Source organism: Salvelinus fontinalis, chromosome 5, assembly GCF_029448725.1.
Source record: "Salvelinus fontinalis isolate EN_2023a chromosome 5, ASM2944872v1, whole genome shotgun sequence".
NCBI lineage: Eukaryota > Metazoa > Chordata > Actinopteri > Salmoniformes > Salmonidae > Salvelinus > Salvelinus fontinalis.
Genome location: NC_074669.1, coordinates 39,286,103 through 39,358,191, shown reverse-complemented (window position 1 = coordinate 39,358,191; position 72,089 = coordinate 39,286,103). Strand labels below are relative to the sequence as shown.

Here is a 72,089-nt window from a genome sequence, read left to right as displayed (position 1 = left end):
GGAGTTGATCAGCCATGTTGGTCAGGGAGTTGGTCAGCCATGTTGGTCAGGGAGGTGATCAGCCATGTTGGTCAAGGGAGGTGATCAGCCATGTTGGTCAGGGAGTTGATCAGCCATGTTGGTCAGGGAGTTGATCAGCCATGTTGGTCAAGGAGGTGGTCAGCCATGTTGGTCAGGGAGGTGGTCAGCCATGTTGGTTAGGGAGTTGATCAGCCATGTTGGTCAGGGAGTTGGTCAGCCATGTTGGTCAGGGAGTTGGTCAGCCATGTTGGTCAGGGAATTGATCAGCTATGTTGGTCAGGGAGTTGGTCAGCCATGTTGGTCAGGGAATTGATCAGCCATGTTGGTCAGGGAATTGATCAGCCATGTTGGTCAGGGAGTTGATCAGCCATGTTGGTCAGGGAGGTGGTCAGCCATGTTGGTCAGGGAGGTGGTCAGCCATGTTGGTTAGGGAGTTGATCAGCTATGTTGGTCAGGGAGTTGGTCAGCCATGTTGGTCAGGGAGTTGGTCAGCCATGTTGGTCAGGGAGGTGATCAGCCATGTTGGTCAGGGAGGTGGTCAGCCATGTTGGTCAGGGAGTTGATCAGGGAGTTGGTCAGCCATGGTTTGCCAGCGCTGTGATAAAATATTGTGTAAAATAATGAACTTGAAGAATGTATATGCACTGAATGTTTGTTAGCTAGTTAGCCAGACAGATTCAGAGGAATGATTCCAATAATTGTTCAAATTAATTGTCAATATGCTGACGTTCTAGTCAAACAACGCTTTCAATCCAACAGCAATACACTGGCTGACATCAGACTTGGACAGGTTATAAATATAGGACTTGGACAGGTTATAAATATAGGACATGGACAGGTTATAAATATAGGACATGGACAGGTTGTAAATATAGGACTTGGACAGGTTAGACAGGTTATAAATATAGGACTTGGACAGGTTAGACAGGTTGTAAATATAGGACATGGACAGGTTGTAAATATAGGACTTGGACAGGTTATAAATATAGGACTTGGACAGGTTAGACAGGTTATAAATATAGGACTTGGACAGGTTGTAAATAAAGGACATGGACAGGTTGTACATATAGGACATGGACAGGTTATAAATATAGGACTTGGACAGGTTGTAAATATAGGACTTGGACAGGTTGTAAATATAGGACATGGACAGGTTATAAATATAGGACTTGGACAGGTTAGACAGGTTATAAATATAGGACTTGGACAGGTTGTAAATATAGGACTTGGACAGGTTATAAATATAGGACTTGGACAGGTTAGACAGGTTATAAATATAGGACTTGGACAGGTTGTAAATATAGGACTTGGACAGGTTATAAATATAGGACATGGACAGGTTATAAATATAGGACTTGGACAGGTTATAAATATAGGACTTGGACAGGTTAGACAGGTTATAAATATAGGACTTGGACAGGTTGTAAATATAGGACATGGACAGGTTATAAATATAGGACATGGACAGGTTATAAATATAGGACTTGGACAGGTTGTAAATATAGGACTTGGACAGGTTATAAATATAGGACATGGACAGGTTATAAATATAGGACTTGGACAGGTTAGACAGGTTGTAAATATAGGACATGGACAGGTTGTAAATATAGGACTTGGACAGGTTAGACAGGTTATAAATATAGGACTTGGACAGGTTATAAATAAAGGACATGGACAGGTTATAAATATAGGACTTGGACAGGTTGTAAATATAGGACATGGACAGGTTATAAATATAGGACTTGGACAGGTTAGACAGGTTATAAATATAGGACTTGGACAGGTTGTAAATATAGGACATGGACAGGTTATAAATATAGGACTTGGACAGGTTGTAAATATAGGACATGGACAGGTTATAAATATAGGACTTGGACAGGTTAGACAGGTTATAAATATAGGACATGGACAGGTTATAAATATAGGACATGGACAGGTTATAAATATAGGACTTGGACAGGTTGTAAATATAGGACATGGACAGGTTATAAATATAGGACTTGGACAGGTTAGACAGGTTATAAATATAGGACTTGGACAGGTTGTAAATATAGGACATGGACAGGTTATAAATATAGGACATGGACAGGTTATAAATATAGGACTTGGACAGGTTATAAATATAGGACATGGACAGGTTATAAATATAGGACTTGGACAGGTTATAAATATAGGACATGGACAGGTTATAAATATAGGACTTGGACAGGTTATAAATATAGGACATGGACAGGTTATAAATATAGGACTTGGACAGGTTATAAATATAGGACATGGACAGGTTATAAATATAGGACTTGGACAGGTTGTAAATACAGCAAGTATTGATATTTTATCATATAATAGCACCCACAGCTTTCCAAGAAACAAACATTTAGATATTTGTGGTCTGTTTACATATATTTTAAAGGCTATGTATAAAGAGAATTTGCATAAAACACATATAAACTGAATTTATAATTATATGATAATATTTTATGTTGACAATAATTATATTACACCATTTTTGATATGTCACATGACTTACTTTTACATTCTTACATAAGTAAAATCTGGATTATTTCTCTACTGCCATTCATCACAATTAGACTGGTTAGGATTTCTCCCTGACCAATATGGCTGCCATTTTCTCTCCAAACTTTAACTTTAAGGAATTATAAGTTTAGCCTCTAGTAATTGAATAGGATCTCTGTGGAAGAGTCAGTCAGTCAGTCTGGACGGAAGGGCAGGGGTGTGTGTTACGGGCGCTCACACGGGTTAGGGTACCAGGATGACATCACAGGTTAAACATCGCTCTCTCAACTGCAGCCATGCTGACCTCCCAGCTAACAACAAACATTCCCACAACTTTATAAAACGTTCCCTTAAGAGTCTCATTAGGCCATTAACGTTTTTATGGGAATGTCCCAGTGACGTGTAAAGACTGTTTCTAGGAGATCATTCCCTTACTGTCATTTTTATTTTATTTTTATAAAATTTAAATGTTATTTGTCACATGCTTCGTAAACAACAAAGCAGAGACATTTGTTTTAATAGAAAAATAATAACACAAGGAAAAAAATACACAATGAGTAACGAAAACTTGGCGATATACACGGGGTACAAGTTCCGAGTCGATGTGCAGCGGTTCGAGGTAAATGAGGTAGTACATATAGGTAAGGGAAAGTAACTAGGCAACAGGATAGATAATAAACAGTAGCAAAAGCGTATGTGATGAGTCAATAAAATTACTGCAAAAAGGGTCAAGATAGTCCGGGTAGCTATTTGGTTAACTACTAAAAAGTCTTATGACTTGGGGGGATAGAAGCTGTTCCGGGGTCCTGTTGGTTCCAGACTTGGCGCTCCGGTACCGCTTGCCGTGTGTTTTGAGGATCTGAGGGCCCATGAAGAATCTTTTCAACCTCCTGAGCGGGAAGAGGTGTTGTTGGGCCCTCTTCACGACTGTGTTGATGTGTGTGGACCATGATAGTTCCATAGTGATGTGGACACCGAGGAATCTACAGTAATAACAGCTGCTATAGGAATCTACAGTAATAACACCTGCTATAGGAATCTACAGTAATAACACCTGCTATAGGAATCTACAGTAATAACACCTGCTATAGGAATCTACAGTAATAACACCTGCTATAGGAATCTACAGTAATAACACCTGCTATAGGAATCTACAGTAATAACACCTGCTATAGGAATCTACAGTAATTACACCTGCTATAGGAATCTACAGTAATAACACCTGCTATAGGGGCCTACAGTAATAACACCTGCTATAGGAATCTACAGTAATAACACCTGCTATAGGAATCTACAGTAATAACACCTGCTATAGGAATCTACAGTAATAACACCTGCTATAGGAATCTACAGTAATAACACCTGCTATAGGAATCTACAGTAATAACACCTGCTATAGGAGTCTACAGTAAAAACACCTGCTATAGGGGCCTACGGTAATAACACCTGCTATAGGAATCTACAGTAATAACACCTGTTATAGGAATCTACAGTAATAACACCTGCTATAGGAATCTACAGTAATAACACCTGCTATAGGAATCTACTGTAATAACACCTGCTATAGGAATCTACAGTAATAACACCTGCTATAGGAATCTACAGTAATAACACCTGATATAGGAATCTACAGTAATAACACCTGCTATAGGAATCTACAGTAATAACACCTGCTATAGGAATCTACGGTAATAACACCTGCTATAGGAATCTACGGTAATAACACCTGCTATAGGAATCTACAGTAATAACACCTGCTATAGGAACCTACAGTAATAACACCTGCTATAGGAATCTACAGTAATAACACCTGCTATAGGAGTCTACAGTAATAACACCTGCGATTGGAATCTATAGTAATAACACCTGCTATAGGAATCTACGGTAATAACACCTGCTATAGGAATCTACAGTAATAACACCTGCTATAGGAATCTACAGTAATAACACCTGCTATAGGAATCTATAGTAATAACATCTGCTATAGGAATCTACAGTAATAACACCTGCTATAGGAATCTACAGTAATAACACCTGCTATAGGAATCTACAGTAATAACACCTGCTATAGGGGCCTACAGTAATAACACCTGCTATAGGAATCTACAGTAATAACACCTGTTATAGGAATCTACAGTAATTACACCTGCTATAGGAATCTACAGTAATTACACCTGCTATAGGAATCTACAGTAATAACACCTGCTATAGGAATCTACAGTAATTACACCTGCTATAGGAATCTACAGTAATAACACCTGCTATAGGAATCTACAGTAATAACACCTGCTATAGGGATCTACAGTAATAACACCTGCTATAGGAATCTACAGTAATAACACCTGCTATAGGAGTCTACAGTAATAACACCTGCGATAGGAATCTATAGTAATAACACCTGCTATAGGGGCCTACAGTAATAACACCTGCTATAGGAATCTACAGTAATAACACCTGCTATAGGAATCTACAGTAATAACACCTGCTATAGGAATCTACAGTAATAACACCTGCTATAGGAATCTACAGTAATAACACCTGCTATAGGAATCTACAGTAATAACACCTGCTATAGGAGTCTACAGTAATAACACCTGCTATAGGAATCTACAGTAATAACACCTGCTATAGGAGTCTACAGTAATAACACCTGCTATAGGAATACACAGTAAGAACACCTGCTATAGGAATCTACAGTAATAACACCTGCTATAGGGGCCTACAGTAATAACACCTGCTATAGGAATCTACGGTAATAACACCTGCTATAGGAATCTACAGTAATAACACCTGCTATAGGAATCTACAGTAATAACACCTGCTATAGGAGTCTACAGTAATAACACCTGCTATAGGAATCTACAGTAATAACACCTGCTATAGGAATCTACAGTAATAACACCTGCTATAGGGGCATACAGTAATAACACCTGCTATAGGAATCTACAGTAATAACAGCTGCTATAGGAATATACAGTAATAACACCTGCAATAGGGGACTACAGTAATAACACCTGCTATAGGAATCTACAGTAATAACACCTGCTATAGGAATCTACAGTAATAACACCTGCTATAGGAATCTACAGTAATAACACCTGCTATAGGAATCTACAGTAATAACACCTGCTATAGGGGCCTACAGTAATAACACCTGCTATAGGAATCTACGGTAATAACACCTGCTATAGGAATCTACAGTAATAACACCTGCTATAGGAATCTACAGTAATAACACCTGCTATAGGAATCTACGGTAATAACACCTGCTATAGGAATCTACAGTAATAACACCTGCTATAGGAATCTACAGTAATAACACCTGCTATAGGAGTCTACAGTAATAACACCTGCTATAGGAATCTACAGTAATAACACCTGCTATAGGAATCTACGGTAATAACACCTGCTATAGGAATCTACAGTAATAACACCTGCTATAGGAATCTACAGTAATAACACCTGCTATAGGAGTCTACAGTAATGACACCTGCTATAGGAATCTACAGTAATAACACCTGCTATAGGAATCTACAGTAATAACACCTGCTATAGGGGCATACAGTAATAACACCTGCTATAGGAATCTACAGTAATAACAGCTGCTATAGGAATATACAGTAATAACACCTGCAATAGGGGACTACAGTAATAACACCTGCTATAGGAATCTACAGTAATAACACCTGCTATAGGAATCTACAGTAATAACACCTGCTATAGGAATCTACAGTAATAACACCTGCTATAGGAATCTACAGTAATAACACCTGCTATAGGAGTCTACAGTAATAACACCTGCTATAGGAGACTACAGTAATAACATCTGCTATAGGAATCTACAGTAATAACACCTGTTATAGGAATCTACAGTAATAACACCTGCTATAGGAATCTACGGTAATAACACCTGCTATAGGAATCTACAGTAATAACACCTGCTATAGGAATCTACAGTAATAACACCTGCTATAGGAATCTACAGTAATAACACCTGCTATAGGAATCTACAGTAATAACACCTACTATAGGAGTCTACAGTAATAACACCTACTATAGGAATCTACAGTAATAACACCTGCTATAGGAGTCTACAGTAATTACACCTGCTATAGGAATCTACAGTAATAACACCTGCTATAGGAATCTACGGTAATAACACCTGCTATAGGAATCTACAGTAATAACACCTGCTATAGGAATCTACAGTAATAACACCTACTATAGGAATCTACAGTAATAACACCTACTATAGGAATCTATGGTAATAACACCTGCTATAGGAATCTACGGTAATAACACCTGCTATAGGAATCTACAGTAATAACACCTGCTATAGGAATCTACAGTAATAACACCTGCTATAGGAATCTACAGTAATAACACCTGCTATAGGAATCTACAGTAATAACACCTGCTATAGGAATCTACAGTAATAACACCTGCTATAGGAATCTACAGTAATAACACCTGCTATAGGAATCTACAGTAATAACACCTAATATAGGAATCTACAGTAATAACACCTGCTATAGGAATCTACAGTAATAACACCTGCTATAGGAATCTACAGTAATAACACCTACTATAGGAATCTACAGTAATAACACCTGCTATAGGAATCTACAGTAATAACACCTGCTATAGGGGCCTACAGTAATAACACCTGCTATAGGAATCTACAGTAATAACACCTGCTATAGGAATCTACAGTAATAACACCTGCTATAGGAATCTACAGTAATAACACCTGCTATAGGAATCTACAGTAATAACACCTGCTATAGGAATCTACAGTAATAACACCTGCTATAGGAATCTACAGTAATAACACCTGCTATAGGAATCTACAGTAATAACACCTGCTATAGGAATCTACAGTAATAACACCTGCTATAGGAATCTACAGTAATAACACCTGCTATAGGAATCTACAGTAATAACACCTGCTATAGGAATCTACAGTAATAACACCTGCTATAGGATTCTACAGTAATAACACCTGCTATAGGAATCTACAGTAATAACACCTGATATAGGAATCTACAGTAATAACACCTGCTATAGGAATCTATAGTAATAACACCTGATATAGGAATCTACAGTAATAACACCTGCTATAGGAATCTACAGTAATAACACCTGCTATAGGAATCTACAGTAATAACACCTGCTATAGGAATCTACTAATAACACCTGCTATAGGAATCTACAGTAATAACACCTGCTATAGGAATCTACAGTAATAACACCTGTTATAGGAATCTACAGTAATAACACCTGCTATAGGAATCTACAGTAATAACACCTGCTATAGGAATCTACTAATAACACCTGCTATAGGAATCTACTAATAACACCTGCTATAGGAATCTACGGTAATAACACCTGCTATAGGAATCTACAGTAATAACACCTGCTATAGGAATCTACAGTAATAACACCTGCTATAGGGGCCTACAGTAATAACACCTGCTATAGGAATCTACAGTAATAACACCTGCCATAGGAATCTACAGTAATAACACCTGCTATAGGGGCCTACAGTAATAACACCTGCTATAGGAATCTACAGTAATAACACCTGCTATAGGAATCTACAGTAATAACAACTGCTATAGGAATCTACAGTAATAACACCTGCTATAGGAATCTACAGTAATAACACCTGCTATAGGAATCTACAGTAATAACACCTGCTATAGGAATCTACAGTAATAACACCTGCTATAGGAATCTACAGTAATAACACCTGCCAAAGGAATCTACAGTAATAACACCTGCCAAAGGAATCTACTGTAATAACACCTGCTATAGGAATCTACGGTAATAACACCTGCTCTAGGAATCTACGGTAATAACACCTGCTATAGGAATCTACAGTAATAACACCTGCTATAGGAATCTACAGTAATAACACCTGCTATAGGAATCTACAGTAATAACACCTGCCAAAGGAATCTACAGTAATAACACCTGCTATAGGAATCTACCGTAATAACACCTGCTATAGGAATCTACGGTAATAACACCTGCTCTAGGAATCTACAGTAATAATACCTGCTATAGGAATCTACAGTAATAACACCTGCTATAGGAATCTACAGTAATAACACCTGCTATAGGAATCTACAGTAATAACACCTGCTATAGGAATCTACAGTAATAACACCTGCCAAAGGAATCTACAGTAATAACACCTGCTATAGGAATCTACAGTAATAACACCTGCTATAGGAATCTACAGTAATAACACCTGCTATAGGACTCTACAGTAATAACACCTGCTATCGGAATCTACAGTAATAACACCTGCTATAGGAATCTACAGTAATAACACCTGCTATAGGAATCTACAGTAATAACACCTGCTATAGGAATCTACAGTAATAACACCTGCTATAGGAATCTACAGTAATAACACCTGCTATAGGAATCTACAGTAATAACACCTGCTATAGGAATCTACAGTAATAACACCTGCTATAGGACTCTACAGTAATAACACCTGCTATAGGACTCTACAGTAATAACACCTGCTATAGGAATCTACAGTAATAACACCTGCTATAGGAATCTACAGTAATAACACCTGCTATAGGAATCTACAGTAATAACACCTGCTATAGGAATCTACAGTAATAACACCTGCTATAGGAATCTACAGTAATAACACCTGCTATAGGAATCTACGGTAATAACACCTACTATAGGAATCTACAGTAATACTCACACTCTCAGAATAGTGTTTTTCTTCTACAGTAATAACACCTGCTCAGACAGACAGACGGCTATTTTTCCTGACATTTCCTCCCTCACTGTTCTCTTCTTTGTTCGGAGCAGTGTGAGGAGGAGTGTGAGGAGGAGTGTGAGGAGGAGTGTGAGGAGGAGGAGTGTGAGAAGGAGTGTGAGGAGGAGTGTGAGAAGGAGCAGTGTGAGGAGCAGTGTGAGGAGGAGCAGTGTGAGGAGGAGCAGTGTGAGGAGGAGCAGTGTGAGGAGGAGGAGGAGTGTGAGGAGGAGGAGTGTGAGGAGGAGCAGTGTGAGGAGGAGCAGTGTGAGGAGGAGTAGGAGTGTGAGAAGGAGTGTGAGGAGGAGTTGGGAGAATTTTTGTGGAGCAGTGTGAGGAGGAGGAGTGTGAGGAGGAGGAGTGTGAGGAGGAGTTGGGAGAATTTTTGTGGAGCAGTGTGAGGAGGAGGAGCAGTGTGAGGAGGAGCAGTGTGAGGAGGGGCAGTGTGAGGAGCAGTGTGAGGAGCAGTGTGAGGAGCAGCAGTGTGAGGAGGAGGAGCAGTGTGAGGAGGAGTGTGAGGAGGAGTTGGGAGAATTTTTGTGGAGCAGTGTAACTATTTTGAGTTGCAGACGGAGCTTTGTGGACGGAGTTTTGCTGCGTTGTTGAGGGCAAAATCTAAATGTCAGTTTTGCGTTCCAGCTGCGGTGGAGCGCTACCCAGCCCCGACCGAGCGGAGCGGAGCAGGTGCCTACTAAAAACAATAGCGCAACCAGCAATCACCCTCATGCCCAGACCGTCAGCCCAGCTCAGAACAGCGCAGCACTGCCAAGCCCAATACAGATCACAACAGCCTACCCCAACCCAGCTAGCACAGGGCCAGCCCAAGCTAAACTAAACCCAGCCAAGCCTAGCACAATCTAGCCCCAGCCTAACACAGCCCTGCCTCAGCATAGCCCAGTCCAGCCCTGCCCAGCTCTGCCTATAGCACATCATAGACCCAGCCTAACCAGCCTAGTCCCAGCCTAGCCATCCTAGCCCCAGCCTAACTAGCCTAGTCCCAGCCTAACCAGCCTAGGCCCAGCCTATCCAGCCTAGTCCCAGCCTAACCAGCCTAGTCCCAGCCTAGTCCCAGTTTAGCCATCCTAGTCCCAGCCTAACCAGCCTAGTCCCAGCCTAGTCCCAGTCTAACCAGCCTAGTCCCAGCCTAGTCCCAGCCTAGCACAGCCTAGTCCCAGCCTAGCCCCAGCCAGCACAGCTTCAGCCTAGCATGGCCTAACCCAGCCTAACCCAGCCTAGCATGGCCTAACTCAGCCTAACACAGCCTAGCATGGCCTAACCCAGCCTAGCATGGCCTAACCCAGCCTAGCATGGCCTAACCCAGTCTAACACAGCCTAGCATGGCCTAACCCAGCCTAACACAGCCTAGCATGGCCTAACCCAGCCTAACCCAGCCTAGCATGGCCTAACCCAGCCTAACACAGCCTAGCATGGCCTAACCCAGCCTAACACAGCCTAGCATGGCCTAACCCAGCCTAACACAGCCTAGCATGGCCTAACCCAGCCTAACACGGCCTAGCATGGCCTAACCCAGCCTAACACAGCCTAGCATGGCCTAACCCAGCCTAACACGGCCTTGCATGGCCTAACCCAGCCTAACCCAGCCTAGCATGGCCTAACCCAGCCTAACACAGCCTAGCATTGCCTAACCTAGCCTAACACAGCCTAGCATGGCCTAACCCAGCCTAACACAGCCTAGCATGGCCTAACCCAGCCTAACACAGCCTAGCATGGCTTAACCCAGCCTAACCCAGCCTAGCATGGCCTAACCCAGCCTAACACAGCCTAGCATGGCCTAACCCAGCCTAACCCAGCCTAGCATGGCCTTACCCAGCCTAACCCAGCCAAATCCAGCCTAGCATGGCCTAACCCAGTCTAACACAGCCTAGCATGGCCTAACCCAGCCAAATCCAGCCTAGCATGGCCTAACCCAGTCTAACACAGCCTAGCATGGCCTAACCCAGCCTAACACAGCCTAGCATGGCCTAACCCAGCCTAACCCAGCCAAATCCAGCCAGCCATGGCTGCCCATGTGGACACGTTCTCTCTGCTACGTGGGAACCTTCCAGAACATTCAACACACAGCAGCTAGTTGTTTGTTGTTCTCTCTGTCATACCATGACCATGGTGTTTGTTTATGTTTGGGAGTCATTTCGTTGACATGATACAATCTTTGTTTTGTCTGAATGTTTTTGATGTGTTTACAAAGTATTTATCACTCTGGAATTATTCATTTTAGGGCACAAAATTATAAAAAACGTGTTATTTTGTGAAAATTTCCCTGAGCCTCTTTTTGCCATTAAAATGCTCAGTCTGATCGTGTTGATACAAATATAAATATATTTACATAAACAGCCCTGATTGGCCGATAGGACCGTATAGACTCTGGAGCCTACCCCGCCTACCCCTTCAAAGTAGAGGGATACATATGCAAATATATATGACTGGTCATTGGTCAGAAAAATCCGATCAGATTATGATGTCATGATGTGGGCCAAAAACTCCCTTCCACCTGAACAGGCTGAAATTCCAGGCATTTTTTTTTTCTTATCAAAAAGCTTTCTGGAAATGTCTTTTCTTTTTTACTAGAAAAATCAAGTTTTAGACCGGACTGACCCTTTAAGAACAGTCCAGATGAAACGATGAGAGATATTATATAGGTTACATTTATTTAAAAATTAAATAATGCATTTTTTTCTTTCTTGGCCTTTACATTTCTCATTAAATCTGTATGATGCGGTCATTTTTATTTGTCCTTATTTGTTCTTTTGAACTCGGCTGTGCTACTGATTAAGACGCTGACGTAATTGTCATTTACGGTAAAAGTGTAAAGTGGCAGTAATGGGAGGTTGAGTATCCACTCCCACTGAAACCGTCTGACAGACTAGGCCTTTATTAAAGGACCACAGCTGCTCCCACGTATCTACACCGCTGCGTTTAATCTCAGTGGAGGGGCCACGTTCTGGCTGGACCGTTCAGGCACGCCCAGAAAAGTACAAAACAATTATGTCTTCAAAGTGGTATGTTCTGAAAACTATAGCCATGTCCAATAACATCCTCCAGCTAGGATTCAGGTTGTTTCTGAAGAGCTGGCTTTGGGAGCTTGTAGGATATTAAACACACACACTTTACTTTCTCAATTACTTTCAGTTCATTTAGTTAATTGAATAATCTTATAATCTATAATCTGCCTGCCTGTCTCCTCTTCAGAATGCTGCCTGCCCGTCTCCTCTTCAGAATGCTGCCTGCCCGTCTCCTCTTCAGAATGCTGCCTGTCTCCTCTTCAGAATGCTGCCTGCCCATCTCCTCTTCAGAATGCTGCCTGCCCGTCTCTACTTCAGAATGCTGCCTGCCCGTCTCCTCTTCAGAATGCTGCCTGCCCGTCTCCTCTTCAGAATGCTGCCTGCCCGTCTCCTCTTCAGAATGCTGCCTGCCCGTCTCCTCTTCAGAATGCTGCCTGGCCGTCTCCTCTTCAGAATGCTGCCTGCCCGTCTCCTCTTCAGAATGCTGCCTGCCCGTCTCCTCTTCAGAATGCTGCCTGCCCGTCTCCTCTTCAGAATGCTGCCTGCCCGTCTCCTCTTCAGAATGCTGCCTGCCCGTCTCCTCTTCAGAATGCTGCCTGGCCGTCTCCTCTTCAGAATGCTGCCTGCCCGTCTCTACTTCAGAATGCTGCCTGCCTGTCTCCTTTTCAGAATGCTGCCTGCCCGTCTCCTCTTCAGAATGCTGCCTGGCCGTCTCCTCTTCAGAATGCTGCCTGGCCGTCTCCTCTTCAGAATGCTGCCTGGCCGTCTCCACTTCAGAATGCTGCCTGCCCGTCTCCTCTTCAGAATGCTGCCTGCCCGTCTCCTCTTCAGAATGCTGCCTGCCCGTCTCTACTTCAGAATGCTGCCTGTCTCCTCTTCAGAATGCTGCCTACCCGTCTCCTCTTCAGAATGCTGCCTGTCTCCTCTTCAGAATGCTGCCTGTCTCCTCTTCAGAATGCTGCCCGTCTCCTCTTCAGAATGCTGCCCGTCTCCTCTTCAGAATGCTGCCTGCCCGTCTCTACTTCAGAATGCTGCCTGCCCGTCTCCTCTTCAGAATGCTGCCTGCCCGTCTCCTCTTCAGAATGCTGCCTGCCCGTCTCCTCTTCAGAATGCTGCCTGGCCGTCTCCTCTTCAGAATGCTGCCTGCCCGTCTCCACTTCAGAATGCTGCCTGGCCGTCTCCACTTCAGAATGCTGCCTGCCCGTCTCCTCTTCAGAATGCTGCCTGCCCGTCTCCTCTTCAGAATGCTGCCTGCCCGTCTCCACTTCAGAATGCTGCCTGGCCGTCTCCACTTCAGAATGCAGCCTGCCCGTCTCCTCTTCAGAATGCTGCCCGTCTCCTCTTCAGAATGCTGCCTGCCCGTCTCCTCTTCAGAATGCTGCCTGCCCGTCTCTACTTCAGAATGCTGCCTGCCCGTCTCCTCTTCAGAATGCTGCCTGCCCGTCTCCTCTTCAGAATGCTGCCTGCCCGTCTCCTCTTCAGAATGCTGCCTGCCCGTCTCCTCTTCAGAATGCTGCCCGTCTCCTCTTCAGAATGCTGCCTGCCCGTCTCCTCTTCAGAATGCTGCCTGCCCGTCTCCACTTCAGAATGCTGCCTGGCCGTCTCCACTTCAGAATGCTGCCTGCCCGTCTCCTCCTCAGAATGCTGCCCGTCTCCTCTTCAGAATGCTGCCTGCCCGTCTCCTCTTCAGAATGCTGCCTGCCCGTCTCCTCTTCAGAATGCTGCCTGTCTCCACTTCAGAATGCTGCCTGGCCGTCTCCACTTCAGAATGCTGCCTGCCCGTCTCTACTTCAGAATGCTGCCTGCCCGTCTCCTCTTCAGAATGCTGCCTGCCCGTCTCCTCTTCAGAATGCTGCCTGGCCGTCTCCTCTTCAGAATGCTGCCTGGCCGTCTCCTCTTCAGAATGCTGCCTGGCCGTCTCCTCTTCAGAATGCTGCCTGGCCGTCTCCTCTTCAGAATGCTGCCTACCCGTCTCTACTTCAGAATGCTGCCTGGCCGTTTCCACAAAGAGAAACTCCAAGCATTCTCCCTTCCTCCTCCTCTTTCCCTCCCTCCCAGATGGCAGGCAGACTAGCTGTTTCTCAAATGGCACACTATTCCCTACCTAGAGCACTACATTTGACCAGAGCTCAGTGGGGTTCCTGGTCAACAGTAGCTCACTATAAAGGGAACAGAATGCAATTTGGAACGGAACACTATCCTACTAGCTACATCAAAGTCCTCTATCATTTACTACTGGACTATATCCAGTCCACAGAGAGAGAGAATGGGGAGATTACAAATAATTGCACGGGCTGCATCTCAATCCACCACATCCTCCTTTTTCGGCCGTCCGCATCTGCAGTGGAAGGTGGCTGGGCCACAGCAGTGTTTGTCAGACCAGGAGACATCCCATCTGCAGTGGAAGGTGGCTGGGCCACAGCAGTGTTTGTCAGACCAGGAGACATCCCATCTGCAGTGGAAGGTGGCTGGGCCACAGCAGTGTTTGTCAGAGCAGGAGACATCCCATCTGCAGTGGAAGGTGGCTGGGCCACAGCAGTGTTTGTCAGACCAGGAGACATCCCATCTGCAGTGGAAGGTGGCTGGGCCACAGCAGTGTTTGTCAGACCAGGAGACATCCCATCTGCAGTGGAAGGTGGCTGGGCCACAGCAGTGTTTGTCAGAGCAGGAGACATCCCATCTGCAGTGGAAGGTGGCTGGGCCACAGCGGTGTTTGTCAGACCAGGAGACATCCCGAAAAATCGTTCTTCTTATAAAAACGTCTGTAGTGTCTGAACGGTTTGCCGTGGAAAGGGGAGAGTCTCACAAACATACCGGTGTTGTCCGTTTTGCTCTATGACCCTCACAAGCGTCACTGGACTCGTCTGAAGTCCGTAACGCTGATGTGACAACTTCTGTCTGTAGCGTCCAAATCGTTTGAGCTACAAACTAAATTTGACCCCACTATGGAAAGAGAAGACTCTTACGAACACGATGTATGGGGGTAGTTTTGTGCTAATAAAAGTAAGGGGTAAAATATGTGTAAAAATATATATATATATTTCCTGATTTTTTTTATATATGTAGAATATGTCGACACCCCTTTAAATAAGTGGATTCGGCTATTTCAGCCACACCCATCGCTGACAGGTGTATAAAATCCAGCACACAGCCATACAATCTCCATAGACAAACATTGGCAGTAGAATGGCCTTACTGAAGAACTCAGTGACTTTCAACGCGGCACCGTCATAGGATGCCACCTTTCCATCAAGTCAGTTCATCACATTTCTGCCCTGCTAGAGCTGCACCGGTCAACTGTAAGTGCTGTTATTGTGAAGTGGAAACGTTTAGGAGCAACAACGGCTCAGCCGTGAAGTGGTAGGCCACACAAGCTCACAGAACGGGACCGCCGTGTGCTGAAGTGCGTAGAGCGTAAAAATCGTCTGTCATCAGTTGCAACACTTACTATCGAGTTCCAAACTGTCTCTGGAAACAACGTCAGCACAAGAACTGTTTGTCGGGAGCTTCATGAAATGGGTTTCCATGGCCGAGCAGCCGCGCACAAGCCTAAGATCACCATGACATATACGAAGCGTCGGCTGGAGCTTGGCATTGCGCATGGTGGAGTGGTGTAAAGCTCGCCGCCATTGGACTCTGGAGCAGTGGAAACACATTCTCTGGAGTGATGAATCACGCTTCACCATCTGGCAGTCCGAAGGACAAATCTGGGTTTGGCGGATGCCAAGAGAGCCTGTCCCAAATGTATAGTGGCAACTGTAAAGTTTGGTGGTGGAGGGGCTGTTTTTCATGGTTCAGGCTAGGCCCCTTAGTTCCAGTGAAGGGAAATCTTAATGCTACAGCATACAACTACATTATAGACGATTCTGCGCTTCCAACTTTGTGGCAGCAGTTTGGGGAAGGCCCTTTCCAGTTTTAGCATGACAAAGCCCCCGTGCACAAATCGAGGTCCATACAGAAATGGTTTATTGAGAGCAGTATGGAAGTACATGACTGGCCTGCCCAGAGCCCTGACCTCAACCCCATCGAACACCTTAGGGATGAACTAGAACACCGAATGTTCAGGCCTAATCGCCCGACATCAGTGCCTGACCTCATTAATGCTCTTGTGGCTGAATGGTAGCAAGTCCCCGCAGCAATGTTCCAACATCTAGTGGAAAGCCTTCCCAGAAGAGTGGAGGCTGTTATAGCAGCAATGTTCCAACATCTAGTGGAAAGCCTTCCCAGAAGAGTGGAGGCTGTTGTAGCAGCAATGTTCCAACATCTAGTGGAAAGCCTTCCCAGAAGAGTGCAGGCTGTTATAGCAGCAATGTTCCAACATCTAGTGGAAAGCCTTCCCAGAAGAGTGGAGGCTGTTGTAGCAGCAATGTTCCAACATCTAGTGGAAAGCCTTCCTAGAAGAGTGGAGACTGTTATAGCAGCAATGTTCCAACATCTAGTGGAATTCCTTCCCAGAAGAGTGGAGGCTGTCACAGCAAAAAATCATCAGAAAATGATGTCATGGCTTTAGAAGCTTCTGATAGGCTAATTGACATCATTTGAGTCAATTGGAGGTGTACCTGTGAATGTATTTCAAGGCCTATCTTCAAACTCAATGCATCTTTGCTTGACATTATGGGAAAATAAAAAGAAATCAGCCAAGACCTCAGAAAAAGAATTGTAGACCTCCACAAGTCTTGTTCATCCTTGGGAGCAATTTCCAAACGCCTGAAGGTACCACGTTCATCTGTACAAACAATAGTACGCAAGTATAAACACAATGGGACCACGCAGCCGTCATACCGCTCAGGAAGTTCTGTCTCCTAGAGATGAACGTACTTTGGCGCGAAAGTGCAAATCAATCCCAGACCAACAGCAAAGGACCTTTGTGAAGATGCTGGAGGAAACAGGTACAAAAGTATCTATATCCACAGTAAAACGAGTCCTATATCGACAATACCTGAAAGGCCGCTCAGCAAGGAAGAAGCCACTGCTCCAAAACCACCATGAAAAAGCCAGACAACGGTTTGCAACTGCACTTGGGGACAAATATCGTACTTTTTGGAGAAATGTCCTCTGGTCTGATGAAACTAAAATAGAACTGTTTGGCCATAATGACCATCGTTATGTTTGGAGGGAAAAAGGGGAGGCTTGCAATCCGAAGAACACCATCCCAAACGTAAAACACGAGGGTGGCAGCATCATGTTGTGGGGGTGCTTTGCTGCAGGAGGGACTGGTGTACTTCACAAAATAGATGGCATCGTGAGGTAGGAAAATGATGTGGATATATTGAAGCAACATCACAAGACATCAGTCAGGAAGTTAAAGCTTGGTCGCAAATGGGTCTTCCAAATGGACAATGACCCCAAGCATACTTCCAAAGTTGTGGCAAAATGGCTTTAAGACAACAAAGTCAATATATTGGAGTGGCCATCACAAAGCCCTGACCTCAATCCTATAGAACATGTGTGGGCAAAACTGAAAAAGCGTGTGAGAGCAAGGAGGCCTACAAACCTGACTCAGTTACACCAGCTCTGTCAGGAGGAATGGGCCAAAATTCACCAAACTGGGAAGCTTGTGGGAAGCTTGTGGAAGGCTACCCAAAACATTTGACCCAAGTTAAACAATTTAAAGGCAATGATACCAAATACGAATTGGGTGTATGTAAACTTCTGACCCACTGGGAATGTGATGAAAGAAATACAAGCTAAGCCCCTGCTCTGGTGTGTAGCGGACGCTGCAGAATCCAGATCGAACTTTGATATACAGGAAGCTTAGCTCTATTGAACTGGCTTAAATAGAGGAAAGAGCCTTCATGCCAGCAACAAACCCAGAAGCTACACATGTATAGCTGACCAAATGATGGAAGACAAGCAATGTCATTTTGTATTGTATAAAGTGAGCGTGGAAGAGGTGAATTATTATTATTGTGTATCAACAATGACAAGCCGCCCGGGTCTGACAACTTGGACGGAAAATGACAGAGGATGATAGCGGACGATATTCCCACTCCTATTGGCCATCTCTTCAATCTAAGCCTATTAGAAAGTATTTGCCCGTAGGGAAGGACATTCAACATGCACGGCACTGACACAAATGACTGATCATTGGCTGAGAGAAATTGACAATAAAAACGATGGTGGGAGCTGTTAGATTTCAGTGCGGCTTTTGATATTATTGATCATAGTCTGCTGCTGGAAAAACTTACATGTTATGGTATGTGTTATGGCTTTACACCCCCTGCTATAATGTGGATAAAGAGTTACCTGTCTAACAGAATACAGAGGGTGTTCTTTAATGGAAGCCTCTCCAACATAATCCAGTTGGAATCAGGAATTCCCCAGGGCAGCTGTCTAGGCCCCTTGCTTTTTTCAATCATTACTAACGACATGCCACTGACTTTGAGTAAAGAGTATTAGTTTCAGAATGGGTGGCAAGGAATAAGTTATAAGTTATATTTCAAAAGCATTGTATTTGTAACATAGATGCAGGGAGTCAGGAAGCAAGTGCAATTAGTGAGTTTAATGATGAAGCATCTCAACATGGGAACATAAATAATATTGCCTGGTGGGTGATAACAACGGTGATATACACTGCTCAAAAAAATAAAGGGAACACTAAAATAATACATCCTAGATCTGAATGAATGAAATATTCTTATTAAATACTTTTTTGTTTACATAGTTGAATGTGCTGACAACAAAATCACACAAAAAATTATTAATGGAAATCAAATTTATCAACCCATGGAGGTCTGGATTTGGAGTCACACTCAAAATTAAAGTGGAAAACCACACTACAGGCTGATCCAACTTTGATGTAATGTCCTTAAAACAAGTCAAAATGAGTCTCAGTAGTGTGTGTGGCCTCCACGTGCCTGTATGACCTCCCTACAACGCCTGGGCATGCTCCTGAAGAGATGGCGGATGGTCTCCTGAGGGATCTCCTCTCAGACCTGGACTAAAGCATCCGCCAACTCCTGGACAGTCTGTGGTGCAACGTGGCGTTGGTGGATGGAGCGAGACATGATGTCCCAGATGTGCTCAATTGGATTCAGGTCTGGGGAACGGGCGGGCCAGTCCATAGCATCAATGCCTTCCTCTTGCAGGAACTGCTGACACACTCCAGCCACATGAGGTCTAGCATTGTCTTGCATTAGGAGGAACCCATCTGGTCTCACAAGGGGTCTGAGGATCTCATCTCGGTGGCAGTGTGTCACCTAATGGCAGTGTGTCACCTAATGGCAGCACACCTAATGGCAGTGTGCGGCCCCCCAAAGAAATGCCACCCCACACCATGACTGACCCACCGCCAAACCGGTCATGCTGGAGGATGTTGCAGGCAGCAGAACGTTCTCCACGGTGTCTCCAGACTCTGTCACGTCTGTCACATGTGCTCAGTGTGAACCTGCTTTCATCTGTGAAGAGCACAGGGCGCCAGTGGCGAATTTGCCAATCTTGGTGTTCTCTGGCAAATGCCAAACATCCTGCACGGTGTTGGGCTGTAAGCACAACCCCCACCTGTGGACGTCGGGCCCTCATACCACCCTCATGGAGTCTGTTTCTGACCGTTTGAGCAGACACATGCACATTTGTGGCCTGCTGGAGGTCATTTTGCAGGGCTCTGGCAGTGCTCCTCCTGCTCCTCCTTGTACAAAGGCGGAGGTAGCGGTCCTGCTGCTGGGTTGTTGCCCTCCTACGGCCTCCTCCACGTCTCCTGATGTACTGGCCTGTCTCCTGGTAGCGCCTCCATGCTCTGGACACTACGCTGACAGACACAGCAAACCTTTTGCCACAGCTCGCATTGATGTGCCATCCTGGATGAGCTGCACTACCTGAGCCACTTGTGTGGGTTGTAGACTCCGTCTCATGCTACCACTAGAGTGAAAGCACCGCCAGCATTCAAAAGTGACCAAAACATCAGCCAGGAAGCATAGGAAATGAGAAGTGGTCTGTGGTCACCACCTGCAGAACCACTACTTTTTTGGGGATGTCTTGCTAATTGCCTATAATTTCCACCTTTTGTCTATTTCATTTGCACAACAGCATGTGAAATGTATTGTTAATCAGTGTTGCTTCCTAAATGGACAGTTTGATTTCACAGAAGTGTGATTGACTTGGAGTTACATTGTGTTGTTTAAGTGTTCCCTTTATTTTTTTGAGCAGTGTATAAAGGGGAAGTTATCAGGGAGGTGATGAAGTCCAGGTGTGTCTAATGAGGTGGAGGTGTACCTAATGAGGTGCAGGTGTGCCTAATGAGGTCCAGGTGTGCCTAATGAGGTCCAGGTGTGCCTAATGAGGTGCAGGTGTGCCTAATGAGGTGCAGGTGTTCCTAATGAGGTCCAGGTGTGCCTAATGAGGTGCAGGTGTGCCTAATGAGGTGCAGGTGTGTCTAATGAGGTCCAGGTGTGCCTAATGAGGTGCAGGTGTGCCTAATGAGGTGCAGGTGTGCCTAATGAGGTGCAGGTGTGCCTAATGAGGTGTAGGTGTACCTAATGAGGTCCAGGTGTGCCTAATGACGTCCAGGTGTGCCCAATGAGGTCCCGATGTTCCTAATGAGGTGCAGGTGTGTCTAATGAGGTCCAGGTGTGCCTAATGAGGTGCAGGTGTGCCTAATGAGGTCCAGGTGTGCATAATGAGGTCCAGGTGTGCCTAATGAGGTGCAGGTGTGCCTAATGAGGTGCAGGTGTGCCTAATGAGGTGCAGGTGTGCCTAATGAGGTGCAGGTGTGCCTAATGAGGTCCAGGTGTACCTAATGAGGTCCATGTGTGCCTAATGAGGTCCAGGTGTGCCTAATGAGGTGCAGGTGTGCCTAATGAGGTCCAGGTGTGCGTAATGAAGGTTGCCAAGTGTGCCTAATGAGGTGCAGGTGTGTCTAATGAGGTGCAGGTGTGCCTAATGAGGTCCAGGTGTGCGTAATGAAGGTTGCCAAGTGTGCGTAAGGATGGGTTTTATATAACCTTGATTTATTATAACAACCATGTTGTAGCCAATAATTAATTTATACACTAGATGACTGACAGGGGGCAATGTGTTGATGCCACAGGGCCTCCATCTTGGTACTCCTCCTCAAATGTAAAAAATATGTTGGAAGCTATAGAAAGGAATTTATTAATGTCTACATGTTTTTTGTGAGGTAAACATTTAAAACAAATATGTATATAAAAACATTTTCTTTATCTTTTTTTTTTTTAAAGTTATAATGTTACTGTCCCCTCCAACTATAACAACAACAAAAAAATTACTGAAATACATGTTTGTCCTTAAAACATTGAATTGAAATGCTGTTGAATTCCTTTCATTCCTTTGGAGGACTGTTCCTAATGGGGAGTGCCAATATGGCTGACTGGTGGCGTCAAAGCCAATGGCCAATACATATCATCAGCAATGCAGGGTTTATACTGTATACATCATTGACTGTAGTGTAATTTAATCATTATTATGTTAAGTAGATGTTTTATGTTAAGTATTTGAATACCCTAAATAAACTATTGTTTTCACTTACTAAATTATAGAAAAAAGATTACAATGTTATATCTGCTGTCTCTCTCTCTCTCGCCCCCCCCCCCCCCACCCCCCTCTGTCTCTGTCTCTGTCTCTGCTTCCGTATCTGAGAGGGAGGAATAACCAGCTGGTCCCACTACCCCTATATATTAGCAAGCAGAACATGCTTCACCTTCAATGAAATCTGAGAACGGGGACGATTGGCTGTCGATCCAGAGATCTTCTCAGATCTGAGCTGCTGTCCTCAACGCTATTACGCTATTACATCGAACTGGGAGGTGGGAGCCCTTATTCACTCAACCGAGAAAGAGAGAGAGAGAGAGAGAGAGAGAGAGAGAGAGGCAGAGAGAGAGAGAGCAGAACAACTTTGATAGGATATCAACTTGTAACTTTTAAATGAGCAGTGCATGACGCGCATAGAGCACGTCGCACTAACCAGGAGCAGAGCGCAATACTCTTCAGTCGGCTACAACCTCCTCTTTCTTTCTATTATAATATATAGGAGTATTTCTTTCTTCATTCCCTTCTTGTCTTTATTTCTTTCTTTCAGTGAGTGTCGAGTTTCTCATGAGATTATATACGTTTTCGAACCGGTTGATGCCACCCATTTTCACACATAAGACGACTTGGGAAACGCGTTCTGCGCGACAACTTTTCACCAGCAAGTTCTTCTGAAAGTGTCCATCACTAGCTTCCTCTCACTGGGACCATGGCGATCTGTCCGCGGTTACTGCTGCTGCTCGGATGGAGCTATCTATGCGGTGGATATTGCGCGATGTTGAAAGATCATTTCACAGATTTAAAAATTAAAGGTACATCTGGGCACTCTGGTGCGGCCCGGGGGGACAAAGACCGCTCAGAGAAGGACGAGCACGACCTACTTTTACAGGATACTATGACGGAACACATGCAGATGCTTTACGACCAATACAACCGTGCAGGATTTCCTTTCCAGGACGGGAATACGGTCCGGAGCTTTAAAGCGCGCTGGGGTATGTACATGATGTATCCGTACAGCGACTGCGTATTTTAACGCACCATAAAGCAACCCTCATACTACCATAGTATGGGCTATAGGGTTTCTAGACAGTCATGTAAGAGTGTAGTTTCATGATTTTATTGATAGTTATTCAACTGTTCTGTGTTGTATAGTTTGGACTAGGTTGAAGCACCTGTTGATCCAAAACCTATCCAATGCCTGCTTCACCTGTTGATCCAAAACCTATCCAATGCCTGCTTCACCTGTTGATCCAAAACCTATCCAATGCCTGCTTCACCTGTTGATCCAAAACCTATCCACCGTCTGCTTCACCTGTTGATCCAAAACCTATCCAAAGCCTGCTTCACCTGTTGATCCAAAACCTATCCAAAGCCTGCGTCACCTGTCGATCCAAAACCTATCCAATGCCTGCTTCACCTGTTGATCCAAAACCTATCCAAAGCCTGCTTCACCTGTTGATCCAAAACCTATCCAAAGCCTGCTTCACCTGTTGATCCAAAACCTATCCACCGTCTGCTTCACCTGTTGATCCAAAACCTATCCAAAGCCTGCTTCACCTGTTGATCCAAAACCTATCCAATGCCTGCTTCACCTGTTGATCCAAAACCTATCCAATGCCTGCTTCACCTGTTGATCCAAAACCTATCCAATGCCTGCTTCACCTGTTGATCCAAAACCTATCCAATGCCTGCTTCACCTGTTGCTTAGTACGGAAATGATTCAGACGAACACGATTTCAAGCCCGTTACACATTTATACATGACAATGCGACTGGTAAAAAAAAATCCGTCTTTGTGTGTTAAATCTGCATAATCTTTTTTTAATGAAGGTTATGTATTTAAATGTATGGACTAAAGACGGCTGTTGTGGCCTGTTTAAATCTTACATATAACTGTTTTGACATTCAAGAGGCCGTTATGTAGTTATCGCTGTAGCTACACTGAGTGTACAAAACATTAGGAACCACCCTCCTAATATTGCATTGCACTCCCTTTTGGCCCCCAGAACAGCCTCAATTCGTAGGGGGCATGGACTCTACAAGGTGTTTGAAAGCGTTCCACAGGGATCCTGGCTCATGTTGACTCCAATGCTTCACACAGTTGTGTCAAGTTGGCTGGATGTCCTTTGGGTGGTGGACCGTTCTTGATACACACAGGAAACTGTTGACGGTGAAAAACCCAGCAGCGTTGCAGTTCTTGACACAAACGCCTGGTACCTATTACCATAGCCCGTTCAAAGGCACTTAAATATTTGGTCTTGCCCATCCACCCTCTGAATGGCACACATACACAATCAATGTATCAAATGTCTCAAGACTTAAAAATCCTTCTTTAACCTGTCTCCTCCCCTTCATTTACACTGATTGAAGTGGATTTAGTGACATCAGTAAGGGATCATAGCTTTCACCTGGATTCACCTGGTAAATTTAGCTTACAATTGGCTCATTCCTCCCCCCTCCTCTCCCCTGTAACTATTCCCCAGGTCGTTGCTGTAAATGAGAACGTGTTCTCAGTCAACTTACCTGGTAAAATAAGGGTACTCCTTAATTTATGTCATGGAAAGAGCAGGTGTTCCTAATGTTTTGTACACTCAATGTATATAACCACTAATATGATAGCCCTACCATCTCTTCCCACAGCAGTAGGATTATATTTACGCCTGCAGCCATGTAGAACCCATAGTTAGAGGACGTAACATTGTATCTGTGCCATTATAGCGTCTGTGAGAGCATTGGCAGCGCCAATGAGGCCATCTCCATTTTGAGATAGTCAATTTTCTTCTTCTACTACTTCTATGAGTTGGCAAACAAACTGAAAGGGTGCATATCGCCACCTAGAGGAGTGTTGTTTGAACAGGCCTGAAGCCAAGGTTGGTGACGTACTGCCATCTGGAGCGGTGTTGTTTGAACAGGCCTGAAGCCAAGGTTGGTGACGTACCGCCATCTAGAGGAGTGTTGTTTGAACAGGCCTAAAGCCAAGGTTGGTGATGTACTGCCACCTAGAGGGGTGTTGTTTGAACAGGCCTGAAGCCAAGGTTGGTGACGTACTGCCACCTAGAGCGGTGTTGTTTGAACAGGCGTGAAGCCAAGGTTGGTGATGTACCGCCACCTAGAGCGGTGTTGTTTGAACAGGCCTGAAGCCAAGGTTGGTGACGTACTGCCACCTAGAGCGATGTTGTTTGAACAGGCGTGAAGCCAAGGTTGGTGACGTACTGCCACCTAGAGGGGTGTTGTTTGAACAGGCATGAAGCCAAGGTTGGTGACGTACTGCCACCTAGAGGGGTGTTGTTTGAACAGGCCTGAAGCCAAGGTTGGTGACATACTGCCACCTAGAGGGGTGTTGTTTGAACAGGCCTAAAGCCAAGGTTGGTGACATACCGCCACCTAGAGGGGTGTTGTTTGAACAGGCGTGAAGCCAAGGTTGGTGACGTACTGCCACCTGCAGTTATGGAATGTTTGCTCACCAGTATAATTCATTGGCTGAACCCTCTTGATGACCCGGAATGAAGTATGTGATCCTTCCTTCAACCATAGGAAGTCCCAGCCGGGTTGACTACTTCAAAATTGTGAAAGTCCTCAATGGTGCTGCTCTTTTGCTAAAAGAGGATTTTAGGCACTAGAGTCCTCTACCATTCTCTATGGTTGAAATCCTAGTCAGGTTTTAGCACCCATACATGAGATAATACTGCCTCCTACTGACATGACTTGATAATGCAGGATGGGTAGACGATGGGCTCCTGGGTACTTCCTTGTTCTTACGGGTCTACACAGTTGTAGCTCACTTAGCAGCAGAACTACTGCGAGAGTTTGGTTTTGAAGCCAGAGAGGATGGGTCGGAGTTAGATTTCACAAAAAAACAAAATAATTCAACAGTTTCAGTTAATAAAACGGATGACCGTCTCAAGCCAAGATTGGTGCACTGTTGATTGTATGCGTTGCATTGCGTGGCCTTGCTGTAACTGTCAACCCAGGACATTTTGCTACAAAATATGAGTTACTTCTCACACTGTTGCGTGACTGCAGTGCTTGGCAAACAGGAGTGAAGGACACTGTGTCCTGGTGTTGTTGCCGTTCATTCTCTCCCCGTTGAGTAGACTGTATCACACGACATCTAGATGGATAACCAATGTGAGATATGTCTTGTGTAAGCTGCTATCTTATTTGAAATGTAATCCTGGGAAGGGGAAATGTCTGGTAGACACCTCGATACAACACCACTGCACTGAGTGATAGGGTTTTCGGACCTGGCTTATATAGCCTAATGTCTAAATGCCTTTTACTGTTCAGCTCCAGATTTGAAACTAAGTTGAACGATATTCACGTAGAGATGCTATAAGTCATGTAATTCTATGGATATGTGGACCTGTCTGGGACTATACTCTCTATTCTGACTTCCACTTCCTGTTCCTCTCTCAGGCACCATCAACAACCAGCAGTTCCAGATCTTCAACCTGACCTCTCTCACCAAGTCAGAGGCCGTCCTGTCGGCCATGCTCCACTACTACATAGGAGACCTCCAGAACAGCACCCAGCACCAGGGCTGCAACAGCACCGCCAGGCCCAAGCCCAAGACCTGTGGAGATCCGTCCCCATCCCTGTCCCGCCACGGCCCCAGTAGACACAGTCATGTCCAGATGGGTGTGTGGAGCTTCGCCTCAGTGGATAACCATATCAGGACTCTGGGCCACTTTGTGATCAACGTGTCTACACTATACAGGGACTTCATCTCTTGGCAGTGGAAGGATGTCACCCAGGTGGTGAACCAGGCCAAGCATCATGATGAGCTGCTGATCGGGATAGACGTGGCATTCCAGCCTGGACCCAGGCCCTGGGAGAAGCTCCTCTCAGACCGCTTTCCTTACATCCTGGTCTACGCCAACGACTCGAGCATCTCCGAACCTGAGAGCGTGGTGTCGACACTACAGAGTCATCAGAGGCATCAAACCACGATGACCACGGAAGAAGGGGCATTCGCCTCCGGCTTCCATAAACTGGGGCTGCACGCTCAGAATAGCACCGGCGCTCAACAACAGACGCCTCCTCACCGACGCCGGCGCTCGACTAGCGTCCTCCTCCCGCTCCAGAACAACGAGTTACCGGGGCCGGAGTACCCGTATGAGACGATGAGCTGGGACGAGAATAGCCCCTACGAACCGCTGGAGAACAAGCCGGTCCGTCGGCCGAGGAAAAAGACGCGTGGTAAGAGCCAGAGGCACGGCGGTAAGATGCCCCTGCTGCAGTTTGACGAGCAGACGATAAAGAAGGCTCGTAAGAAGCAGTGGAACGAACCACGGAACTGTGCTCGTCGCTACCTGAAGGTGGACTTCGCAGACATTGGCTGGAGCGAGTGGATTATATCTCCCAAGTCTTTTGATGCCTACTACTGCTCAGGATCATGCCAGTTCCCTATGCCTAAGGTATGTCTTCATGCTTCATGGCATCGGGTTTATGAACTGATATATGCTGAGTGTATAAAACATTAAGGAAACCTGCTCTTTCCCGGATGGGGATTTTGAAAGGTGTCCTTAATGTTTTGTACACACCGTCAAAGAGAATCATCAATAAATGGGAAATAGGATTATACTCTTAGGTAAAGTATTTATTTTTCACTGTAGAAAAACGGATCCAACTAGAGAGGTTTAAGACCTTCGTTAGACATCGTAGTAAAATAGAAGGACTGCAAAAGGAAATAGTCAAATGGTAATATACTGGGAAAGATGGGTTAGTCTGTGGACATCTGATTGGTTGATTTGCCGATATACTTGGAATCCAGTACGATTTAGAAATACATTTATTTATATATATATATATATATTTATATACACTGCTCAAAAAAATAAAGGGAACACTTAAACAACACAATGTAACTCCAAGTCAATCACACTTCTGTGAAATCAAACTGTCCACTTAGGAAGCAACACTGATTGACAATAAATTTCACATGCTGTTGTGCAAATGGAATAGACAAAAGGTGGAAATTATAGGCAATTAGCAAGACACCCCCAATAAAGGAGTGGTTCTGCAGATGGTGACCACAGACCACTTCTCAGTTCCTATGCTTCCTGGCTGATGTTTTGGTCACTTTTGAATGCTGGCGGTGCTTTCACTCGAGAGGTAGCATGAGACGGAGTCTACAACCCACACAAGTGGCTCAGGTAGTGCAGCTCATCCAGGATGGCACATCAATGCGAGCTGTGGCAAGAAGGTTTGCTGTGTCTGTCAGCGTAGTGTCCAGAGCATGGAGGCGCTACCAGGAGACAGGCCAGTACATCAGGAGACGTGGAGGAGGCCGTAGGAGGGCAACAACCCAGCAGCAGGACCGCTACCTCCGCCTTTGTGCAAGGAGGTGCACTGCCAGAGCCCTGCAAAATGACCTCCAGCAGGCCACAAATGTGCATTCAAAAGTGACCAAAACATGGCGTACCCTCACAAGGTTTAACCGGTAAGGCGTACCCTCACAAGGTTTAACCGGTAAGGCGTACCCCCACTATGTTTAACCGGTATGGCGTACCCCCACTATGTTTAACCGGTATGGTGTACCCCCACTATGTTTAACCGGTAAGGTGTACCCCCACTATGTTTAACCGGTAAGGTGTACCCCCACTATGTTTAACCGGTAAGGCGTACCCCCACTATGTTTAACCGGTATGGCGTACCCTCACAAGGTTTAACCGGTAAGGCGTACCCCCACTATGTTTAACCGGTATGGCGTACCCCCACTATGTTTAACCGGTATGGTGTACCCCCACTATGTTTAACCGGTAAGGCGTACCCCCACTATGTTTAACCGGTATGGCGTACCCCCACTATGTTTAACCGGTAAGGCGTACCCTCACTATGTTTAACCGGGACTTTTCGCACCAAAGTACGTTCATCTCTAGGAGACAGAACTGTATGAGCTGTATGACGGCTGCGTGGTCCCATGGTTTTTATGCTTGCATACTATTGTTTGTACAGATGAACGCGGTACCTTCAGGCGTTTGGAAATTTCTCCCAAGGATGAATCAGACTTGTGGAGGTCTACAAAAATTTTTCTGAGGTCTTGGCTGAAATCTTGTGATTTTCCCATGATGTCAAGCAAAGTTTGAAAAAGTCTGCAAAGTTTGAGCACTGAGTTTGAAGGTAGGCCTCGAAATACATCCACAGGTACACCTCCAATTGACTGAAATTATGTCAATTAGCCTATCAGAAGCTTCTAAAGCCATGACATAATTTTCTGGAATTTTCCAAGCTGTTTAAAGGCACAGTCAACTTAGTGTATGTAAACTTCTGACCCACTGGAATTGTGATACAGTGAATTATAAGTGAAATAAATAATCTGTCTGTAAACAATTGTTGGAAAAATGACTTGTTTCATGTACGAAGTAGATGTCCTAACCGACTTGCCAAAACTGTAGTTTGTTAACAAGAAATTTGTGGAGTGGTTGAAAAACAAGTTTCAATGACTCCAACCTAAGTGTGTGTAAATTTCCGACTTCAAATGTAAAATATCCTTTGATTTGTTTATCACTTTTTGGTTATTTCATAGTTTTTATCTTCACTATTATTCTACAATTATAGTCCAGTCAGTTTGGAGCTGGCTGTATATAGGGCTTGAGGTTACGGTGTAGTGCCTACCGCCTGGGTTTCCTTTGTAGTCAGAGAATGCTCTTTCCTTGTGAAGATCCTGCTTCACACGCCTCAGGTCGGTTCCAGAAACAACTCCCTACTCCCTAGACATGTGAAGGATCGAAAGGATCAGAGGAAGGATGGTCGTAGGGCTCCTGGGAACAACTAGGTATTACTCATGGTGATAAGGGAAGTGCCTGTCACTCATTTAACCAGTCATGTTTTAGCTGGACTAGAACATGCAAAAAGCTGTCCAAGAATGAGGTGTCCTCAAGACTCCCATCACCAGCCTCTTGTTCGCCAGGCGGTCACCTGGTTGGGACACTAAGCAGGTGGCAAAAAAAAATACAATATCACAAACAGGTCTCCCTTCAAAAAGAGATACTCAAGATACTTCCTGGTTAAATAAAAGGATAAAACGTTTTAACTATGACCTACTGTCAAATGTCCTCCCATTTCATAAAACTGTCATGTTTGTTGGCATAAGGTTGTTGTTCACCTCTTCTTTCTCTTCTGTCCTGTAGTCTCTGAAGCCTAGTAACCACGCCACCATCCAGAGCATTGTGAGAGCGGTAGGGGTGGTGTCTGGTATCCCTGAGCCCTGTTGTGTCCCAGACAAGATGTCTTCCCTCTCCATCCTCTTCTTCGACGAGGACAAGAACGTGGTGCTCAAAGTCTATCCAAACATGACTGTGGACTCCTGCGCCTGCAGATAGGGACAATTATCACACACACACACACACACCCACACAGGCACATTCACAAAGAAACACACACACACACAGCCGGACAATAAGAAATGCTCTCTCTCTCTCTCTCGCTCGCTCTCTCTCGCTCGCCCGCTCTCTCTCTCTCTCTTTCTCTTTCTCTCTGTCAGTCTCTCTCTCTTTCCCTCTCTCCCTCTTTCTCTCTCTCTCCCTCTCGCTGTCTCTCTCAAATCAAATTTTGCAGATGTTATTGCAGGTGCAGTAATACCTAGCAATACAAAACAATGCACACAAATCCCAGAAAGTAAAAAGAAAGAAATTAAGAAATATCAGAAAGAACAATGTCAGAGTCTGGGAATATAAATATCTACACTGAGTGGACAAAACATTAAGGACACCTGTTATTTCCATGACCGACTGACCAGGTGAATCCAGGGGAAATCAATGATCACTTTGTCACTTGTTAAATCCACTTCAATCAGTGTAGATGAAGGAGAGTAGACAGGTTAAAGAGGGATGTTTAAGCCTTGAGACAATTGAGACATGGATTGTGTATGTGTGCATTAATAGAAAATATAGACATTATGGACTTTATATGGATAGAAAAGGTGTGTACAGCAGTAGTAATATAGGATGAACCAGGACTAGAATACAGTATTATACATATGAAGTGGACAGCAGTAGTTATATAGGATGAACCTTCACTAGAATACAGTATATACATATAAAGTGGGTGAAACAGTATGTAAACATTATTAAAGAGACCAGTGTTCAATGACTATGTACACAGGGCAGAGTACCCTGCCCCCTAGAGTGGTAGCTGGCTAGTAACAGTGACTAAGGTTCAGGGTACTAGAGTGGTAGCTGGCTAGTAACAGTGACTAAGGTTCAGGGTACTGAGTGGTAGCTGGCTAGTAACAGTGAATAAGGTTCAGGGTACTGAGTGGTAGCTGGCTAGTAACAGTGACTACGGTTCAGGGTACTGAGTGGTAGCTGGCTAGTAACAGGGACTAAGGTCCAGGGTACTGAGTGGTAGCTGGCTAGTAACAGTGACTAAGGTTCAGGGCAGGGTACTGAGTGGTGGCTGGCTAGTAACAGTGAATAAGGTCCAGGGTACTGAGTGGTAGCTGGCTAGTAACAGTGAATAAGGTCCAGGGTACTGAGTGGTAGCTGGCTAGTAACAGTGACTAAGGTTCAGGGTACTGAGTGGTAGCTGGCTAGTAACAGTGAATAAGGTTCAGGGTACTGAGTGGTAGCTGGCTAGTAACAGTGACTAAGGTTCAGGGTACTGAGTGGTAGCTGGCTAGTAACAGTGACTAAGGTTCAGGGTACTGAGTGGTAGCTGGCTAGTAACAGTGACTAAGGTTCAGGGTACTGGGTGGTAGCAGGCTAGTAACAGTGACTAAGGTTTAGGGTACTGAGTGGTAGCTGGCTAGTAACAGTGACTAAGGTTCAGGGTACTGAGTGGTAGCTGGCTAGTAACAGTGACTAAGGTTCAGGGTACTGAGTGGTAGCTGGCTAGTAACAGTGACTAAGGTTCAGGGTACTGAGTAGTAGCTGGCTAGTAACAGTGAATAAGGTTCAGGGTACTGGGTGGTAGCTGGCTAATAACAGTGACTAAGGTTCAGGGCAGGGTACTGAGTGGTAGCTGGCTAGTAACAGTGAATAGGGTTCAGGGTACTGAGTGGTAGCTGGCTAGTAACAGTGACTAAGGTTCAGGGTACTGAGTGGTAGCTGGCTAGTAACAGTGACTAAGGTTCAGGGTACTGAGTGGTAGCTGGCTAGTAACAGTGACTAAGGTTCAGGGCAGGGTACTGAGTGGTAGCTGGCTAGTAACAGTGACTAAGGTCCAGGGTACTGAGTGGTAGCTGGCTAATAACAGTGACTAAGGTTCAGGGCAGGGTACTGAGTGGTAGCTGGCTAGTAACAGTGACTAAGGTTCAGGGCAGGGTACTGAGTGGTAGCTGGCTAGTAACAGTGACTAAGGTTCAGGGCAGGGTACTGAGTGGTAGCTGGCTAGTAACAGTGAATAATGTTCAGGGTACTGAGTGGTAGCTGGCTAGTAACAGTGAATAAGGTCCAGGGTACTGAGTGGTAGCTGGCTAGTAACAGTGACTAAGGTCCAGGGTACTGAGTGGTAGCTGGCTAATAACAGTGACTAAGGTTCAGGGCAGGGTACTGAGTGGTAGCTGGCTAGTAACAGTGACTAAGGTTCAGGGCAGGGTACTGAGTGGTAGCTGGCTAGTAACAGTGACTAAGGTTCAGGGTACTGAGTGGTAGCTGGCTAGTAACAGTGACTAAGGTTCAGGGCAGGGTACTGAGTGGTAGCTGGCTAGTAACAGTGACTAAGGTCCAGGGTACTGAGTGGTAGCTGGCTAGTAACAGTGACTAAGGTTCAGGGCAGGGTACTGAGTGGTAGCTGGCTAGTAACAGTGAATAATGTTCAGGGTACTGAGTGGTAGCTGGCTAATAACAGTGACTAAGGTTCAGGGTACTGAGTGGTAGCTGGCTAGTAACAGTGACTAAGGTTCAGGGTACTGAGTGGTAGCTGGCTAGTAACAGTGACTAAGGTTCAGGGCAGGGTACTGAGTGGTAGCTGGCTAGTAACAGTGACTAAGGTTCAGGGCAGGGTACTGAGTGGTAGCTGGCTAGTAACAGTGACTAAGGTTCAGGGTACTGAGTGGTAGCTGGCTAGTAACAGTGACTAAGGTTCAGGGCAGGGTACTGAGTGGTAGCTGGCTAGTAACAGTGACTAAGGTCCAGGGTACTGAGTGGTAGCTGGCTAGTAACAGTGACTAAGGTTCAGGGCAGGGTACTGAGTGGTAGCTGGCTAGTAACAGTGAATAATGTTCAGGGTACTGAGTGGTAGCTGGCTAATAACAGTGACTAAGGTTCAGGGTACTGAGTGGTAGCTGGCTAGTAACAGTGACTAAGGTTCAGGGTACTGAGTGGTAGCTGGCTAGTAACAGTGACTAAGGTTCAGGGCAGGGTACTGAGTGGTAGCTGGCTAGTAACAGTGACTAAGGTTCAGGGCAGGGTACTGAGTGGTAGCTGGCTAGTAACAGTGACTAAGGTTCAGGGCAGGGTACTGAGTGGTAGCTGGCTAGTAACAGTGAATAAGGTTCAGGGCAGGGTACTGAGAGGAGGCCGTCTAGTGGTGACTGTTTAACAGTCCGATGACCTGGAGCAGTTTTTCAATCTCTCGGCCATAGCTTTGATGCACCTGTCCTGTCTCCTCCTTCTAGATGGTAGAGGGGTGAACAGGCCGTGGCTCGGGTGGCTGAGGTCCTTGATGACCTTCTAGATGGTAGCGGGGTGAACAGGCCGTGGCTCGGGTGGCTGAGGTCCTTGATGACCTTCTAGATGGTAGCGGGGTGAACAGGCAGTGGCTCGGGTGGCTGAGGTCCTTGATGATCTTCTAGATGATATCAGGGTGAACAGGCCGTGGCTCGGGTGGCTGAGGTCCTTGATGATCTTCTAGATGATATCAGGGTGAACAGGCCGTGGCTCGGGTGGCTGAGGTCCTTGATGATCTTCTAGATGATATCAGGGTGAACAGGCCGTGGCTCGGGTGGCTGAGGTCCTTGATGATCTTCTAGATGATATCAGGGTGAACAGGCCGTGGCTCGGGTGGCTGAGGTCCTTGATGATCTTCTAGATGGTAGCGGGGTGAACAGGCCGTGACTCGGGTGGCTGAGGTCCTTGATGATCTTCTAGATGGTAGCGGGGTGAACAGGCCGTGACTCGGGTGGCTGAGGTCCTTGATGACCTTCTAGATGGTAGCGGGGTGAACAGGCAGTGGCTCGGGTGGCTGAGGTCCTTAATGACCTTCTAGATGGTAGCGGGGTGAACAGGCCATGGCTGAGGTCCTTAATGACCTTCTAGATGGTAGCGGGGTGAACAGGCCGTGGCTCGGGTGGCTGAGGTGATTTTTTTGGCCTTCCTGTGACACCGGGTCCTGTAGATGTGCTGGAGGGCAGGCGGTGTTCCCCCAGTGAGGCGTTGAGCAGACCGCACCACCCTCTGAAGAGCCCTGCGGTTGCGGGCGGTGCAGTTGTCGTACCAGGCGGTGATTTAGCCTCACAGGATGCTCTCAGTGGTGCGTCTGTAGAAGTTCGGGAGGGTCGTAGAGGCCAAGCCACATTTCTTCAGCCTCCACTCACAGACACAAACACACGCCCAGACACAAGCACACACACACACACACAGAACAACCTCTCTGCAACAAAGCCACCTAGTGATTACTGTCACCTATCTAAATGGAGATGAGATGGTTGGTTGATTAACCTTTTCAGGAAAGGACTGCTGGACCTCCTATTGGAAGCCTGAAGCACCCTGGAGAATACTGAAGCACTCTGGAGAATACTGAAGCATCCTGGAGAGTACTGAAGCATCCTGGAGAATACTGAAGCACCCTGTAGAGTACTGAAGCACTCTGGAGAATACTGAAGCATCCTGGAGAATACTGAAGCACTCTGTAGAATACTGAAGCCCTCTGTAGAGTACTGAAGCACTCTGGAGAATACTGAAGCACTCTGGAGAATACTGAAGCACTCTGTAGAATACTGAAGCATCCTGGAGAATACTGAAGCATCCTGTAGAATACTGAAGCACCCTGGAGAATACTGAAGCACCCTGGAGAATACTGAAGCACCCTGTAGAGTACTGAAGCACCCTGGAGAATACTGAAGCACTCTGGAGAATACTGAAGCACCCTGGAGAATACTGAAGCACTCTGGAGAATACTGAAGCATCCTGGAGAATACTGAAGCACTCTGTAGAATGCTGAAGCACTCTGGAGAATACTGAAGCATCCTGGAGAATACTGAAGCATCCTGTAGAATACTGAAGCACCCTAGAGAATACTGAAGCACTCTGTAGAGTACTGAAGCACTCTCTAGAATACTGAAGCACCCTGTAGAGTACTGAAGCATCCTGGAGAATACTGAAGCACCCTGTAGAATAATGAAGCATCCTGGAGAGTACTGAAGCGCCCCGTAGAATACTGAAGCATCCTGGAGAATACTGAAGCACCCTGTAGAATACTGAAGCATCTTGGAGAATACTGAAGCATCCTGGAGAATACTGAAGCATCCTGGAGAGTACTGAAGCATCCTGGAGAGTACTGAAGCACTCTGTAGAATACTGAAGCACCCTGGAGAATACTGAAGCATCTTGGAGAATACTGAAGCATCCTGGAGAATACTGAAGCACCCTGTAGAATACTGAAGCATCCTGGAGAATACTGAAGCACTCTGTAGAGTACTGAAGCACTCTGGAGAATACTGAAGCATCCTGTAAAATACTGAAGCATCCTGTAGAATACTGAAGCACCCTGTAGAATACTGAAGCACCCTGGAGAATACTGAAGCATCCTGTAGAATACTGAAGCATCCTGTAGAATACTGAAGCACTCTGGAGAATACTGAAGCATCCTGTAGAATACTGAAGCATCCTGGAGAATACTGAAGCACTCTGTAGAGTACTGAAGCACTCTGGAGAATACTGAAGCATCCTGTAGAATACTGAAGCACTCTGGAGAATAAACAACTCACTAGTCTCATCTTCTTCATCATCACGTCCCTCATCACCAACCTCATCATCAGAGTTTCTTGCCTGTTTGAACACAATAAAACAGGACCTACTGCAGATTGAGAGATTGAAATTCAAACAGAATGAAAGATTTAGGAACTCCAGATCGGTTTCCTGATAGATCTGGACTAACACAGAACCTCAGTAGACTACTGTCTCAGTGGGACTAACACAGGACCTCAGTAGACTACTGCCTCAGCGGGACTAACACAGAACCTCAGTAGACTACTGCCTCAGCGGGACTAACACAGAACCTCAGTAGACTGCTGCCTCAGTGGGATTAACACAGAACCTCAGTAGACTACTGTCTCAGTGGGACTAACACAGGACCTCAGTAGACTACTGCCTCAGTGGGACTAACACAGGACCTCAGTAGACTACTGTCTCAGTGGGACTAACACAGGACCTCAGTAGACTGCTGTCTCAGTGGGATTAACACAGGACCTCAGTAGACTACTGTCTCAGTGGGATTAACACAGGACCTCAGTAGACTGCTGTCTCAGTGGGATTAACACAGGACCTCAGTAGACTGCTGTCTCTACTGGGATTAACACAGGACCTCAGTAGACTACTGTCTCAGTGGGATTAACACAGGACTTCAGTAGACTACTGTCTCAGTGGGATTAACACAGGACCTCAGTAGACTACTGTCTCTACTGGGACTAACACAGGACCTCAGTAGACTACTGTCTCAGTGGGACTAACACAGGACCTCAGTAGACTACTGTCTCAGTGGGACTAACACAGGACCTCAGTAGACTACTGTCTCAGTGGGACTAACACAGGACCTCAGTAGACTGCTGTCTCTACTGGGATTAACACAGGACCTCAGTAGACTACTGTCTCAATGGGACTAACACAGGACCTCAGTAGACTACTGTCTCAGTGGGACTAACACAGGACCTCACTAGACTACTGTCTCTGTGGGATTAACACAGGACCTCAGTAGACTACTGTCTCAGTGGGACTAACACAGGACCTCAGTAGACTTCTGTCTCTGTGGGATTAACACAGGACCTCAGTAGACTACTGTCTCAGTGGGACTAACACAGGACCTCAGTAGACTACTGTCTCAGTGGGACTAACACAGGACCTCAGTAGACTACTGTTTCTACTGGGATTAACACAGGACCTCAGTAGACTACTGCCTCAGCGGGATTAACACAGGACCTAAGTAGACTACTGCCTCAGCGGGATTAACACAGAACCTCAGTAGACTACTGTCTCAGTGGGATTAACACAGGGCCTCAGTAGACTACTGTCTCAGTGGGATTAACACAGGACCTCAGTAGACTACTGTCTCAGTGGGATTAACACAGGACCTCAGTAGACTGCTGTCTCAGTGGGACTAACACAGGACCTCAGTAGACTACTGCCTCAGCGGGATTAACACAGGACCTCAGTAGACTACTGTCTCAGTGGGATTAACACAGGACCTCAGTAGACTACTGTCTCAGTGGGATTAACACAGGACCTCAATAGACTACTGTCTCAGTGGGATTAACACAGGACCTCAGTAGACTGCTGTCTCAGTGGGACTAACACAGGACCTCAGTAGACTACTGTCTCAGTGGGACTAACACAGGACCTCAGTAGTCTACTGCCTCAGTGGGACTAACAGAGGACCTCAGTAGACTACTGCCTCTACTGGGATTAACACAGGACCTCAGTAGACTACTGCCTCAGTGGGATTAACACAGGACCTCAGTAGACTACTGTCTCTACTGGGATTAACACAGGACCTCAGTAGACTACTGTCTCAGTGGGATTAACACAGGACCTCAGTAGACTACTGTCTCAGTGGGACTAGCACAGGACCTCAGTAGACTACTGTCTCAGTGGGACTAACACAGGACTTCAGTAGACTACTGTCTCTACTGGGATTAACACAGGACCTCAGTAGACTACTGTCTCTACTGGGATTAACACAGGACCTCAGTAGACTACTGTCTCAGTGGGACTAACACAGGACCTCAGTAGACTACTGCCTCAGTGGGACTAACACAGGACCTCAGTAGACTACTGCCTCTACTGGGACTAACACAGGACCTCAGTAGACTACTGCCTCAGTGGGACTAACACAGGACCTCAGTAGACTGCTGCCTCAGTGGGACTAACACAGGACCTCAGTAGACTACTGCCTCAGTGGGACTAACACAGGACCTCAGTAGACTACTGCCTCAGTGGGACTAACACAGGACCTCAGTAGACTGCTGCCTCTACTGGGTTGAGCAGAAACTTTTCCTCTTACGGAAGAGGTCAGACACATGCTATATCCTAACTCCTTCCACCCCAGTTCTGAATAGTTTTATATTCTCTCCTCCTCCTCCTCCCAGCTTCACGTCCCCCTCTCCTCCTCCTCCTCCTCTCCTCCTTCTCCTCCCAGCTTCACGTCCCCCTCTCCTCCTTCTCCTCCTCCTCCTCCTCCCACCTTCACGTCCCCCTCTCCTCCTCCTCCTCTCATCCTCTTCCTCCTCTCCTCTCTGTACGACATGGCTATATGTTACAGTGTCTATGTCCTTAACTATTTTCTTGTTACTTACTGTATATGAACCTCATGTATACATACATACATATTGCCTTGGCTGCTATAGAGAGAGATGCTATTCCAAAGCCATATATTGTGGTGTAGAGTGCATTACATACATCTGTTTATTTCAGATTGTTGATCCATAAAATATACATATTGATAGACTTTCTTTAAATATTGAATAAAGAAAGTAAGCTATATTTCATACATTCAGGGCTTGGAAAGGAATGGTCAACGTCATGAACAAAAAAAAAACGGTCTGTTTTATTAAGCAATATGCTTCTAGGCTATAGCCTAGAATATTGATAGACTTTCTTTAAATATTGATAATAATATATATATTATCATATATAAATATTAAATATGGCTATAGCCTAGGTTTTTTTTTTCTGTGCATATCTTGTATTAATTGTTGTAGTTGAATGTGCTTTGTGCTGCTACTTCGCATTCCGCCAAGTGTAACAGCACCCACTATCTGAGAGGAGGACCTGGCTTGATCTGAGAGGAGGACCTGGCTTGATCTGAGAGGAGGACCTGGCTTGATCTGAGAGGAGGACCTGGCTTGATCTGAGAGGAGGACCTGGCTTGATCTGAGCGGAGGACCTGGCTTGATCTGAGAGGAGGACCTGGCTTGATCTGAGAGGAGGACCTGGCTTGATCTGAGAGGAGGACCTGGCTTGATCTGAGAGGAGGACCTGGCTTGATCTGAGAGGAGGACCTGGCTTGATCTGAGAGGAGGACCTGGCTTGATCTGAGAGGAGGACCTGGCTTGATCTGAGAGGAGGACCTGGCTTGATCTGAGAGGAGGACCTGGCTTGATCTGAGAGGAGGACCTGGCTTGATCTGAGAGGAGGACCTGGCTTGATCTGAGAGGAGGACCTGGCTTGGTCTGAGAGGAGGACCTGGCTTGATCTGAGAGGAGGATCTGGCTTGATCTGAGAGGAGGACTTGGCTTGATCTGAGAGGAGGATCTGGCTTGATCTGAGAGGAGGACTTGGCTTGATCTGAGAGGAGGATTACTACATCATGGGATCACCTTCACCTCCTATTCCCTATGTAGTGCACTACTTTGGCCAGGACCCTATTCCCTATGTAGTGCACTACCTTGGACCACAGCCCTATGGGCCCTAGCCAAATTTACTGCACTACTTTGGACCACAACCCTATGAGCCCTAGCCAAATGTAGTGCACTACTTTGGACCACAGCCCATATGGGCCCTAACCAAATGTAGTGCACTATAAAGGGAATATGATGTCATTTGTGACACAACCATAGTCTATGGTGACCAAGCATAGTGTTTTACATCACCAGTAGCATGCACAAAGGCAGGATATGTAAGAGGCTCCTCCCACTGTACCTCTGTCTCATCACAGACAACCAATGAAGGCTTGGTAGCTATCCATCTGACTAGACATTGGTATAGTCTGTTAAAGGCATGTGCTGGTATTTATATCACAAGTCACTGAGAGCCACTAAAACTGGCCCCCTATTTCATATATACTGCATTACTTCTGAGCAGAGCTGGAGCCCTGGCTAAAGTAGTGCACTACATAGGAAATAGGGCCCTGGCCTAAAGTAGAGCACTACATGGCGAATAGGGCTCTGGTCTAAATTAGAGCACTACATAGGGAATAGGGCCCTGGCCAAAGTAGAGCACTACATAGGGAATAGGGCTCTGGTCTAAAATAGTGCACTACATAGGAAATAGGGCCCTGGCCTAAAGTAGAGCACTACATAGGGAATAGGATCCTGGCCAAAGTAGTGCATTACATAGGGAATAGGGCCCTGGCCAAAGTAGTGCACTACATAGGGAATAGGGCCCATGGCCAAGGTAGTGCACTATATAGGGAATATGGTTCTGGTTTAAAGTAGTGCACTATATAGGGAATATGGTTCTGGTCTAAAGTAGTGCCCTATATAGGGAATAGGGCTCTGGCCAAAGTAGTGCACTATATAGGGAATAGCATCCCATTTGGGTTATTCCTCTAGTGAGGCCTTTCCAAACACCAGCACATGTCTCTCTGGTAGCTAGATAGAGTCAAAGAACACATAACATGCCTCTCTGGTAGCTAGATCGAGTCAAAGAACACCAGCACAGGTCTCTCTGGTAGCTAGATAGAGTCAAAGAACACATAACATGCATTCACCGTGGATTCAACTATTTCCTACATAATGAAGTCAGACAACCAAATATTTATTTACAACAGATATAGTGAGATGTAGAGGCTAACGTTAGATTGTTTTATATAGATGTGTACATTGTTTTTGTACATAAATGCACTATTGTCAATGATATTCTAATGCTGTCCCTTGGAGAGGGACCACATGCTTTTTATGAATGGTTCAGCTCCCGATCAACTGAAATGGAATTCAGAATGATTGTTTGAACAATCTAGAACATTCTATGGAACTATAGAATCACAAAACAACTGAAAGGACTGAATAAGCTGAGATGAACTGTGTCCAACTAGTAAGCATAGATTTACTTTTGTAAAACTGGGTATTTTTTATAAGTAGTACAGAGAAAGTTTTAAATGAGTGAATTTAGACTATATTCGTTTGATAATAATTATGGTTACAAATAATAATATTTTGCAGATGATTCAATATTTGGATGTGTTCGGTAAACAGTACTTTTATTGTAAACAATATATTGTTTTTGTTTAAATGCCAACTATTATGTACTGCTTGTTTGACATTCTCCAATATTTGGTTCTTCACCTAGTGCCAATGCAGTTCCACATTGTAGTGATGCATGTATCTGAATGGAGGGCTTCCTTACAAGTCATATGGTACAGGTACACTATTGTTCACAAGTTTTGGTCACTGAGAAATGTCCTTGTTTTTTGTAAAGAAAAGCACATTTGTTTGTCCATTAAAATAACATCAAATTTATCAGAAATACAGTGTAGACATTGTTAATGTTGTAAATGACTATTGTAGCTGGAAACGGCAGATTTTTAATGGAATATCTACAGAGGCCCATTATCAGCAACCATCACTCCTGTGTTCCAATGGCACATTGTGTTAGATACTCCAAGTTTATCATTTTAAAAGGCTAATTGATCATTAGAAAACCCTTTTGCAATTATGTTAGCACAGCTGAAAACTGTTGTTCTGATTAAAGAAGCAATAAAACTAGACTTCTTTAGACTAGTTGAGGATCTGGAGCATCAGCATTTGTGGGTTCGATTACAGGCTCAAAATGGCCAGAAACAAAGAACTTTCTTCTGAAACTCATCAGTCTATTCTTGTTCTGAAAAATGAATGCGAGAAATTGCCAAGAAACTGGAGATCTCGTACAACGCTGTGTACTACTCCCTTCACAGAACAGCGCAAACTGGCTCTAACCAGAATAGAAAGAGGAGTGGGAAGCCCCCGTGGCACAACTGAGCAAGAGGACAAGTACATTAGAGTATCTAGTTTGAGAAACAGATGCCTCACAAGTCCTCAACTGGCAGCTTCATTAAATAAACTCAGCAAAAAGGAAACGTCCTCTCACTGTCAACTGCATTTATTTTCAGCAAAATTAACATGTGTAAATATTTGTATGAACATAGCAAAGGGGGGGTCAAAATCAAAAGTAACAGTAAGTGTCTGGTGTGGCCACCAGCTGCATTAAGTACTGCTGTGCATCTCCTCCTCGTGGACTGCACCAGATGTGCCAGTTTTTGCTGTGAGATGTTAACCCACTCTTCCACCAAGGCACCTGCAAGTTCCTGGACATTTCTGGGGGGGAATGGCCCTAGCCCTCACCCTCCGATCCAACAGGTCCCAGACGTGCTCAATGGGATTGAGATCCGGGCTCTTTGCTGGCCATGGCAGAACACTGACATTCCTGTCTTGCAGGAAATCACGCACAGAACGAGCAGTATGGCTGGTGGCATTGTCATGCTGGAGGGTCACGTCAGGATGAGCCTGCAGGAAGGGTTGTGTTATTGACTGTACATTTGTTTATGTGTAACTCTGTGTTTGTTTTTGTCGCACTGCTTTGCTTTATCTTGGCCAGGTCTCAGTTGTAAATGAGAACTTCTCAACTGGCCTACCTGGTTAAATAAAGGTTAAATAAATAATAAAAAAGGTACCAAATGAGGGAGGAGGATGTGACACGCTGTGACACACCGCCCCAGACCATGACGGACCCTCCAAATCGATCTCACTCCAGAGTACAGACCTCGGTGTACCGCTCATTCCTTCGACGATAAACGTGAATCCGACCATTGTCAGTGAAGAGCACTTTTTGCCAGTGCTATCTGGTCCAGCAACGGTGGGTTTGTGCCCATAGGCGACGTTGTTGCCAGTGATGTCTGGTGAGGACCTGCCTTACAACAGGCCTACAAGCCCTCAGTCCAGCCTCTCTCAGCCTATTGCGGACAGTCTGAGCACTGATGGAGGGATTGTGCGTTCCTGGTGTAACTCAGGCAGTTGTTGTCGCCATCCTGTATCTGTCCCGCAGGTGTGATGTTCAGATGTACCGATCCTGTGCAGATGTTGTTACACGTGGCCTGCCACTGCGAGGACGATCAGCTGTCCATCCTGTCTCCCTGTAGCGCTGTCTTTCATAACTGTGACCTTAATTGCCTACCGTCTGTAAGCTGTTAGTGTCTTAACGACCGTTCCACAGGTGTATGTTCATTAATTGTTTATGGCTCATTGAACAAGCATGGGGAAACAGTGTTTAAACCCTTTACAATGAAGATCTGTGAAGTTATTTGGATTTTTACAAATTATCTTTGAAAGACAGGGTCCTGAAAAAGGGATGTTTCTGCTGAGTTTAGTACCATCAAAACACCAGTCTCAACGTCAACAGTGAAGAGGCGACTCCGGGATGTTGGCCTTCTAGGCAGAGTTCCTCTGTCCAGTCTCAACGTCAACAGTGAAGAGGCGACTCCGGGATGTTGGCCTTCTAGGCAGAGTTCCTCTGTCCAGTCTCAACGTCAACAGTGAAGAGGCGACTCCGGGATGTTGGCCTTCTAGGCAGAGTTGCAAAGAAAAAGCCATATCTCAGACTGGCCAATAAAAGATTAAGATGGACAAAATAACACCGACACTGGACAGAGGAACTCTGCCTAGAAGGTCAGCATCCTAGAGTCGCCTCTTCACTGTTGACGTTGAGACTGGTGTTTTGCGGGTACTATTTAATGAAGCTGCCAGTTGAGGACTTGTGAGGCGTCTGTTTCTCAACCTAGGCTCAGCCGCGAAGTGGTAGGCCACACAAGCTCTGGGGCAACTAACCGGACAATGTCTGAAAGAGACGGTGTGATATCACCATTCTCAACTCAGTGACATGTTGAAAGAAAAGCAGTCTTTCAACACAAATTGATTGTCATAATATACCACATTTCACAGTCTATCAACACAGACTGATAGTCGTAATATATAATCACCTGTTATTCAATATGAAAAACCAGTAGACTACATTACTTTCCAAATTGATTCACCGGAATTTCTTGCCATCGATTTGGGGCCATGAGCAGAATAATGTGGAAACCCCAAAGGTCATAATGGGAGAAGCAATGATTGACAACAGTAGTTTTACGTTCTGCCAGACAGTGTATGACCATATTAGAGACACATATATTACCCTCCGCTGCACTTCCTAACCTCAAACCAAATGTATGACCACATTAGCGACACATATTTCCCTCAGATTACACAGACTCAGATTTTTTTTTTATTAAACAAACCCAATTTTGATAAACTCCCATATCTACTGGGTGAAATACCACAGTGTGCCATCACAGCAGCAAGATGTGTGACCTGTTGCCACAAGAAAAGGGAAACCAGTGAAGAACAAACACCATTGTAAATACAACCCATATTTATTTATTTCCCCCTTTTGTACTGTACCTATTTGCACATCATTACAACACTGTATACAGACATAAGATGACATGTGTGATGTCTTTATTGTTTTGGAATAGAGTACCATTTGGACCAGTCTCAGAGAAGATGTTAAGGTCTTTTCTTTCAGTCCCAGTTGAAGATGTTCAACCACCCAGGGAAAGAGATAGTATATTGAATAAACCGCTATGCATACAAGACTAATTCAATTTCACCAACGCCATATATCTGTGATATCTGTGATTCTATTTTTGTCAGGTTGACCAGTCGCTCTGCAGTGATGTCTGTCAGGGAGACATCCGGTTTGATTTGGATGGTCCCGTAGCCCTGTTTTATAACGAGGATGTATCTCTGGTTGTACCTACCTGCACATTATCAAGTCCTCTGGTTTCTTGGTGAGCTTCTTGGGGAAGTCCATCTTCTCGATGACCTTCAGGGGGAAGGTGTAAGTGATCATAGGGTCGTTGAACGGAGGACTGGGGGCACTTTATCCTCCATTAACCAAGCCACCTTCATTACAAATGCAGCAGACCTGAAACTATAGAACAGCGTTACCTTTACAGAAGCATTACAGAAACATTACTGAAATGTTACTGAAACATTACTGAAACATTACAGAAACATTACAGAAACATTACTGAAGTATTACTGAAGCATTACTGAAACATTACTGAAACATTACAGAAACATTACTGAAGTATTACTGAAGCATTACTGAAACATTACAGAAACATTACAGAAACATTACAGAAACATTACTGAAGTATTACTGAAACATTACTGAAACATTACTGAAACATTACTGAAACATTACTGAAGTATTACTGAAACATTACTGAAACATTACCGAAGTATTACTGAAACATTACTGAAACATTACTGAAACATTACAGATACATTACTGAAACATTACTGAAACATTACTGAAACATTACAGAAACATTACAGAAACATTACTGAAGTATAACTGAAGCATTACTGAAACATTACAGAAACATTACAGAAACATTACAGAAACATTACTGAAACATTACTGAAGTATTACTGAAACATTACTGAAGTATTACTGAAGCATTACTGAAACATTACAGAAACATTACTGAAACATTACTGAAACATTACAGAAACATTACAGAAACATTACTGAAGTATAACTGAAGCATTACTGAAACATTACAGAAACATTACAGAAACATTACAGAAACATTACTGAAACATTACTGAAGTATTACTGAAACATTACTGAAGTATTACTGAAGCATTACTGAAACATTACTGAAACATTACTGAAACATTACTGAAGTATTACTGAAACATTACTGAAACATTACTGAAACATTACTGAAGTATTACTGAAACATTACTGAAACATTACTGAAGTATTACTGAAACATTACTGAAACATTACAGAAACATTACAGAAACATTACTGAAACATTACTGAAGTATTACTGAAACATTACTGAAACATTACAGAAACATTACAGAAACATTACTGAAACATTACAGAAACATTACAGAAACATTGCTGAAATATTACTGAAGTATTACTGAAGCATTACTGAAACATTACTGAAACATTACAGAAACATTACTGAAACATTACTGAAGTATTACTGAAACATTACTGAAACATTACAGAAACATTACTGAATCATTACTGAAACATTACTGAATCATTACTGAAACATTACTGAAACATTACTAAAACATTACAGAAACATTACAGAAACATTACTGAAGTATTACTGAAGTATGACTGAAGCATTTAAGAGATAGTGCGATAGATGAACTCATGGATGACATTATTTTGTCTCTTTGAACAGTTTAAAAGAAGTTGCTAACTATCATTAGTGCAATGACTGGAAGTCTACAGTAACAAATCAGTGGTGAAAATTACAGTAACAAATCAGTGATGAAAAGATGCATTAACATCTTGGTGTAACTTCTCCCGAGTGGCGCAGTGGTCTAAGGCACTGCATCTCAGTGCTGGAGGAGTCACTACAGACCCTGGTTCAGCGGTTTAAGGCACTGCATCTCAGTGCTGGAGGAGTCACTACAGACCCTGGTTCAGCGGTCTAAGGCACTGCATCTCAGTGCAAGAGGTGTCACTACAGACCATGGTTCAGCGGTCTAAGGCACTGCATCTCAGTGCTGGAGGAGTCACTACAGACCCTGGTTTGAATCCACGCTGTATCACATCCCGCTGGGAGTCCCATAGGGTGGAGCACAATGGGCCCAGCGTCGTCCGGGTTTGGCCAGGGTAGTCATTTTAAATAAGAATTTGTTCTTAACTGACTTGCCTAACCCTATTCAGTACACTACTTTAGACCAGGACCCTATTCAGTACACTACTTTAGACCAGGGCCCTATTCAGTACACTACTTTAGACCAGGGCCCTATTCAGTACACTACTTTAGATCAGGGCCCTATTCAGTACACTACTTTAGACCAGGACCCTATTCAGTACACTACTTTAGACCAGGGCCCTATTCAGTACACTACTTTAGACCAGGGCCCTATTCAGTACACTACTTTAGACCAGGGCCCTATTCCATATATAGTGCACTACTTTAGACTAGAGATTCCCTGTATAGTACACTACTTTAGACCAGGACCCTATTCCTTGTATAGTACACTACTTGTGACAACGGCCCATAGGGTTCTGGTCAAAAGTAGTGTACTGTATAGGAAAGAGGGGAGTATTTAGGACAAACCTCATGTTAACTGTGATCATACTGACTTATGAACTATGTTCTTGCTGAATGAGCTAACATGAGGTCTAAAGCGCTCAACTGAACATTTAAATGATTGACTGCTTATATAATCCTGTTCTACCGTATGTAACCTGTACAGGTGTGAGGTGTGAAATGGAAATGTGATTTTTACATATCAAACTCCCCCGAGACCCTAGGAGACTGGGGTCGCGGCCAGGGTCAGCAATTCTTGACGGCAACCCTTTTTTTTTTCTTTTTTTTTTTTTACCTTTATTTAACTAGGCAAGTCAGTTAAGAACAAATTCTTATTTTCAATGACGGCCTAGGAACAGTGGGTTAACTGCCTGTTCAGGGGCAGAACGACAGATTTGTACCTTGTCAGCTCGGGGATTTGAACTTGCAACCTTCCGGTTACTAGTCCAACGCTCTAACCACTAGGCTACGCTGCCGCCCCACCCTGGAGCAATTAGGATTAATTGCCTTTCTCAGGGGCAGAACAACTGATTCTTACCTTGTCAGCTCGGAGATTCGATCCAGCAAATTTTCGGCTACTGGCCCAACGCCGCTTACCACCAGTCCACCTACCTCCCCTGCTTAATCTGTGTCCGGGAAACCAGCCCTAAATGGATAACATGGTTTAACATCCAGGCTGATTCATCTTTATTAGAGCCCCTAATTCCACAAATAACGAAAAGCTTAATTTGTAACCAACTCTCTCCGTATCCCAAAGGCCTCCTTTCTTTTATTTTTGGACTTGGTAGCGTCACCTCTGAATTAAAATCCCTTTCCATGTCCTTCACTATTTTCACCAGTAGAGTGCAGTAACCACAAAAAAAAGATAAATACGTGAAACGTGTATTTCAACGTCATCAGGCAAAATGTTTTGCTCTTCCCCCTGAAAACTTGTGCGTAGAACATTGTATTGGTGCAGAAGGTGTTTGTGGCCAGCTAGCTAGCTAGGTACCGATACCATATCGAATAAACACAGGAGTATGCTGCCCATACAAACACTCAAGGTATTTCTAAATATCTGCCTATTATGGTCACCATTTATGTTTGTGTATTAGCTAGCAGTGCACCCCAATAGACAGGTAACATGAGTAACCAGATAGCTATCAGGCTAGTGTAGCTAGCTAGCAAACACAGTAGCTGGTGTTAGCGGTTTCATTCGACAACAGAAAGGTCAGATGGTGAAATCAGACCGGTAGTTACTGGTTTTGTAGTCAAATTAGCCAGTTGTACAGAATAGATCCAACGCTTGCCAGCACATAGTCCTTAGCTAAGCGACAAGCCAGTTGCAAGGTAGCTAAATGTCACGTCATGGTGGCTAGCATAGTTAGCCAATAACCTTGTGACAACATGCTAACAGCTAACGTTAGATAGCTAACACTCAGAAGAAAAGAAAACCTGCCAGTCAAGTTGTTTTAAAATGGAACGCATGGCTTAGTTAATATGTGATCAGTAACATAAAATAGTCAACCACAAGTGCTGACAATTGTTACTAAACAGTTGGGCCTTCCATAGCTAGCTAGCAATTTGGCATGAAAGCTAATTAACTCGATTGTTATGTACCGGGACTAAGTATTTGCCCCGTGTTCGAGTGGATCAAAACTGTAATGTATCATGGGTAAATTGTGACCGACTGATCTACACATAATAATGACTTGTTTATATATATGATGCGAGGTTGTTTGTAGATCAGTCAGGGTTTGGTAGACTGTAACGCTAAATATCATGGGTATTGAAGTGAGTTGTTTAGAGCGGACTTCCTGGAGAAATGGAAGACCCAACTTTTCAGTAAAGAACTCGTTGCATCTTAAAACGATTTATCCGTTCTCATTCCCGAGTGAGTCTTCATGGCTACCTAGTTGACTAGCAGTTTGGCATGATAGCTAATTAACTCGCTTAGGTTTTGAGGAAGTAGCTAGTTAGCTAACATATATAGAAGTAAGCCAAATTTAATGAACTGTACTTATATGTGATGTCTTTATGAGCTCGTAGCCACGTATGTATTGTCCAGGGCTTCTTTAACACCCTGGGCCAGAGCTAGTGGCCACTACATTCCCCAGAGGTAGTAATGGATGACATCTCTCTCTCTCTCGTTGTCACATCACAGGCCTAGTAGAAACACCATGGAAGAGTCAGGAGGCAGGCCACGCTACCCCAAGCAGGAAGGCCGTGAGAGGGGCCCGGTGGCAGACGAGGCTGAGATCTGGCGGAACCAGGATGCAGGGAGAGGATACAGCCCCAAGCCCAAGAGGGGAGGCCACGGAGGGCTTCACCACGCCAGCTCCAAGAAGGGAGCGATGGAGTCCCTGAGCAGTTACCCTGCAGGGGGATTCAAGGAGGGCCACAGCCCCTCACAGAGGGAGGACTTTCAGAGAGCCAGGTACCAACGCTAAGATCGAATAGTTATAATTTCTCATAGGAAAACATGTCACGCTAAGTTGCCATGCTAACACTATTTGCAGATACCCAGAGAGCCAGCAGGCCGAGGGCCGGGAGGAGAACTGGAGAGAGCGCCCTTCCCAGCGCTGGCGGAGAACTTCTCAGGGAGAGGACAGGGAGCAGAGGAGAGACAACGTTGACAACACACTTCACTCAGGTAAACCAACACCTGCTGGCAGGTAGGGGTGTCGACGAATCTGGATAATGTAGTCAGGAAGATAATGTAGTCAGGAAGATAGGACAGGGAGCATTATGGCAGGAGAGACCGCAAACAACACACCTCACAGCCAACCAACACCCAAACAAAGTCCTCCTGTCTTATCTTCAGTAGCCATGGGGCGAATTACACTTCAAAGGTGAGTTGAGACGCATCACCTTGCATCATAATTAACTACTCAATATTATTTGTAGATCAGTCAGTCACAATTTACCCATGATACATCACAGATGTAATGGTCTCGAACACAGCGGGGGAGTCGGGAAAGTGTGTGAAGGACTCTAGGTAACGTAGTTTGTCTCCATGGGGAAGGAGGGCTATGGGTAACGCCGTTTTTGTCTCCATGGGGAAGGAGGACTATGGGTAACGTAGTTTGTCTCCATGGGGAAGGAGGACTTTGAGTAATGTAGTTTTTGTCTCCACGGGGAAGGAGGACTATGGGTAACGTAGTTTGTGTGCCTCCAGGTGGCAGGAATCGTAGGAACCATAACTGGAGGCGGGGTCTAGGTGAGGAGGACCATGGGCCGGTTGTGGATGAGTCAGCTCTGTCCGCCAAAGAGCTGCTGGGACTGAAACAGGCGGAGGACAAGATTGGCAGAGAGAAGATCTTCCGTCTGAAGAAGGTGAGCCATCCACCCGGAGAGGAGGTGCGTCAACTCCCGTCCTTCAGCAGTGTTTTCCATAAACGTCTGCTGTAACAGTAACAGACTTCTTTTCGGCAGCTACTTTTTACACTTCTCCTTTTTAAACATTTCAATTCGCTACTCAGAAAAGTCTGTGTAGCCTTTCTCCCGCTAGGTTGTTTTTCAACGCTTGGTGGTTGGTCAACGTTAGTTTGTTTGCTTCAACAGACAGCCACACCCTGTTACCACACTAACCACCCGCCCTTAAAAGGGCAGCTGAAAATTTGTCTCTCTTAAGTGATTCATATTTGAGGGTACTAAGGCTGAGGGTACAACAAAAAAAAATGTTTTATCTGGTTGACCGAAAGTTGATTTGTCGAAATGTTTAAACTTATTTTCCTCGTATAGACTTGAATCAAATCAACTACATATGCACTGAGCTTGTCTGATGCTTTAAGCACACCGTTTAATTAAATCATTAAGACACAAAAATGACTCAACAAAGAGCCTGATGAAACAGCGAGTGTTTATTGTGCTGTCCGTGCTAAAGCTGCAGCAACATTTCAGCCATTTAGTTTCTTTCTTGTTTCTGACTGAAAAGTTCTGTTACCGAAATCCCTAATTTGTTTAGGGAAAAACATTCCCTATTCCCTCAACCCTTGCTCTCTTTACATGTAAGCATCCGAGCTAACAAGGTCAAAATATGTCGTTCTGCCCCTGAGCGAGGCCGTTAACCCACTGTTCCTCGGGCACCGAAGACGTGGATGTCGATTATGGCAGCCGCCCCCCCCGCACGTCTCTGATTCAGAGGGTCAAATGGGGAAGACACATTTCAGTTGAATACATTCAGTTGGACAAATGACTAAGTTATCCCTCTTTCTCATCGTATGTATGTGACCAATAGGGCCTGACCTTCTAAAGCCTATCATAATCACATCAATACATTGGTTATAACAAAACTCTGAACACGGTAACATGTGAAAGCAAGTGAAAATGGATGCGGAGGGCATGAAAGATGAACTCAAACCAGCGTATTAGTCAGGAGGGAAAGGGGAAGTCAGATGTGTGGAAGACATTGGAGAGAATTTTTTTTTATATGCCTTTTATTACAGCAGACTAAAAGCAGTTGCATGATTTTGTGCATTGCAGTTTCTTTATTGTTTAGGCTAATTATTCAAAGCTCCCTTTTTATGTCAATTTTAAAACTAAAATGCTTGATTGCATTTCAGAGCGCGATAGTCTCGTGTGATGGGATGAATGAATGATTGATTGATACAGTAGTCTATATATTGAATATAGTTCTAAGTTACAGGATTAAGACTGAACAGGATGTGCTCTTGGGCCTACAACTTCACGGTGGTTATACAAGACTGCTATACTAAGACCACTAATGGTAACGACATTACTTATTATTATGATGATGATAATAATAATTGTAGAAATACCAGTAAGGAGATCAAGATAAATGAGTTTATAGGAGTGAGAGCTGTGTGCATTATGTGTGACCAACGGGTGCAGTTAGATTACAATATTATTTTACTTCCTGTTTGGAAGAGTGTAAACAAAACTAAATAAATTATAAGTAATACCAGTCTGTTCTAACGGGGGAAAAAAATTGAAAGTCTATTACGGCATAGCAACGATTAAAAACAACCGAAATCTGGGAAATAGCTTTATCTGACATTTTGCTGTTGCATGAGGCTTAGAGCTCATGGAATCAGTAGGTTATCAAACACTCAAACAGGAAACAGAAGCTGGATCTGCTTCCTTTCTATATATTTAATAACAACAGGAGTTTCAAGCTTGGTTTAGGCGCAACAGGGCTCTTAAAGGGGCAGTGACATACTTTGTAATAGAAACAACCCGACACAATTTATTTATTATTATTATTATTATTATTATTATTATTATTGAATAATACTTACAAGCAGGATGTTGGGTCCAATGGGGTAGCCTTCCCTAAAATGTGAAACCTAGGGAAGTTCCATGGAGAAATCGGATAAAGATGGGGTCAGAACCTGGTATAAATCCGTGATGCTTCGTAACACGTCAAACCAATCAAATGCCTTGCTTGGGCGGAGCGCCAACGGCAGATTAAGAGGTTAGTGGCGTAGGTAGGGGGCGACAGTGGCGTAGGTAGGGGGCGACAGTGGCGTAGGTAGGGGGCGACAGTGGCGTAGGTAGGGGGCGACAGTGGCGTAGGTAGGGGGCGACAGTGGCGTAGGTAGGGGGGCGACCGTGGCGTAGGTAGGGGGGCGACAGCGGCGTAGGTAGGGGGGCGACAGCGGCGTAGGTAGGGGGGCGACAGCGGCGTAGGTAGGGGGGCGACAGTGGCGTAGGTAGGGGGGCGACTGTAGGGGGCGACAGTGGCGTAGGTAGGGGGCGACAGGGGCGTAGGTAGGGGGCGACTGTAGGGGGCGACAGTGGCGTAGGTAGGGGGGCGACAGTGGCATAGGTAGGGGGGCGACAGTGGCGTAGGTAGGGGGCGACAGTGGCGTAGGTAGGGGGCGACTGTGGCGTAGGTAAGGGGGCGTTAGTGGCGTAGGTAGGGGGCGACAGTGGCGTAGGGAGGGGGGCGACTGTGGCGTAGGGAGGGGGCGACAGTGGCGTAGGGAGGGGGCGACAGTGGCGTAGGTAGGGGGGCGACAGTGGCGTAGGTAGGGGGGCGACAGTGGCGTAGGTAGGGGGGCGACAGTGGCGTAGGTAGGGGGCGACTGTGGCGTAGGACTAAACAACCACGGTTGAATTTGAAACGTTTGCTGGTTTTCACATCATCTGTTATTTAAATATGAGCTAAAGTTGCAGCAAGAGAGGGGGAAATGGTCTGTGATGATCTATGCTAGCCAATGCTGGCCATATCAATATCTTTACCTTTCTGAAGTGATATTTAGCTGTGTAGGCTAGCATGAGGGACAGGAAGTAGCTACCAACAATTACGTTTTGTTTTGAGAATTCCGCTAACCTTGTTAATCTACCTAGGTTATAATTAGCTAGCTGCTATTCAGTTCAATTTCTGTCACGATTATAAATGCCAACAAAATGTGAACGCGAACAGCATAATATTTACCTAAAAGGTTAGCTGTGATAGCACAGTCGCTAGCATATCCAGGGTCAGTGGTGGTGTATTCACACCTCTTGAATTGGTCCTCTTTTTTTTTTCTTTTTTTTACAGCCTGAATTTAATTCTGATGAAATTGAGTTTTGTTACTGGCCTACACACAATACCTCATAATGTCAAAGTGGAATTATGTTTTTTAGAAATCGCTCCCCGCTAGACAGCCCGTAAAACGCTGGCTGGCTACTCTATGTACTTAGAGAGAACAGTGCTTCACTGTCCCCAACATGGTACATTTTTGTTCTGGCTTCAGACTCACACAACTGATTTCGACTAATCAGGGGATTGACTTACTCTATGGCCACTCTGCCACTGACTGCCCTCTCCAGTAACCCCACTGACTGCCCTCTCCAGTAACCCCACTGACTGCCCTCTCCAGTAACCCCACTGACTGCCCTCTCCAGTAACCCCACTGACTGCCCTCTCCAGTAACCCCAGTGCTGTGTTCTCTCTCTGAGGTCCCACAGTAACCCCAGTGCTGTGCTCTCTCTCTGAGGTCCCACAGTAACCCCAGTGCTGTGCTCTCTCTCTCTCTGAGGTCCCACAGTAACCCCAGTGCTGTGCTCTCTCTCTCTCTCTCTGAGGTCCCACAGTAACCCCAGTGCTGTGCTCTCTCTCTCTGAGGTCCCACAGTAACCCCAGTGCTGTGCTCTCTCTGAGGTCCCACAGTAACCCCAGTGCTGTGCTCTCTCTCTCTGAGGTCCCACAGTAACCCCAGTGCTGTGCTCTCTCTGAGGTCCCACAGTAACCCCAGTGCTGTGCTCTCTCTCTCTCTCTCTGAGGTCCCACAGTAACCCCAGTGCTGTTCTCTCTCTCTCTGAGGTCCCACAGTAACCCCAGTGCTGTGCTCTCTCTGAGGTCCCACAGTAACCCCAGTGCTGTGCTCTCTCTCTCTCTCTCTGAGGTCCCACAGTAACCCCAGTGCTGTGCTCTCTCTCTCTCTCTCTCTCTCTCAGAGGTCCCACAGTAACCCCAGTGCTGTCTACACCTGCTCTCTGTGTGAGGTACTGCTGGACTCTGTCTCTGAAGCGCACAGACACATCAAAGACAAGTGGCACAAGAGGAGAGCCAAGGTGAGAACACCTGATACTATTGTTCTATCATTCAAAACCATAAGATGCAATACATGTTTTACTATGACCGGTGTGAGTAACGTGTCTCTGACCTGTGCGTGCTCTGTGACTGCCCTCTGTAGGAGCGTTGTGAGGAGGAGATGCTGACGGAGATTGCGCCCCCCAAGGCGGAGCAGGTGGCAGCAGTGGGCATGGCCTTGGAGGGCGTGGTCAGAGAGAGAGGGATGAGTGACCAGGATGTGGAGAACAGACAACAGATCGTCTCCAACATGCAGGAAGTCCTAACAGCCGTCCTGCCTGGTGAGAGAATGGACACTAGACTAGAGGTGTAGACTAGACCAGTGGTTCCTGCCTGGTGAGAGAATGGACACTAGACTAGACCAGTGGTTCCTGCCTGGTGAGAGAATGGACACTAGACTAGAGGTGTAGACTAGGCCAGTGGTTCCTGCCTGGTGAGAGAATGGACACTAGACTAGACCAGTGGTTCCTGCCTGGTGAGAGAATGGACACTAGACTAGAGGTGTAGACTAGGCCAGTGGTTCCTGCCTGGTGAGAGAATGGACACTAGACTAGACCAGTGGTTCCTGCCTGGTGAGGGAATGGACACTAGACTAGAGGTGTAGACTAGACCAGTGGTTCCTGCCTGGTGAGGGAATGGACACTAGACTAGAGGTGTAGACTAGGCCAGTGGTTCCTGCCTGGTGAGAGAATGGACACTAGACTAGAGGTGTAGACTAGACCAGTGGTTCCTGCCTGGTGAGAGAATGGACACTAGACTAGAGGTGTAGACTAGACCAGTTGTTCCACACCTATGGTTCTTTACTTTTCTGCAGTGGAAAGATCCATGTTGACCCAAAGCCAAGCTTCCTTTGTTTGTGTGACAGAGGCTGTGGTACATCTAAGCCTAATCAGACTTACCTGCTAATGGTACATCTAAGCCTAGTCAGACTTACCTGCTAATGGTACATCTAAGCCTAGTCAGACTTGCCTGCTAATGGCACCGCTAATTCTAGTCAGACTTACCTGCTAATGGCACCGCTAAGCCTAGTCAGACTTGCCTGCTAATGGTACATCTAAGCCTAGTCAGACTTACCTGTTAATGGCACCGCTAAGCCTAGTCAGACTTACCTGTTAATGGCACCGCTAAGCCTAGTCAGACTTACCTGTTAATGGCACCGCTAAGCCTAGTCAGACTTACCTGTTAATGGCACCGCTAAGCCTAGTCAGACTTACCTGCTAATGGTACATCTAAGCCTAGTCAGACTTACCTGCTAATGGTACAGCTAAGCCTAGTCACACTTACCTGCTAATGGTACAGCTAAGCCTAGTCACACTTACCTGCTAATGGTACAGCTAAGCCTAGTCACACTTACCTGCTAATGGTACAGCTAAGCCTAGTCACACTTACCTGCTAATGGTACCGCTAAGCCTAGTCAGACTTACCTGCTAATGGCACCGCTAAGCCTAGTCAGACTTACCTGCTAATGGCACCGCTAAGCCTAGTCAGACTTGCCTGCTAATGGTACAGCTAAGCCTAGTCAGACTTACCTGCTAATGGTACAGCTAAGCCTAGTCAGACTCGCCTGCTAATGGTACAGCTAAGCCTAGTCAGACTCACCTGCTAATGGTACAGCTAAGCCTAGTCAGACTCGCCTGCTAGTGGTACAGCTAAGCCTAGTCAGACTTACCTGCTAATGGTACATCTAAGCCTAGTCAAACTTGCCTGCAAATGGCACCGCTAAGCCTAGTCAGACTTGCCTGCTAATGGTACATCTAAGCCTAGTCAGACTTGCCTGCTAATGGTACATCTAAGCCTAGTCAGACTTACCTGCTAATGGTACATCTAAGCCTAGTCAGACTTGCCTGCTAATGGTACATCTAAGCCTAGTCACACTTACCTGCTAATGGCACCGCTAAGCCTAGTCAGACTTACCTGCTAATGGTACATCTAAGCCTAGTCAGACTTACCTGTTAATGGCACCGCTAAGCGTAGTCAGACTTACCTGCTAATGGTACATCTAAGCCTAGTCACACTTACCTGCTAATGGTACCGCTAAGCCTAGTCAGACTTGCCTGCTAATGGTACATCTAAGCCTAGTCACACTTACCTGCTAATGGTACCGCTAAGCCTAGTCAGACTTGCCTGCTAATGGTACAGCTAAGCCTAGTCAGACTTACCTGCTAATGGTACCGCTAAGCCTAGTCAGACTTACCTGCTAATGGTACAGCTAAGCCTAGTCAGACTTGCCTGCTAATGGTACATCTAAGCCTAGTCACACTTACCTGCTAATGGTACCGCTAAGCCTAGTCAGACTTACCTGCTAATGGCACCGCTAAGCCTAGTCAGACTTACCTGCTAATGGCACCGCTAAGCCTAGTCAGACTTGCCTGCTAATGGTACAGCTAAGCCTAGTCAGACTTACCTGCTAATGGTACAGCTAAGCCTAGTCAGACTCGCCTGCTAATGGTACAGCTAAGCCTAGTCAGACTCACCTGCTAATGGTACAGCTAAGCCTAGTCAGACTCGCCTGCTAGTGGTACAGCTAAGCCTAGTCAGACTTACCTGCTAATGGCACCGCTAAGCCTAGTCAGACTTACCTGCTAATGGCACCGCTAAGCCTAGTAAGACTTATCTGCTAATGGTACAGCTAAGCCTAGTCAGACTTACCTGCTAATGGTACAGCTAAGCCTAGTCAGACTCGCATGCTAATGGTACAGCTAAGCCTAGTCAGACTTACCTGCTAATGGCACCGCTAAGCCTAGTCAGACTTACCTGCTAATGCTACCGCTAAGCCTAGTCAGACTTGCCTGCTACTGGCACCGCTAAGCCTAGTCAGACTTACCTGCTAATGGTACAGCTAAGCCTAGTCAGACTTACCTGCTAATGGCACCGCTAAGCCTAGTCAGACTTACCTGCTAATGGTACAGCTAAGCCTAGTCAGACTTACCTGCTAATGCTACCGCTAAGCCTAGTCAGACTTGCCTGCTACTGGCACCGCTAAGCCTAGTCAGACTTACCTGCTAATGGTACAGCTAAGCCTAGTCAGACTTACCTGCTAATGGTACAGCTAAGCCTAGTCAGACTTACCTGCTAATGGTACAGCTAAGCCTAGTCAGACTTACCTGCTAATGGTACAGCTAAGCCTAGTCAGACTTACCTGCTAATGGTACAGCTAAGCCTAGTCAGACTTACCTGCTAATGGCACCGCTAAGCCTAGTCAGACTCGCCTGCTAGTGGTACAGCTAAGCCTAGTCAGACTTACCTCCTAATGGTACAGCTAAGCCTAGTCACACTTACCTGCTAATGGTACAGCTAAGCCTAGTCACACTTACCTGCTAATGGTACCGCTAAGCCTAGTCAGACTTACCTGCTAATGGCACCGCTAAGCCTAGTCAGACTTACCTGCTAATGGCACCGCTAAGCCTAGTCAGACTTGCCTGCTAATGGTACAGCTAAGCCTAGTCAGACTTACCTGCTAATGGTACAGCTAAGCCTAGTCAGACTCGCCTGCTAATGGTACAGCTAAGCCTAGTCAGACTCACCTGCTAATGGTACAGCTAAGCCTAGTCAGACTCGCCTGCTAGTGGTACAGCTAAGCCTAGTCAGACTTACCTGCTAATGGCACCGCTAAGCCTAGTCAGACTTACCTGCTAATGGCACCGCTAAGCCTAGTAAGACTTACCTGCTAATGGTACAGCTAAGCCTAGTCAGACTTACCTGCTAATGGTACAGCTAAGCCTAGTCAGACTCGCATGCTAATGGTACAGCTAAGCCTAGTCAGACTTACCTGCTAATGGCACCGCTAAGCCTAGTCAGACTTACCTGCCAATGCTACCGCTAAGCCTAGTCAGACTTGCCTGCTACTGGCACCGCTAAGCCTAGTCAGACTTACCTGCTAATGGTACAGCTAAGCCTAGTCAGATTTACCTGCTAATGGCACCGCTAAGCCTAGTCAGACTTACCTGCTAATGGTACAGCTAAGCCTAGTCAGACTTACCTGCTAATGCTACCGCTAAGCCTAGTCAGACTTGCCTGCTACTGGCACCGCTAAGCCTAGTCAGACTTACCTGCTAATGGTACAGCTAAGCCTAGTCAGACTTACCTGCTAATGGCACCGCTAAGCCTAGTCAGACTTACCTGCTAATGGCACCGCTAAGCCTAGTCAGACTTACCTGCTAATGGCACAGCTAAGCCTAGTCAGACTTACCTGCTAATGGTACAGCTAAGCCTAGTCAGACTTACCTGCTAATGGTACAGCTAAGCCTAGTCAGACTCGCCTGCTAGTGGTACAGCTAAGCCTTGTCAGACTTACCTGCTAATGGTACAGCTAAGCCTAGTCAGACTTACCTGCTAATGGCACCGCTAAGCCTAGTCAGACTTACCTGCTAATGCTACCGCTAAGCCTAGTCAGACTTGCCTGCTACTGGCACCGCTAAGCCTAGTCAGACTTACCTGCTAATGGCACCGCTAAGCCTAGTCAGACTTACCTGCTAATGGTACAGCTAAGCCTAGTCAGACTTACCTGCTAATGGCACCGCTAAGCCTAGTCAGACTTACCTGCTAATGGCACCGCTAAGCCTAGTCAGACTTACCTGCTAATGGCACCGCTAAGCCTAGTCAGAACATGTAGCTTAGATGTCTTTCTAGGAAGGGCATGTTTACATCTGAAAGATGAGAATATCATTAAGGATGAATAGTGTTTCAGGTTTGTTTTTTGTTTGTGTTCTCTATTGGGCTTTTCTCTCTTCCCTCAGAGGTGAAACTCAGGCTCTATGGGTCTTCCTGCACCAAGTTTGGTTTCAAGGATTCTGACGTCAACATTGACATCCAGTTCCCACCTCATGTGAGTAGCCTTGCTTTCTGATGCGATGTGTGTGTGTCTTCCTAGACTAATAGTTAATGTTTCGTTTATTTTCCGTTTTTGCTGTGATTGTCATGTTTTTCCTGAAGCTCGATAATATTGTAATCTATGATTTTATTAGGGTTTTGAAATGGGTCTGTGTTCACAAATATTCGCTTTGTGTAATCTATCATATTAATTTTTTTTTTAAATATATTTTTTTAATGTTCACAGATGCATCAGCCAGACGTTCTGTTGCAGGTACAGAAGAGTCTGTCAGTTAGCCGTGAGTATGACTGACTTTTTTCCCCCCTCAAGACATGCTACTGTAGAAACCACCATAATAACCAATGATACTGTTAGCATTAGCATCGTCGTTTAGTGGAGGGATCACCCCCCCCTTGAGATAATGTTGATGATGGAGTTGGTGGTGATTGTTTCCAGTTCTCTACTGTGACCTGGAGGCAGACTTCCATGCCAGGGTACCGGTGGTCATCTGTAAAGACAAGAACAGGTCAGTCCTTCATTTATTTATTTTTATTTGATTTATTTCACCTTTATTTAACCAGGTAGGCCAGTTGAGAACAAGTTCTCATTTACAATTGCGACCTGGCCAAGATAAAGCAAAGCAGTTCGACACATACAACAACACAGAGTTACACATGGAGTAAAACAAACATACAGTCAATAATACAGTAGAAAAATAAGTCTATATACAATATGAGCAAATGAGGTGAGAAGGGAGGTAAAGGCAAAAAAAAAGGCCATGGTGGCGAACTAAATACAATATAGCAAGTAAAACACTGGAATGGTTGATTTGCAGTGGAAGAATGTGCAAAGTAGAGATAGAAATAATGGGGTGCAAAGGAGCAAAATAAATAAATACAGTAGGGGAAGAGGTATTTGTTTGGGCTAAATTATAGATGGGCTATGTACAGTAACCTGTGAGCTGCTCTGACAGCTGGTGCTTAAAGCTAGTGAGGGAGATATGTGTTTCATCCATTGGTCCAGTTCTGGATCATCACGTCCTCTCATATGTGTTGCTATCTGACAGTTGTATTGTTTAACACTAATCTTCCTGAATATAACCACATCTCCCTTTTGATTGATGTGGCTGATGGGATCTGTAGTTTTTCAGGAAGAACCCTGTCTGATTGTTGTTGTTGTTGTCGTCCAAGTGGTCTGGTGTGTAAGGTGAGCGCAGGAAATGACAACGCCTGCCTGACCACCTCCTTCCTGTTTGAGCTGTCCAATCGGGAGCCTCTCCTGCTGCCACTGGTCCTGGGCTTCAGACACTGGGCCCGGGTGAGTTTCTTCGTTGGCCCTCACACCTGGTTTACTACCAGATCACCAGTTAGCCTAGCAGTGTTTCCTCTAGATCAAGGGGAACGTTGATGTGGGTGGGTGGGGGGCCACTTAGAATCTTAACTTATCATGAGGGTTCGCAGTGGCTCGTGGGTCTGCGTCCCCGCACATGCAGTCGAAGCTGGCCCTGAGTTTGTTTGGCCCTGTTTTGTTTTCTCTGCTCTTGACTGCGGAGAGAAAAATTTGACGTTTTTAGAATTAATTTTCCCTGCAATTCTGCACATTTTGCCATGGGGCCTAGAGAAGACTGAGTTGATCCGCGGGCCTACAAAAAAAGGGGGTACGTGCCACCAGTTGCCCATCCCTGCCCTAGCTGTTTCTCTAGGTGAGGAGCTGAGTTTCCTCAGACATTTTGGCCTGTCAACAACCTCATCACCGAGGGGGTGAATTAAGTCACATTTTCACATAATCTACCATTGATATCAATGGTCGACTAACTTCACATTGGATTCGTGTCAGTTGGGATTCACTCCATATACAGAATTGTCCTTTTGTGTCCCAAGGCCCACTTTTCATTGTTTTGACATGGTGTGCTCCCGTCTGTCTGTCTCAGATCTGTCACGTGGACCGAGCGGAGGAGGGAGGTTTGGCGTCGTACGTCCTGGCTCTCATGGTCATCTACTTTCTCCAACAGAGGAAACGGCCCGTCCTGCCGTCCTACCTGGGACACGAGGTACACACACACACACACACACACACACACACACACACACACACACACACAGTCTTGTTTGAACCTTTTCACACGTACCAACACACGGGTGTGATCATTCTACAGTGGTCCCTGTAGCGTACGATCCAACAGGTGTGATTAGAACGCGTATTTTATAACGTCCAGTTTTCAAATGATGCAACAATCAGCGTTTGAGCTGGCCACACTGGTTTTTCAGAAATATTTTCCACAAAACACAGTCCTTTACAAAGTTATATCCAGAATGTCAGCCGTTTATTTTTGGAAGCAATGTTGAGACATTTACAGAAGTATCTACAGCATGACACAATCATCCAAACCGGGGAAAATGTAGGCTACATTTGTCCTAGCGCTAACTGAGGAAATATTGACGTAACACAAGCGGTCATATTTTTCTAACTCTCGGCTGACATAAACTACAATATGAATTAGCGAATAGCAATTACTATTTATAACGAATCACATGACGGGTGAAGCTCACCATTGATCAAAATAATTGAGTAAAACAGTTAGCAGAAATCGAAAGTAATCCGACGACGGGTAGTTTGTGTGTGCCGCCATGCTTGTTGTTTTCCCGCATCAACCAAAGATAATAAGAGACAAGATGAGTTTGGTCTGTTTATAGTATGCATGTTGAAGGGGGTGTGTCATCTACGGTCATCCACTTGCCTTCATTCACTTCCGGAAGTTTACACCGAAAGATGAGTGATCTATTCCTTCACCTCATTATAACATCTTTGGTCCGACAGATTACGTGACACCCAGAATGCATTGTATAATGTCAACAAACATGGCGCCACACATAGCTGGCAAATAGCTTAGCTCATTTATAAATCAGTACAACCTTCAAAAAAGTATTTTACACACATCATAGGTGTCCATTACAATCTACGCAATAATCGGAATGCATTATTTGTCACCGGTACTTGAAAACATGAATAAAACTTTAAATACATTATAATACATACATACTGTATGCGCCTACAGTAGAAACGACACCACGATATACAGAAAATAGGGAACTTACATTGAACGCATACGTGTCCAACGTTATTATGTGTAAGGAAAACAAGGAAGACAAAGCGAGTGCCAGCAAGAAAATGTTCCAATATCTTTCAAGACTGTGCAACTGGTCTTCATGTATAGTTAAACACGTCCACGCACACACACACACTAGGGGTGTAATGGTTCGGTACATATTGCGGTTTTGGGGTCACGGTTCGATTTCGGTACGGCAGGACAATTAAATGCCATTCACACTGTTCCTGGCATTGTCTGTTGTGATAGGATTGTTATGTCTCAAGTTCCCCACTCTGATGCTGCGTTTGTAACCATGTGGGAATTAAGGCCTCTCATCACATCAAGAGAGACAACACTACATAAAGAGACCAAAGAAAACAACATAACATGGCAGCAACATATGACAACATGGTAGCAACACAACATAACAACAACACATGACAACATGGTAGCAACACAACATAACATGGTAGCAACACAACATATGACAACATGGTAGCAACACAACATATGACAACACATGACAACATGGTAGCAACATATGACAACATGGTAGCAACACAACATAACAACATGGTAGCAACGCATGGTAGCAACACAACAACATGGTAGCAACACATAACAACATGGTAGCAACACATAACAACATGGTAGCAACACATAACAACATGGTAGCAACACATAACAACATGGTAGCAACACATAACAACATGGTAGCAACACATAACAACATGGTAGCAACATAACAACATGGTAGCAACACATAACAACATGGTAGCAACACATAACAACATGGTAGCAACACATAACAACATGGTAGCAACACACAACAACATGGTAGCAACACATAACAACATGGTAGCAACACAACAACATGGTAGCAACATAACAACATGGTAGCAACACATAACAACATGGTAGCAACACATAACAACATGGTAGCAACACATAACAACATGGTAGCAACACATAACAACATGGTAGCAACACATAACAACATGGTAGCAACACATAACAACATGGTAGCAACACATAACAACATGGTAGCAACACATAACAACATGGTAGCAACACATAACAACATGGTAGCAACACATAACAACATGGTAGCAACACATAACAACATGGTAGCAACACATAACAACATGGTAGCAACACATAACAACATGGTAGCAACACATAACAACATGGTAGCAACACATAACAACATGGTAGCAACACAACAACATGGTAGCAACACAACAACATGGTAGCAACACAACAACATGGTAGCAACACATAACAACATGGTAGCAACACATAACAACATGGTAGCAACACATAACAACATGGTAGCAACACATAACAACATGGTAGCAACACATAACAACATGGTAGCAACACATAACAACATGGTAGCAACACATAACAACATGGTAGCAACACATAACAACATGGTAGCAACACATAACAACATGGTAGCAACACATAACAACATGGTAGCAACACATAACAACATGGTAGCAACACATAACAACATGGTAGCAACACATAACAACATGGTAGCAACACATAACAACATGGTAGCAACACATAACAACATGGTAGCAACACATAACAACATGGTAGCAACACATAACAACATGGTAGCAACACATAACAACATGGTAGCAACACATAACAACATGGTAGCAACACATAACAACATGGTAGCAACACATAACAACATGGTAGCAACACATAACAACATGGTAGCAACACATAACAACATGGTAGCAACACATAACAACATGGTAGCAACACATAACAACATGGTAGCAACACATAACAACATGGTAGCAACACATAACAACATGGTAGCAACACATAACAACATGGTAGCAACACATAACAACATGGTAGCAACACATAACAACATGGTAGCAACACAACATAACAACATATTGGTCACAGACAACAACACAAAGGTCAAGAAGGTAGAGACAACAATACATCACACAAAGCAGCAACAACTGTCAGTAAGAGTGTCCATGATTGAGTCTTTGAATGAAGAGATAAAACTGTCCAGTTTGAGTGGTTTGTACAGCTCGTTCCAGTCGCTAGCTGCAGCGAACTGAAAAGAGGAGCGACCCAGGGATGTGTGTGTTTTGGGAACCTTTAACAGAATGTGACTGGCAGAACGGGTGTTGTATGTGGAGGATGAGGGCTGCGGTAGGTATCTCAGATGGTAGGAGAGAGGCTTAAAAGGGGTTTTATAAATAATAGCTAATAATAATCTCCCACTTCCGGGGTAATGTGATGGGCGGTCACTGTTAGGTCAGCGCTACACGGTGCATTGGCTAATTCGTTAAACTGTGGTTCGAGGACTTTGACGAGTTGCTGACACCACATGCTATTCTCAACCAGCGAGAATGAGCGTATAACCGCCGCTATAAACCAAAGACACAAACATGTAAACATCCTACCTATCGCTCTTATAATTGCTTTGGTCCGGTCAGAATCCGCTGCTTGAATGCAGAGGGGAGACTGTTTATTTTTGCTTCGGAGTAATGTCGTCTGCATACCTGGGGAACTCTTAAAGGGATAATTCAACCCCAGAAATAACAATCATAAGACCTGTCAATATGGTGAAAGCCAGTGTTGTATCAGTGGGTAAAGTAACGGCTAAGCGGTCCGCCTGTGAATATCAGGAAATCGTGTAGGAAAGTTTCATAGCTACATAACTGTAGTCACTGAAGATCAAATTTCATAACGCTTTTCAAACAATGATCTGCACTCCTGATCGCTAAAATCAGCAAATAGATGGTATGCCCACACTTGTCTAGAACACATCCATCCGTTTTAGATCAGGACAAAGTATAGATTTCACTTAGGATATGCGCAATCTAAACAGCGTACCAAATGACTAACCTCCGTTTCTCCTTCAAGTACCATGTCGCAATGCGCCGTGTCTGTAGGAAACATATTACAGAAAAGAGGAATCCCATTGGCCGATGAAAGGAGAAAAGCTCCACCCAACTGCCTGTCGACCAATCGCGTTCACGTTGTCACGCGGTTGCTAAGCTAATCGTCAACGTAACGCTGCTGTTTTATAGCTCGGTGGCAGGGAAACTGCAAGTTTGAACCCTTTGAGAGACTCCTAAATTGATAACGCAGTTTGTTTAGGCGATTTTTACAGCTAGCTACTTCACATGCTGATATGGACTTTGGTATTATTGTGTGGAGCTATGTTTTCAGCCCAGGGATATGGAGAACATTGCATTGTGGGTTTTATAGAAGACATGAGTTGCATCAGATTTCCAAAAAATGATCACATGTTTCTACCAACCCAGTTATAACTACAAAATTAAACATTTGTTCGCCCAAAAATATTATTTTCACATATTAGTGTTTTTAACACTGTTAATAATAGGAATTAGTAGTTTGCGGTGCATTATCATTTTTAGCCAACGAGCCCTTCTCGTTCAGCTGTAGCGACATACTCTCTCTGTCCGTCACCGTTGTAATCTACTGGGAAGCCAAAATGTTACCAAACGGGAATGATTTATTCTTTATTTTTTATTTTTAACTATGATGGAGAATGTTCCTGGTTTATTCACCCCACCGCTCTCCGTCGTACAAAACTAGTTCCCAGCTGCGCCTCACATTAGGACAGTTTGAAATGCGCCAATTAACATCAGAATTTTGATCACAACGTTCGCATTGGCTCTAGTTGTAACGGAATAGCCAGACATTTTTGTTCTGCTCAGATTTACTCGAGGCAGACAACGTATTTTAGGCATAGTCTATAGGCCTGGGGTTTCTTTTTAGTAAATAGTTGTTTTAACGTTTTCATTCTGGTTCACAGTGCGGACCGAACCGAGATCCTCGTACCACACGGTTCTGTACAAATATGTGTAAAGTTTACACCCCTTTGTCTAGTAATATTCTGTATTGTTTCCTGTGGACCCCAGGAAGAGTAGCTGCTGCTTTAGCAACACCTAATGGGGATCCTAATAAAATACCTAACACACACACACACACACACAGCAGAGGAAACAGCCCATCCTGCTGAGTTCTCCATCAACAGGCTGTACTACATCTACCCATAACACCTCTCCCCCTTTTCCCTCAGATAAAGGAGTTCTCCATCAGCAGGCTACATGACTTCAGTCTGACCATGGAGGATGGCTGTGTCCACTGGGGTTACTATCCCGTCTCTAAGGACTCACCCCCAGAAACCATCTTCAGGGAGGGCAAGGTAACTACACCCTGTGGGGGGGTGACTACACCCTGTGGGGGGAGTGACTACACCCTGTGGGGGGGTGACTACACCCTGTGGGGGGGGTGACTACACCCTGTGGGGGGGGGGGTAACTACACCCTGTGGGGGGGGGGGGGTAACTACACCCTGTGGGGGGGGGGGGGTAACTACACCCTGTGGGGGGGGGGGGGGTAACTACACCCTGTGGGGGGGGGGTAACTACACCCTGTGGGGGGGGGGGGGTAACTACACCCTGTGGGGGGGGGGGGGGGGGGTAACTACACCCTGTGGGGGGGAGGTGACTACACCCTGGGGGGGGGGGGGGGGGTGACTACACTCTGGGGGGGGGGGGGTTGACTACACTCTGGGGGGGGGGGGTTGACTACACTCTGGGGGGGGGGTTGACTACACTCTGGGGGGGGGGTTGACTACACTCTGGGGGGGGGGGGGTTGACTACACTCTGGGGGGGGGGGTTGACTACACTCTGGGGGGGGGGTTGACTACACTCTGGGGGGGGGGGGGGGGTGACTACACCCTGGGGGGGGTGACTACACCCTGGGGGGGGGGTGACTACACCCTGGGGGGGGGGGTGACAACACCCTGGGGGGGGGGACTACACCCTGGGGGGGTGACTACACCCTGTGGGGGGGGGGGGGGGGGTGACTACACCCTGTGGGGGGGGGGGGGGGGGGTAACTACACCCTGTGGGGGGGTAAGCCTGGTGCTCACATAGACCTTGTTAAAAGTAACATAATATTGTCAGTGTACACACTGTGTGTAATGAGTGTGTGTGTAATGAGTGTGTGTGTAATGGGTGTGTGTGTAATGGGTGTGTGTGTAATGGGTGTGTGTGTAATGAGTGTGTGTGTAATGAGTGTGTGTGTAATGAGTGTGTGTGTAATGAGTGTGTGTGTAATGAGTGTGTTTGCCTGTGTGTAATGAGTGTGTGTGTAATGAGTGTGTGTGTAATGAGTGTGTGTGTAATGAGTGTGTGTGTAATGAGTGTGTGTGTAATGAGTGTGTGTGTAATGAGTGTGTGTGTAATGGGTGTGTGTGTAATGGGTGTGTGTGTAATGGGTGTGTGTGTAATGAGTGTGTGTGTAATGGGTGTGTGTGTAATGAGTGTGTGTGTGTGTAATGAGTGTGTGTGTGTGTAATGAGTGTGTGTGTGTAATGAGTGTGTGTGTGTAATGAGTGTGTGTGTGTGTGTATGAGTGTGTGTGTGTGTAATGAGTGTGTGTGTGTGTGTAATGAGTGTGTGTGTGTGTGTAATGAGTGTGTGTGTGTGTGTAATGAGGGTGTGTGTGTAATGAGGGTGTGTGTGTAATGGGTGTGTGTGTAATGGGTGTGTGTGTAATGGGTGTGTGTGTAATGGGTGTGTGTGTAATGGGTGTGTGTGTAATGAGTGTGTGTGTCTCTCCAGGCTCCTCTGGTGTTCCAGAACTCTGTCGCTCCTCCAGCGGTGGGTCTCCTGTGGGTGGAGATGCTGCGTTTCTATTCGCTGGAGTTCAACATGGCGGAGTGTGTCATCAGCGTGCGCACCAGCCTCGTCCTATCACGGGACGCCAAGGACTGGCCCAAGAAACGCATTGCCGTGGAGGGTACGAACTTTGACCTTTTTTTTTTACCATTCACCTCTCAAACCATCGAATTCCACTACCGAACATGTTCTAGCATTGATATCTATTTTTCATGGTCCTTGGAACCGGATAACCTGTGGAACCGGGTAACCTGTGGAACCGGATAACCTGTGGAACCGGGTAACCTGTGGAACCGGGTAACCTGTGGAACCGGGTAACCTGTGGAACCGGGTAACCTGTGGAACCGGGTAACCTGTGGAACCGGGTAACCTGTGGAACCGGGTAACCTGTGGAACCGGGTAACCTGTGGGGGTTCAACCTGACCAACCATCTAGTGTAGTTACATGTCTCATTCTCCAGGGAGGCCAGATCAAGGTCCCATATTTTTCACTCTTAATAAGGCGCTGGCAGACAGCGTGAGGCGGGCGGGGCGGGCGGGGTGGGCCTGTCATTTTAAATGAACGCTAGGCGGGGGGGAATGGTCGGGCTGTGCCCCGTGGAAGCCGCTCAGCCGAGTCGGAGAAAATGGGATTCTGCCAGCGGTGCCGTTGTTGTTGACCAATAGGAAACGTAGCCTGCGTGGTCGTACATCAGCACCAAGGTTTCCATTAGCCGGTAGATGCCCATTACATTTATTTATTTTAATTTAGCCGACCAAATTGTCCAGAAATCAAAGTAATTGATGGAAATAACCAGTGGATGTGCTTCGACTTCATAGGCTAATATCCTTCATAGGCTAATATCCTTCATAGGCTAATATCCTTCATAGGCTAATATCCTTCATAGGCTAATATCCTTCATAGGCTAATATCCTTCATAGGCTAATATCCTTCATAGGCTAATATCCTTCATAGGCTAATATCCTTCATAGGCTAATATCCTTCATAGGCTAATATCCTTCATAGGCTAATATCCTTCATAGGCTGATATCCTTCATAGGCTGATATCCTTCATAGGCTGATATCCTTCATAGGCTGATATCCTTCATAGGCTAATATCCTTCATAGGCTGATATCCTTCATAGGCTGATATCCTTCATAGGCTGATATCCTTCCTAGGCTAATATCCTTCATAGGCTGATATCCTTCATAGGCTAATATCCTTCCTAGGCTGATATCCTTCATAGGCTAATATCCTTCATAGGCTAATATCCTTCATAGGCTAATATCCTTCATAGGCTAATATCCTTCCTAGGCTGATATCCTTCCTAGGCTGATATCCTTCATAGGCTAATATCCTTCATAGGCTGATATCCTTCATAGGCTGATATCCTTCATAGGCTGATATCCTTCATAGGCTGATATCCTTCATAGGCTGATATCCTTCATAGGCTGATATCCTTCATAGGCTGATATCCTTCATAGGCTGATATCCTTCATAGGCTGATATCCTTCATAGGCTGATATCCTTCATAGGCTGATATCCTTCATAGGCTGATATCCTTCATAGGCTGATATCCTTCATAGGCTGATATCCTTCATAGGCTGATATCCTTCATAGGCTGATATCCTTCATAGGCTGATATCCTTCATAGGCTGATATCCTTCATAGGCTGATATCCTTCATAGGCTGATATCCTTCATAGGCTGATATCCTTCATAGGCTGATATCCTTCATAGGCTGATATCCTTCATAGGCTGATATCCTTCATAGGCTGATATCCTTCATAGGCTGATATCCCTCATAGGCTGATATCCCTCATAGGCTGATATCCCTCATAGGCTGATATCCCTCATAGGCTGATATCCTTCATAGGCTGATATCCTTCATAGGCTGATATCCTTCATAGGCTGATATCCTTCATAGGCTAATATCCTTCATAGGCTGATATCCTTCATAGGCTAATATCCTTCATAGGCTAATATCCTTTATAGGCTAATATCCTTCATAGGCTAATATCCTTCATAGGCTAATATCCTCCATAGGCTAATATCCTTCATAGGCTAATATCCTCCATAGGCTAATATCCTCCATAGGCTAATATCCTATAATATCCTTCATAGGCTAATATCCTTCATAGGCTAATATCCTCCATAGGCTAATATCCTCCATAGGCTAATATCCTCCATAGGCTAATATCCTTCATAGGCTAATATCCTTCATAGGCTAATATCCTTCATAGGCTAATATCCTTCATAGGCTGATATCCTTCATAGGCTAATATCCTATAATATCCTTCATAGGCTAATATCCTTCATAGGCTGATATCCTTCATAGGCTGATATCCTCCATAGGCTAATATCCTATAATATCCTTCATAGGCTAATATCCTTCATAGGCTAATATCCTATAATATCCTTCATAGGCTGATATCCTCCATAGGCTAATATCCTATAATATCCTTCATAGGCTAATATCCTTCATAGGCTGATATCCTCCATAGGCTAATATCCTATAATATCCTTCATAGGCTAATATCCTTCATAGGCTGATATCCTTCATAGGCTAATATCCTATAATATCCTTCATAGGCTAATATCCTTCATAGGCTGATATCCTTCATAGGCTGATATCCTTCATAGGCTAATATCCTTCATAGGCTAATATCCTTCATAGGCTGATATCCTTCATAGGCTAATATCCTATAATATCCTTCATAGGCTAATATCCTTCATAGGCTGATATCCTTCATAGGCTGATATCCTTCATAGGCTAATATCCTTCATAGGCTAATATCCTTCATAGGCTGATATCCTTCATAGGCTAATATCCTTCATAGGCTAATATCCTTCATAGGCTGATATCCTTCATAGGCTGATATCCTTCATAGGCTAATATCCTTCATAGGCTAATATCCTTCATAGGCTAATATCCTTCATAGGCTAATATCCTTCATAGGCTAATATCCTTCATAGGCTGATATCCTTCATAGGCTGATATCCTTCATAGGCTAATATCCTTCATAGGCTAATATCCTTCATAGGCTAATATCCTATAATAACCTTCATAGGCTAATATCCTTCATAGGCTAATATCCTTCATAGGCTGATATCCTTCATAGGCTGATATCCTTCATAGGCTAATATCCTTCATAGGCTAATATCCTGCATAGGCTGATATCCTATAATATCCTTCATAGGCTAATATCCTTCATAGGCTGATATCCTTCATAGGCTGATATCCTTCATAGGCTGATATCCTTCATAGGCTGATATCCTCCATAGGCTAATATCCTTCATAGGCTAATATCCTTCATAGGCTAATATCCTTCATAGGCTGATATCCTTCATAGGCTAATATCCTCCATAGGCTAATATCCTTCATAGGCTAATATCCTATAATATCCTTCATAGGCTAATATCCTTCATAGGCTAATATCCTCCATAGGCTAATATCCTCCATAGGCTAATATCCTTCATAGGCTAATATCCTTCATAGGCTAATATCCTTCATAGGCTAATATCCTTCATAGGCTAATATCCTTCATAGGCTGATATCCTTCATAGGCTAATATCCTATAATATCCTTCATAGGCTAATATCCTTCATAGGCTGATATCCTTCATAGGCTGATATCCTCCATAGGCTAATATCCTATAATATCCTTCATAGGCTAATATCCTTCATAGGCTAATATCCTATAATATCCTTCATAGGCTGATATCCTCCATAGGCTAATATCCTATAATATCCTTCATAGGCTAATATCCTTCATAGGCTGATATCCTCCATAGGCTAATATCCTATAATATCCTTCATAGGCTAATATCCTTCATAGGCTGATATCCTTCATAGGCTAATATCCTATAATATCCTTCATAGGCTGATATCCTTCATAGGCTGATATCCTTCATAGGCTGATATCCTTCATAGGCTAATATCCTTCATAGGCTAATATCCTTCATAGGCTAATATCCTTCATAGGCTGATATCCTTCATAGGCTAATATCCTATAATATCCTTCATAGGCTAATATCCTTCATAGGCTGATATCCTTCATAGGCTGATATCCTTCATAGGCTGATATCCTTCATAGGCTGATATTCTTCATAGGCTAATATCCTTCATAGGCTGATATCCTTCATAGGCTAATATCCTTCATAGGCTAATATCCTTCATAGGCTGATATCCT

General features: G+C 45.0%; 2 protein-coding genes across 4 annotated transcripts in view; both read left to right on the top strand.

Annotated features, from left to right (window-relative positions):
• Positions 1–22,186: 22,186 nt before the first annotated feature.
• LOC129855569 (bone morphogenetic protein 3-like) lies at positions 22,187–38,850 on the top strand. The gene is made up of 3 exons (XM_055923369.1): positions 22,187–22,817; positions 26,241–27,241; positions 29,957–38,850. The coding sequence occupies exons 1-3, from the start codon at positions 22,535–22,537 to the stop codon at positions 30,146–30,148; spliced, it is 1,476 nt and encodes a 491-aa protein (XP_055779344.1). The 5' UTR covers positions 22,187–22,534; the 3' UTR covers positions 30,149–38,850.
• An 8,847-nt stretch (positions 38,851–47,697) lies between these two features.
• The window catches only part of tut7 (terminal uridylyl transferase 7), a 68,621-nt gene continuing 44,229 nt past the window's right edge, over positions 47,698–72,089 (top strand). For 2 of the 3 annotated variants that reach the window (XM_055923367.1, XM_055923365.1), the window contains exons 1-13: positions 47,698–47,839; positions 48,940–49,212; positions 49,295–49,428; positions 49,954–50,111; positions 54,183–54,299; positions 54,422–54,599; positions 59,055–59,143; positions 59,375–59,426; positions 59,585–59,654; positions 60,319–60,445; positions 61,059–61,178; positions 66,310–66,435; positions 67,862–68,039. In XM_055923367.1, the coding sequence (XP_055779342.1) occupies positions 48,956–49,212; positions 49,295–49,428; positions 49,954–50,111; positions 54,183–54,299; positions 54,422–54,599; positions 59,055–59,143; positions 59,375–59,426; positions 59,585–59,654; positions 60,319–60,445; positions 61,059–61,178; positions 66,310–66,435; positions 67,862–68,039 (1,606 nt within the window). In that variant the 5' untranslated portion in view covers positions 47,698–47,839; positions 48,940–48,955. Of the gene's footprint in view, positions 47,840–48,105; positions 48,126–48,939; positions 49,213–49,294; positions 49,429–49,953; positions 50,112–54,182; positions 54,300–54,421; positions 54,600–59,054; positions 59,144–59,374; positions 59,427–59,584; positions 59,655–60,318; positions 60,446–61,058; positions 61,179–66,309; positions 66,436–67,861; positions 68,040–72,089 lie in introns of those variants that run through there. The other variant, XM_055923366.1, reaches the window with a different exon arrangement.

Coding starts and splice junctions, on each gene's coding strand:
- LOC129855569 (XM_055923369.1), top strand. CDS start 22,535: ATGGCGATCTGTCCGCGGTTACTGCTGCTGCTCGGATGGAGCTATCTA. Junction 22,818..26,240: donor GAGCTTTAAAGCGCGCTGGG/GTATGTACATGA, acceptor TTCCTCTCTCAG/GCACCATCAACAACCAGCAG. Junction 27,242..29,956: donor GCCAGTTCCCTATGCCTAAG/GTATGTCTTCAT, acceptor TCTGTCCTGTAG/TCTCTGAAGCCTAGTAACCA.